The following is a 71907-nucleotide window of genomic DNA, read 5'->3' as shown; positions in this document are numbered from 1 at the left end:
TATATTAGTAATAGTAATGTTATTGAGTATGAATTATTGTTGTGAATGTGACTGGTTTGGTTGTTATGAGAGATTAATTAGTGGAATTAAGCTTGGATTGAGGTTGTGAAAATGTGATTGTTGTGGAATTGAGATTTACTTAATGATGGTGGATATTGTTGCAAGCTTGTTTGAGAAACTATTGGTTACTGGAGATGTTAATTTGATTGGATGATATTTTATTGAGCGTTGAATTGATTCAGGCTTGTGCTCGATCTGGATTTATTGTGATGACAATTTATTTGTGACTGTTTTCTAATTATTAAGAATTTTGCTGATTTGAGAATTGTTAAGAAAAAGGTTGGTGAATTGTTGAGGAATAGGAACCCGTAAGGATGGTTTAGTTCGAATTTTAGAGAAAATGCTGCCGAAATTTTATAAAATCTGAGGTTTTATTTGAAAAGTTATTTTAAAAGATTTGGTTTTGGAAAATTAAATTATTTTAAGATTTGTTTAGTTGAGAAAAGGTGTACTCTATTTTTTTTAAACTTGATTTATTCAGAAAAACATAATGTTTTTAAATCCAATTTTGTAAGGAGAGATTTTGTTTAAAGTATTGTTTTGAGCTCGTTTTTTTTTTTTAAGAAAGGGAATCTCTACCACAGGAGAGCAGAGAACAAGGATTTAAAAAATATATTAACTTAAAGGAATCTCTGCCACAGGAGAGCAGAGAACAAAGATTAAAGGAATATATTAATTAGAAGGACCTCTGCCACAGGAGAGCAGAGAGCAAAGATAAAGAAAAAATTTAAGAGACTGTCAACCACAGGAGAGCAGATGTGACATTGTTTGGGCCTTAGTGTCAAATGTATAGTGGGGACACCCACACGCTGAGAACTGTTTTTCAGATGTACAATTATTGATTTGAAAAGTCACACTGTATGCGGTCTAGCCGTACGACTTAAAGTCACACTGTATGCGGCCTAGCCGTACGACTTATAAGCACACTGTATGCATCTGGAAAGCCATATCTGGAACTTGTGCCCGGGTAATGTCGGGAGCGGGTAGGCAATCGACACATGAGCTCATGGCCTGCATTAGGAATAGACATGCATCATGTTGTTTGCACATTTGTATTTGATTGTGTTTTCTTGTATTACTTCTCTGTGATTGTGCTGTTTGACTTGTTTGTATGTTGGTTTGAATCCCTTACTTATGCTGTTAGTTCACGGATGTATTGAGGTGAGATGTTGTGGTTGAAAAATGATTATGTAACTGAGAGATGATTAGTTTGGCTAATTTTGTAATTAAAAATCTGTTTTGAGTTTAGAAATTTAAAGAAAAGTAATTATTTATCTAAAGTAAAAATAAAAGTATTTTCAAAGGTTTAACAAAATAGTTTTACTAAGTAAGTTAATTATTTGCATTAAATTCATTACTTTTACGACATTTTCATTTCCTACTGAGAACGTGTGGTTTGTTCACACCCCAAAATCTTCCACCCTTTCAGTGACAAGCTCAAAGGTTCGATATAAAGCTGCGGACGAGTAGTAGATTTACTTGTTATTCCTGTTATTTTTATAAAGTTTCCTCGCCCTTGTTGCCTTAAGTTTTATTTTATCCAGAGGGATAGGTATTGTATTCGAGTTTTATATTGAATTTATTTGTATAACACTTATTATTATTAATAGTTATGTGATTATTATTATTTGAAGATTTTTGTTGTGTAATTTTAATTACTAAAATCTATTTTATGGAATTTTCTATAAAACTGAAACGCGATATCGAACTAAAGGCTCAGTATTAAATAGTAAATAAGGAAAACATGTTAGTAACATCTTATTTTTGGTACGATCATGATGTACTAGAAGTTAGGGTGTTACAAGATACATGTGATGGAACTGGAGCTCGTGATTTTGTAGGTTTAGGGTGTGAAAGCTTAGTTTTGTATGGACGAATCAGCTCCTTATTACTAGATTTTTGCACTTTAATTGAAAAGTATTTTTTTTTAGCACCTGACATCTAAAACAACAAAGATTTATAAAATTAGTAACACATTGCATTTAAATTTTAGTAACATGTACATCATCGAAAGAATTAAAATAATACAATGTAAAACAATATTGAGCTGCCAAAATAATCAATTAGGATGTAAAATAAAGTGCTACTATGCTTTAGTACTAAACTACTAATATATATGTACACATGATCATTTTAAGAAATTCATAGCAAGGATAATACTATATTTTTGAAAGGGACAGATTGTGTGAAAGGTGAAAACAGAAAATGCTATCTAGTAATTAATTTATCACTCTACTTAGTAATATCATTCTAACTCAATAATTTTTTCCTAGTTTCTCGTTTACCAATTCTAACAGGGCAGCAACATGGTTCATTTACAAGCACTTAATTCAACCAAAACAATAACCGTAACACAGACATAATCGAAGTAAATCCACACCATCAAACTATAATCACAATAATATCAACAACAATTATAATTCATAGTCAAAAACCAAAGTCAATTACATCAAATAATCACATAATACAACGTTAGGTGTTTTAGCAAAAAAAAAATTCCAGTCATAAATACCTTTTTACTCCTTTCTTCATAAAGATGCATGATTATGCCGCCGTAGTCTTCACTAAAGTATGTGTGCGTGTAGCTTGTTACTGACTCTCGCTTTCCTAAAAAGAAGCCATACAAAGAATACAATCAAAAGGTTAACAAACTTAAACAATTCATGAAGGAGTTCACAATTCTTGAGATTGTATAAGGACCAAACACACCATATGACTAAAAAAAACTGACCACAGGCACCACTTCTTCAATCCTATTAATTATTTGTTATTTATTTCCTATAAAAGTTTCTACAAGTAAAGAACACACTAAATCACTGATAATGGAAGGCTTCTAGAGCAGTTTCGACAATGGAAGGCTTCTAGAGAGAAAAAGCTATTGCAGGTATGAGGCTTTCCCTTATTCTCATTTTGTTAATCGACTCATGTAAATGATCAACAATATCTAAAGAAGATGAAAATTCACCAATTAATTTTCATTTCAAGATGAAACAATTGTCTTTATCATTTGAATATTTTTTTGTAAAAATAATAAACATCAATTTATGGTTGCTTTATAGTTCTCTAAAGCTTGCAAAAAGTACACATAAAAAGTAGTTACGGACCAAGCCTATTTTGCTTGAACTTCCTTTATTACCGATGTGCTTATTGATCACATTGTATTCATTATACATTTATGAAAGCAGTTAAGGAAAGAAAGAAGAAAAAATGAGTATGAAATGCATAAGCTGCAGGCTATAAATCAGCACCAGAAAATGGTAAGTATTTAGAATCTGTAAGATGGTTGCTTTACTAGTGAAATCTCATGGGTCTTATGTTATTGAGATTCGGTGATGAGTGATGACACTGAAAAATACGAGCAATTTTAAGCCATTATTATTAGATTTCTACTACAGCAAATTTTAGGAAATTTATTAGTGTCCAAGCCATTTAATTTTTATAGTAGCTACAACATATAAATCAAATGCAAAGCATCACATAGGCATTCAATCAAACATGTGGTGTGCAATTCAGAAATTTAGTATAATCAAGCAATTTTCAGCAGCATTCAATCCATAACAGCCATAATTCAACACTTGCAACTTAACAAAGATCTAATAAACTAATCCTAACCTATCTTAACCACTTAAATCCACTAACAACATACAAATTTTAACTAACTAACTAATTAAAGAAAATAGACTGGAAAGCAGAGCAAAGAGAGAACCTAAGGTGATGACTAAGGTTCTTGAAGCAAAGAAAGGGAAAAAGAATGCAGTGGTACTATATTATTGTCATTGCTGGAGGTGCGGTGACAATGGCGCCAAAAAGGAAGAGCTGGGCTGAGCTCTTAATTGCAAATGGAGAAGACGAACGTCATGAGGGTGAGAAAAGAGATTTTTTGTTCGAATATTAGAAATAAAAGAAAAAAAGTTATAGGTTATATATGATAAAAGCCATTTTAACAAAAGAAATTTGTGCATGAATTATGATTAAGAATCTTAATTCATCCTTCTATTAGTTCTATCTCTAATCATAACTCTTCTCAATATATATGTAATAGATAATACTAGATGATAAATAAATAGTCACTTCTTTTATGAAGTTATAAATCGTCATCCTCAAAAAGAAAAATAAAGAGAAATTAATTAAACCACTGTTTAAATAATATATTTGCAAGAGTAATGCTGAAGAACTGAAAGCAACAGATCAAGATTCATGAGCAACATATTCAACAAAATTGTGGTGCCATTAATGGATATGGAGTATAAAATAAATAGAACAAAACACAATATATTTTTTGTCCACTCACCGAAGAGAATAACAAACTTATCAAGATTTATCATGCTAAATTTTTTAAACATTATTGAAATTGACATTGAAAATAGAAAAAGCATGCATAAATAAAAAGAAAAAAATAAACTAATTCAAGCTGGCAGAGGATGCACAAAAATTAGCAAGCAAATTAATAATAAACAAAGTTGAGTAACAATCAAATTAACAATGAAGAAAGGAAATTAACAATGAACAAAGTTGAGTAACAATCACTACTCACAAAAATTAGAGCCTGACAGAGCATGCACAAAGGGAAGAAGGAGGCAAGGACAATCTAGCGAAGCTAGAGGGTGGAGGTCGTCTCAGGTGCGGTGTTTGAGGCTGGCGGGGGTGTGAGTTTGGAGACTGGCGGAGGCACCCACATGCAGGAGGCAGAGCGGTTGTTTGCGAGTGAGAGCTATTACCTGGAGTGCGAGTCACTATGGATGAGGTGGTCTGAGGTGCGAGAGTGGAGACTGGAGCGGTGATTGTCTGAGAACAGAGGTTCGAAGGTCTGAGAAAGTAAGGATTGTAACGTTGAGCGCGAAGCACGAGCGACAACCATAGACAGGAGGCAGAACACGCAGAAGGAGAGAGAAAGAGATCCAAAACTGACGCTGAAACCAAAAAGGAATGCTAAAAAAGGTTGGATTTTTGGCAAGGTAACCTAGCTAGCTGTGATACATACGAGGGAGAAGACACTCAGAAATTGAAATCTCTGAAACTAAAAAGCAGTTTTGAATAAAGTTTTGATTTTTAGCGCAAAGTAAATAAGTGACTTTGAAACAACTACATATAACAAATTTTAAAATTAAAATTATATTTAATTTTTACTAACAAATTAAAAAAAGATAAGATTGCAACGAAAATATATTCAATAAGTTATGGAATATTGATATCTAAATTATAGATATTTAAAAAAATTATATCTAATATTAATTTTTAAATTTTTAAATTAAATTATATTCTTAAATCTTTGTTATATAATAATCTTAAAAGATAAATATTTAGTGAATCAATATTTGAAATTAAAAATTCATTTTATATTAATAGATAAGATGGATAAGATAAGATAACTACATCGAATTATATAAAGGGAAGGTAGAGGCCCCTCAGTTACATTCCTCATTCTACACACATATACTTCATAAATCCATTTTGACTTAAGCGTCGGAGTGTTCTTGTTAAGTACCGATCCCATCTCTCCAGTCAAACAATCTAACAACTGTTTCGACTCACAAGCCTCCAATCCATCTCATAAGCCGTACCAGAGACTTCTAGATAAGTATTTTTTTTTTGAGCTACTGTATCTATATATAGTGTGCTAAAAGAGTCAATTGAAAAAAAATCTTCATAGGTAAATTCTTTTTTTAATAACTATCATTATGTGGTTTAATGTTCATTATTAAAAATTTTAATATTACCTTAAGGTTAGTTCTTTTTTATTTAATTTATCTTATTTAGTTGTCAGAATCGAACCAGTAATCAAACCAGTCAGATTATTGGGTCATTGGGTCATTAGTTCAACTGGTGGATCACTGGTTGAATCGATTGACTCGATCCTATATAAATATAAAATAAAAAATAGTCAAAATTTTAAAATTAAAATTTAAAATACATATTTTCACTAATATTTTAAGAATATCTAACTATTCTAAAATAATTAGAACATGAACAATAAGTATTTTGTTAATTTTGCTCTATCATAAATATTTTTATTTTATTTTTATATTAAAATAATTATTATTTTTAAATTTTAATAATTTATTAATTAGTTTATATCTATTATAATATTATATACTACAAGTATTTATTAAAAAATAATAGTAATAGATATTATATAATTATAAAAAAATAAGTGAGTTTATTCTTATTGTTAAATAAAAATATAATTAAATTAAAAATGAGTGAGTTTATAACTAAAATTAAAATAAATTAAATAAAAATAAACTATTTGATGAAACATTTATATATATTATAATTTGCATTTAATGATATTAAAAGTCATGGTAGGTTAGTGGGCTAGTGGCATGGAAGGACATCTCTTGAAATTTTAGGTTTCAATCGATTTTATTCTTTGTACGGTTCAAATATCAAACCGGTTTTAATAACTATAGTTATTTGTATCTCTTTATAAAAAAAAGTTTGAATTGTCTTTCAAAAAAAATATTTAATTTTTTGTATTTTTTAAAATATTAACGAATGGAATACTTTTTAATTTTTAATAAAAAAATTAAAAAAAAAACTTTTAAGTGGCCAACATTTTTTTATAGTTTTAATCTTATATATAAACTAATATTATTTACTATCTAATAATTTCTGTATTTTTTATATTAAATAAAAATCTTAATTCTCTAATATTTTTTATTAAATTAATATGGAATACAAATCTGTGTTTAGACAAAATTTTTATGCCGATGAATTAATCAATTTATGGTAATTGAAATTTTATAAATAATAGCCAACAAATTGAATTATTGATCCTTTTTATGTAATGTAGATAATATTTTTTAAATTGAACAAAAACTTATAATTAATTATGCAATTAAAATCATTTTTATTGTATGCACAGCAAGCAAAAATTTGTTAGTTCTTCTATTTAATTTGTAAAATGTTGGTCTTTTAACAAACAAGATCTTTTACTAGCTTATTTTTTTCTAATTTTAGTATATATTTTAATTTGTGTTATCTCAATAATTTTATGTATGCGACTTATTCCTTATAGATTTTGAGATGATTTGTTATTTATCAAAATATAATATTATAATTTTATAAAATTAAATTGATTCTACTCATAGTTGGTTATCTCATAAAGGTATAATTTTATTAGTCTAACTTTTAATATGTTTTATATGTAGATATGAAAATTTCAGAATATCGAAAGTGGATGTACAATAGAAATTTGCCAAACCGAGGAGGATTACGGCAGAAATTTGTTAATAGTGTTGAGCAACATTAACTCGAGAGCAAATATAGGATATAGTTCAGAATTATGATAAGATAAGTGATGTTGAGCAATTTGAGATAGAAGGATATGGAAGTACGCATAATTGGACCAAAAGAAGCATATTTTGGGATTTGCCTTATTGGCATCATAATTTAATCCGTCATAATCTTGATGTAATGCATATTGAGAAGAATGTATTTGATAATGACTAAAGATAATGTAAAGGCTAGAATAGATCTGTCATTATACTGCAAGCGAAAAAATTTAGAACTGCCAAAACAAAATGGAGTTAAAATTATAAAACTCAAAGCAAACTACACATTTACCCTCCAGCAAAAGAGGGAAATATGTGAATGGGTGAAAGAGTTAAGGATGCCTAATGGATATGTTTCAAATTTAGGGAGATGTGTTGACATGAAGGAGGGCAAGTTATATGGAATGAAAAGTCATGATTGTCATATATTTATGGAACGTTTACTCCCAATTGCTTTTAGTTCATTGTCAGAGCAAATATGGAAGTCAATAACAGAATTAAGTCAATTCTTCCAAGATTTATGCTCAACATCGTTATGAGAAGAAGTTCTCAATAAGGTTAAAGAAAATATTCCAATTGTGCTATGCAAGTTAGAACGTATTTTTCTCCTGGATTTTTTGACTCAATAGAACATCTACTTATTCATTTGTCATTTGAAGCATTGCTTGGTGGTCCTGTGCAATATAGATGGATGTATCCTTTTGAGAAGTACCTTAGTCACACCTGTATATTTATTCTCAAATTTCTTTTTATTGTTTTATTAAGCCAATTATTTGCTATTTGATTTTTGTTATGAATTTTTTACAACATATTTTTTCATCATTTTAAAAAAAAGGTCAAGAACAAAACACATGTTGAAGGATCTATCATTGAATCATATATAATTGAGGAGATTTCTCACTTTTGTGAGTACTATTTTAACCAAACTAGCATGGAAACAAAACAAAATGATGAGAATGATGATTCAACGCAACTAACTTTGTTTATTTTTAATTTGCCTGGTTATTTGGCTAGTGAATGCAAAATTTGTTATTTAGATGACAAAGAATTTAGTACAACTATGAATCATATACTAATAAATTGTGATTAAATTAAGTCATATATTGACCGAGTATTTATCCTCCTATGTATCTTCTTACTAATAATAATATTTTCTTATATTAATAATTTAAATTTCTTTGAAATTCATGTACTATAGTATTTTTGTGGACTTCATACGTCAAGGTCATATTACTTTAAGTGGTGAACAAGTTGATCAATTTATTGAAGCGAATTTTGTAAAGTGGTTTAAAAATTATGTAAGTCAACATGATATGATAGTCTTATTGTACACACATTTTTTCGTAGATGACATATTGTATTCTAACTTATTGGTTCTTATTTAATATAGGTTCATGATCCTTTAAATAATGTGACGGATTTGAATATTTATTCATTGGCATGGGGTCGTTTGAGAATTGTTAAATATTGGTCTATTTACAAAGTCAATGGTTTTAAGTTTCACACAAGATCTCACTGAAATGAAAAGTCAACTCAGAATTATGGAATATGTATCAAAAGCACAGGTTATGGTGAATATAAAAATGATTTCTATGGCCAGTTTGATGAAATTATTCAAGTTGAGTATACTGGGCTACCACTAAAAAGAGTTGTACTATTTAAATGTGAATGATTTGATCCCACAATTGGCAAAGAAACAAAGGTAAACAAAGAGTATGAAATCATACAGATTCGAAAGAATCGACGATATGATAAATATGATCCATTTATCATTGCACATAATGCAATCCAAGTATATTTTGCACCTTATCCAATGAGCAACACCAAAAAAAAAAGCAGAATGGTGGTTTGTATTTAAGATTAAAGCAAGAAGTGAGATTGAGATTGAAACAATAGAAGATTTAACATATTAAGAAGATGCCACAAATCAATCTAACAATCATATCTCAAATGATATTGACACTATTATTGATTTATCGGATACCGATAGTACAAGATATGAAGATGATGATGATGATGATGAGACACCTGGAGATAAGAACGAGGACGAGGATGAAAACGAAGACGAGAACGAGAACCATGAGGATGAAGATCAAACTGAATAGTATGAAAAAGTGTACTATAAAATGTATTCATTTGTATTTTTTTAATTTTTAATATACCTTAATCTTATATGAAAAAGTATATAATTTTTTTATTTTACGTGATTTTTTTATTATTATTTATTATTTGTATTATTTTCTTAAAAGATTTGATATAATTTATTTTTAAGTTTTTATATATGTAATTCTTTTAGATACACTTTATTTTAAATTTGTTACAAAATTAAATTTTGAATTATTATAATGTAAATAATTAAAAGAATAAATTAGAAAATAGTAGACTAATTTAAAATATAAACAATATTTTTATACTAAATGTTAAAATTTTTAATAAACATTTAAAATTCGTTTAAAAACTGATGCACTTTCAAATAGAATTTACAAATGATGTTATTTTCGTTCCAAATTTATGGGAAAAATTTAGCTACTTCGAAGGGTTAGCCATAGTAAAAGTATTTAAGACTAATTATAGACAAATTTGGGATAGAATTAACATTTTTCAAAATGCGTCCCAAATCCGTCTGAAGTTATTGCGCATATGCAGATGGAATATGGACGAATTATAGTTTTTGTCCAAAATGTTGCTAATCTGTATGAAAATTTTGGCGCCATCAAAAAAAATTTTGGCGCCATCCAAAAAATATTTGGTGGCAAAATTTAGATAAATTTAGGATAGAATATATTATTCCAATATCTTTACTAAAAATTATTCAACATTTGTCTCAAATTTATCCGAAATAAAAAAATCATTCAGACGGAATAAATATCGTTTGAAATTTTTGACCGAAAAAAAACTCTATTTCTAATATATCTTTGTAAAATATTTTATCAAAATTATATATTTAGTTTTTATTTAAAATTTATCGTTAAAAATAATAATTAAAATATTTTTAGTAAATTATTAAATTGATTCTTAAATAATTAGTTTAGTTCCGTCCTGCCTCTAGCAAACATTTTAAAATTATTATAATTATGAAAGGGATATATATATATATATATATATATATATATATATATATATATATATATATATATATATATATAATACGAGAAAAATAATATTTATACATTATTAAAGGTTGAATGAATATATTAATTTTTTAAATAAATTAATAGTAAAAACATTGTATATGATATATTGGGAGAAAGATAATATTTTAATTTATTAATAATTATAATAAATTTAAATTAAACAAATTATATTACAATCATACATAATTATTTATTCTTAAATTACAGAATCAAATTATTATATAGTTAATTATTAATTTTTTTACTATAATCAAATGCATAGATTCCCATTAAGGGATATGTTAATCTTTTAAACAATAATTCAAATTGAATTTTGATTAAAAAAATACTTTTAATTTTTTTTGTTAAAAATTTTGTAATTAGTTTGCTTTAGGTTGATACTTTGAGATTTTATTTTCTGATGTATTAGGTATGATCCTATTTTAATGTTCTTTATTTTTTCTCGATTTAGGCATGAGTGTTATTGTGTGGGTGTTTATGGATCAGATCTAATTCGTATATCCGTGGTGTTTATTCGAATTCAATTCGAAAATTGTGGATATCGATTCGATCTGTAAGGCTGTCAGATCAAATCAGATCCGCATACTAATAAGATCGAATTGCAGATTTCATGTAGGTATCCGAATATCTGCGGATCCGCAAAAATAAACAAATAAATAAGTAGATATTCTTTTTATATTTTATTTCAACTAATAATTATCATATATCTTATATTATTTTATTTTTATTATTTAAGAAGAAAAATATGTTTAATAATATTTTAAAAGTAAACATGTTTAAAAGAGTGGAAAAAAAGAATTTTATTAATTTTTTAATAAAAATAAACTTTTTTAAAATATTTTTATATTTTATGGATATATCCGAAATTCAATTCGATCTGCAAATTGATATTGGATCCAATCCAATCCTATAATTTTAAATATAAATACAAAAAATATTTTTTGGACATCATAGGTACATACATTAGTTGATTCCTACATAAAATAAGAACATTTATTACATACAATGAGGATATAAAAAAAAATCGACATATTAGGTATATCAAAATTAGTCATCAGAATAAAATAATATTAAAATATAAAATACACATTAAAAATTAATTAAATTATACATATATTTATATATAAATACATAATAATTAACTTTAATAGATAATTTTAGTATGCAAATAATATATTTTTTTGTAAAAAAATTGATCTACAAATTTCTTTTTTAAAATATTATTTATTATATATAATTTATGAAAATAATTTATTACTTTTACCTAACTAACCTCATTTTATTATTTTATTATTATTATTATTATTGTTGTTGTTGTTGTTGTTGTTATCTCAGTTCTCGTAGTTTTACCAAATTTATAATTAGATCTTTATGGTTTTTTTTAATTAGATTTCTACACAAATTTTAATTTTATAATTAAGTCTTTTTCATATAAAAAATATTAAAATTAATAAAAAATTCTCCTAAAAAATATGTGGTTAAACATTATTATTATTATTATTATTATTATTATTATTATTATTATTATTATTATTATTATTATTATTATTATTATTATTATTATTAGAAAGTCATATTAAACAAAGAGCAATGCTACATGGCTAAGATATATTATTATTTTTGACTAATACTTAGTCAGTAATAATTTATACCCATATTTATATATATTTTAGGATAAATAACTTTTATAAATTATTTGCAAATTAATTTTACATGTATCTCTCAAAGTAAAAAAAGTTACGTGGATTTCTCAATTTATATATATATATATATAAATTGAATTCATGGAGTTCAAATTATGTTTTTTCGTAGGAAATCGAATCTATAAGATTCGAATTACTTGGTTGCTATCTCCAATACTAAATCGAATGAAGGAGATTCGATTTACAATGAGTTGGATTGATTTAATATGCACACAGTAAATCGAAGCCAATGGTTTCGATTTGATGGTATTGGTAGGGGTGTACGCAGATCGAATCGGATCGGATATGATATCCGCGTTTTTTAGTGTTAGATCCGATCCGATCCGGATCGGATCGGATATCGGGTATATCCGCATAATTGAACATTCTCTTTTTAATCATATTTCTATATAAAAGAAATTTAATAAAAATATTTCTTTCACACTTTTAAACCTATTTATTCTTAAAATATTTTTAATTAAATTATTTCTAAATAACAAAAATAAAATAAAACAATATATGAATAATAACTACTAACTAAAACATACAAACAAGTAAATATAATATATATATACTTTTTTAATTATCATTGTGTGGATCTGCGGATCCACGGATGCAGAGCTGATATCCGCGATCTGATCCGTAAAGAGTGTGGATCGAATTCTATCCGATCCAATTAGACTACAGATCGGATCGTATCCGCAATTTTCTGATCGGATATGGATATTTACTGTAGATTTGCGGATATGATCCGATCCATGAACACCCCTAGATATTGGTAAACTGACGCACAAAAATTCGATTTACATACAAGGAAGTTCTATACTAAATCGAATCAAATGGGGTCGATTTAGTGTGAATGTGCCTATATATAGAATTTGAAATAAGTTCATTCGAATTACAAAAAAAAAACAACCCCCTCCACGAGCCCACCACCCAGCTCCCAAATCTTGGAAAACAACCTCGAAAAAATTCGAATCTGAACACATGGAGGACGATCTGAATCGTCTCTATCGGCTAGATGGAGTCGTGTATATTGCTAGTGTCGTCCATGAAGAGATTAGTGAACAAAAGTTTTTGTTTTCAACATAAATTAGTCAACCTAGTATTATTATCATAGTTCGTGTAGTGATTGTTTAGAGTTGTTAATTGGGAATTAGAAACTTTTTTTAATATAAGTACTTGTTAGAAGTAGTAAGTTATTAGCTAGTTAGATTTTGAAAACTTGAAATGGTACAAGTTAGGATGGTAGGCTATGTTAGATTTTTGAAGTTATTAATTTTATATTCAACGAGATTTAGAGCTAGGGTTAAATATAAATTTTTTGATATTTTTAATATATTAAAGATAATTTTTAAGAGTTGTCACACGCTTAAGTCAGTTTAGTTTCAGCATTTTCTATTTTGTGAGAACGTGTGAAACTATATATTTTGGTAAATTTTTTTTTTTGGAATTGGGTCATGAATTATTTAGTGTTTTGTATTGGGTCCTATGAAGAATTTGTAGGACATTATTGTAATGATTTTTTAAAAATTAGAGCATGCAATGTTATCATTTTTAAAATTTTAGGCATTAAACACTATTTTGTTATGATTGTGATAAGAAATTTTCTATCATTGACCAACTCCATCGATGTATCACCAGTATGAGAAGGCAACACGGAATGCCATTAGATGATAGGATCGTTCCGTACTTGCAGATGGCCAGTTTATACCATCTTCCAAAACTGAATGAGACTTAGTTTCAATTGGACGAGCCATTGGTGAGCGCATTCGTGGAGAGATGGCGTCTGGAGACACTTACTTTCCACATACCGTTCGGAGAGTGCACGATCACGCTGCAGGATGTAACATACTAGCTGAGGCTCCCGATCGACGGTTAGTATGTTAGCGGATGCCTCACGAACTTTGAGTGAGATGGCAATATCAGCTCTAATCATGGGCCTTTGTGCCATTCTGCAGTACCTTGATCAAGATGGCAGCATCAGCTCTAATCATGAGCAGTATGAAGGCCGATATAACATGGTAATCTCGCATCCTGTGATCACTAGATATCGATGTGACTAGGCAAGTATGAGCACCATTGTACCATTTTTCAAATACCTCTGCGCTGGCGGATGCTAACCCGAATGAGTCATGTGCACCCATTGCTGAATTCCTTGCACTTTCCATAATACTTGCGATTATCAGTTTCCAATATCTTGTATTCAACCCCACGACGGATGCTATAAGTCTTCACGCTTAATATGACCTCCTTTTTATCCTGAAACTGCTAACCAACTTGAAATTCAAATACGACTCTTGTATTCTATGTATCTTTGTCCCTCAAAACTAACAGATACTCCCGAATCCACCTGTTGTGTCATGGCATCCAAGTCTAAAATTGAGAAGTGCGGGAGGTATTGATGAGTTCTTGAACTAGATGCCCCGCCACCCACAATTGGAGTGGTTCGTGATATGTCATCGTCCCTATCATCAACTATCGTGGCGGGCTCCACATCATCATCATCATCATCATCATCATCATCATCATGCAGTGCATCCTCAACCCCCCATCTGGTACTCCACCCTCTCCAAAAACTGGGACCATAATAGGAGTATCGGGCATCGCAATCGCAACCTCCCCCAAGGGTCCAGTCTCACCGACTCCTGCATCATCACTGCGGTTCAGATTAGCTGCAAAGGACGAAAATTCAACTAAAATTGCTTCAGGAACAATCACCAGCACTGACGAGGCACCAACAGGCATGGAACTAGAGCAGGCTGGATGTCCTGAAGATTGACAATTCTGGTTTGAACCTCCAGAACTATATACCACATCCACAAGTTTCACCAACAGCTCTAGGATCCTCACCTTGGGAAACTACCGACGACAATGGAACAGACCTTGTTAATCTTCGTCCCTACTTATGACGAATGAATTGTACTTCACATCATCGCGCAACACAAAAATCGAAATTCTATAGAATAACTTCTCCACCCGTTTCACGCCATGCAGCCCCCGTCTCTAGAGTATAGTATTCTGAAACTCATCGTCGAAGGTTTGAGGAAAACATTTAGCGGGTCCTTATCCGTAAATTTAATTCTTAATCGCGTTTTCTTCTTGATCGACCCTCTATAGTGCACAAGAACTAAAAAACTCTCATCACTAGCCATTGTGAATCTCACTATGGTGAAAATTTCATGTTCAGCTCCTATTTATATACGTTAGGCATATATTAAATCGAATTAACTCATTTCAATTTATATATATAATAGAATTCATATTAAATCGAAGTTAATGGAATCGATTTACCATTATCCATTACCAGCTTGAATTTGATTTACTAAGGGGATTGAATCGTTACTTTCTGATTTGATTTACTATTATTGGGTTTGAATTGAATTCACTTAATTCGATTTACGTATGAACACAAAAATAAAGTAATTCGAATCTTATAAATTTGATTTACTACCTAAGCTTGTAATTCGAATCCATTAAATTTGATTTATATAGAAATATAAATGAAAACAATTAGGTAACATTTTTGGATTTGGAAAATTCAGGTAATTTTCAACTTGGTTTAATTTATTGGGGTGAATTACCCTATATTTTATATATAAAAAATATATAATTTATATCTATATTTACTAAAATTTTATACATATAAATTAATATAATTTATACTCATATTTTACAAAATTTACATATATAAATTAATAAAATTTATTTAATAAAAATAATTTAATATTTATAATAATTAAATAATGACCAAATATACTTAAAAATTTCTAGCCTAAAGAGTTTCTCCTAAACAAAAGAGAAGCTCAAATGGATAGTTATATTGCACGGCAACAGAACCAGAGTGGCTGAAATACTAGTTAGGCTGCTTCTTCTCCCTTGGTCTCTCTCTTTGTTAGATATCTCGATCTCTATTTTTGTCTTCGAAAGATAAATTTAATCAAAATCGTTCTCGAAAGATTTAAAATTAATCATGTTAGTCCTTCCGTCAATTCTGTCACTAACAACGTTAATTTTTCTGACGTGACACATTAGTTTTTTTTGTCTTTTTGGTCATGGGCTGTTAAGCCCAAGAAATAAAAACAGAACCCTAACTACCCAGAACCCCGACCCACCCGTACCTGTCCTGAAAATCCCTCCTCAACCCATCTGAGTAGCTTCGAGCCTCCATTCCTGTTCCGCTGCAACACAACCCCCGCAATGGTGGTTCTTCAAGCTTCACGCTGCGCACCATCTCCAGTAACCACCGTCGTCGTCGCCGGATGTTGCAGAGATATCATGCCTTGCCTAAATGTCAACCTCCGCCACCTATCAAGCGTCTTAGAGCCCCTGCTCCACAGCTACTGCCACTGCCGCATCAATGGTATAGTGCTCGCTTTCCCCCCCCAATCCAATTCGGTTAGCCGCATCACAGAGCACTACTTGCAAAATGCGGTCGTTGTTGTGCAAAGGAGGGCGACTTCGAACTTCTGCCGTCGTCATCGTCTTCTGAATGATATGCCCGTTTGGTCTCCTCCCCTGATCTGAGCTTCCTCAGACGTATGCTCCTCCGTCCGTGGCTCCTGACGTCATCTGTTGCTGCCCCTGCTGTTGGTTCTGTTGACGCCGCTCGATCCTTGCTCCTTGGCGACTTTCAACGTCGCGTCAGATCACTACCCTGAGTTCAGGGGCGGGTTAATCGTCCAGAATTGCTCCTGCGCTCCACCGAGTTCCATGGATGCAATTTCGTGCAACAATCTATTTCCTTCCTTTGGCGTCCAAGTGAACCCGAACTTGTTATCCTCCCCTGCCAACTGTAGGATGTCCAACAATATTGGATCAATGTCCTCAACCTTGCTCTTCGATTTTAAATTCTACACTAGAGATAAGCTATCTGATTGAATAAGTACTTTATGTAACCCCAAATTGTTTGCAAGTATCATGGCTTTCCTAATTGCTTCTGCCTCTACTGCTAGGCTAGAGATTGCTCCAATTTTAGATGCTGTCCCGACCTAAACACTCAAAGAGAGAGAGAGAGAGAGAGAGAGAGAGAGAGAGAGAGAGAGAGAGAGAGTTAGTTTGTGGTTTGGGTGGGTTGGGGTATGGAAATAGATACTGATGGGAGCTGATGCGAAGGCGCCAGTGTAGGTGATGGCAGAAAAAACGACATCGATAAGGAGCTAGCAACTGTTGGAACTTGCATGGAGGCTGAGATGCATAGAGTAGAAGGAGAGTCTCTGATCTCTAGGTTGGATCGTTGGGTTGGGGCTCCAATTTTCTAATGATTTAAACCTTGACAAAAAAAAAAAAACTCATGTATCACGTCAGCAAAATTAACGTTGTTAGTGATAGATAAACGAAGAGACTAACGTGATTAATTTTAAATATTTCAATAACGATTTTGATTAAATTTATTTTTCGAGAACGAAAATATTGATTAAATTTATTTTTCGAGAACGAAAATAAAGATGGAACTATCTTTTAGCAACATTTTAACTATTAACTCCTTAAAAATTCCTAGCCCAAAGAGTTTCTCCTAGACAAAAGAGAAGATCAAATGGATAGTTTGTTTTTTTTTTTTTGGTCAGTGAATGGATAGTTATATTGCACGGCAACAGAAGCAGAGTGGCTGAAATACCAGTTAGGCTGCTTCTTCGCCCTTGGTCTCTCTCTTTGAAGCAAGCAACAATGGCGCTTCCATCCGCATTCCAGGAACGGCTCCACCACATGGACCGCACTCGATGTGAACGCCTCTCTCTCCTCCAGGTTTCATTCTTGTTTGAAACTTCGAATATTTTCTATGCATCCAACAAAACTAAGCGTAATCAAGCCCTTGTTCGTTGCAGGCGGAGAAAGAGTTGCAAGCAAACAAGTCTCGCGTTTTGGCCTCCAAGCTCGCCAACATCAGAGCCACCGAACAGAGATGCTTCCTTCTCGATAACAAAATTGCTTCCCAGAACTTCAACCTTCTCTCTCTCACTTCTCAAATCCACAATCTCGAAGCCAAATACGATTCCCTCTCCCAAATGTTCAGGTTAATGCCACCTCCCTTAATTACTCTTCTGGGATTGGAATTGGAACTGATTTTTGGCACTTTAGGTCGATTCAGAACGAGGTGGATGAGCTTGAGGAGTTGCGGGAAAAGAGGGATAGGTTTTACGAAGCTAAGATGGTGGAAATGAAGCAATTCAAGGAGGTTGCTGACGAGTTTGTGGTGAAATGTCGAAGGGACGTTCAGGGTTTGAGGAATAGAGTAAATGAGGTAACATTGTCATCACAATTTGATGCAACATTTCTACTGTTTTTCATTTCATGAAAAAATTTATATTGGTGATTATTGATATGAAATTATTCTGAGATTGTTGCAAATTATTGAGATCAATATAAAATTCATTTTCACGGTGTTGTAATACAGTCGAATACATCTACTTGTAAGTTTTTTAAGGTAATTAGGTGGTTGAATTAATAACTTCAACTATTGTGATAATATATGATAACAACATACTTTTATTCAGAAGATTTTTAAAGTAGTAGGTGGTCGTTTGTGTATAAATTTCATATACATTAGGTGTATATAAGAGTTTCAAAAATGTTACGAAATCAGCCACTAAATCAAATATGTATTTATACATCTCTTGTTTAACTCATTTTTAATGTGTATTTTATATAAGTGACTGATTTTGTGTACGCAGTAGTATGGTAAAAGTTTAGTTCTTTTATAAATTTGTTGGATCCTTCTTTTTCAAGAAATGTGTGATATATATGTCATACACTAGCTCCCACAACCTGCTAAAATGAAATTGGCTAACTATTTGGGAGATTGATCATCTGTGAGATCTATTTGCCTTCTTCTTCTTCCATATATTAGATTAAGGCCAATTCTCTGGTGCCTGTAACTTTGGTGCTGAAATTGCCGAAGTTACCTTTTATGGTAAATTCTAAATATTAAAAAATAATTTACTTTTATATTTTTTAATTTAAATATTAAATTTTATCTCACTTTAGTAAGTTAGGCAAATATATATAGGCACCATAGCATGCACCTTAGATTAAAAGGAATGTTAGCTTCAGCTTTCCATCACATTGCTTCATCATGCTATCAATATGCATAAAGTGCAGCAAATGTGAGGTTAATATGGTGCATTGCAAGGAGATTGAACTGAGCTATGGATTGTGTTCTGTATTTTCAGTTGAGGTCATCTTTCATTGAACTGAAAGGTAACAACCAGAATTCATGTAATTCGGAGATAGCTATGGCAGAAAAGAGAAGGTTGGAACTGCAGGCTGAAAAGGAGTGTGTTTATAGAAACTTGGCCTCTAATCAGCAAATAAAAGCACAGTTGCAAAAGCAGCTTCAGAATATTTTGATTAAACAGACTCAAGAGAAGAGAAAGTGAATAGACCTAGAATTTGTTACTACCTAGCTAACTTTGATCATCAGCTACACGTTGGATCTCCCTGTGGACACTATTGTTTGCTGTGATCGGAGGATGCTTCTTGGGGACTCACCACCTCATTCTATACAAAAAGGGACAAGAATCATGGCTTGCCAAGATTGTTAATTGTAAAGAAATGCAGTAAGCCAGTAAATATCAGTTTTGTAACAAAACACAATCTACATCTGATGGTATATTTCGCATTTTAGAAACAGAATTTCATGATCAAAACCTATAAAAGGAAAACACGGTTATAAAAATTTACTCTAATATTCTAAATTGGAAACCTCAAATACATAGATATTAATAAGAGTTAATATACATGCACTATAAAATGCTTAATTTTTTTCGTTACATTATTTTTTTTTCAGTCTCGTTCAGTAATCTAAGCCCACGTAGATAGAATTCAATGGGTAGATAGAATTGAATTTAAGCTCAACAAAAAGTAGTTTTCATCCGGATGTAACTTGGGGCCCACGGCATCGCCACTTTTATGAGAGACGCAGAAACGAGAAAAATGAAAGTCACATTGTTGTGCAAAAGTTGAGTAAATGCAAATAGAAAGAGTCACCTTAATTACCATGAGGAGGAGCTTAGTTGCCCAATTTTTTTATAAAAAAATTAGTAGTATTTTTTTAAAAAATAAAAAATAGTTAAATTGATTGAAATATTTTATTATGACTTAAAACACACAGTTTTATTAGTAACTTTTTTATTTACATTTCGCAGTTTAGCTCTTTATTCAACAAGAAGTTCTCTTAATTGATAGATTGATTCGCCTGATATTAATTTTTTCAGTTTCTACCGCTACTACAGAGCGATCATTTTCAGCAATAAAAATAATGAAGAAAGAAATTGAGAAAAAAATTATTGAAAAGTTTAGTTTTGATTCAATTATTGAAAATTTTAAGTCACTAAAAATTCAAAGAGTATCATTATAAACTATTTTATATTTTTTATCTGTAGAATTATTTATTTATTATCTTATTAGTAACAAACTTAAAGAATAATTATATTTATAAATTTTATTTTAATAAAAACATTATTATTAAATTTTAATGTTAAATTTTTGGCCTTTCAAAATTTTGTTTCAAACTCTGTCACTGATTACCATAACCGTGAATAATAATAGAAAATTCAATTTATCTTTTAAGTTTTAAATAAAAAGTTAAAGGACTTTGATATTTTTTTTGGGAATATATACAAGAGTTATTTGAAAAAAATCTTGATTCTACCTAAAGTAGATGATGAAAGATTTTGAAAAAATGTGTGTGTTGAATTCTATTGTGCATCAATTCATTGAATGTATTATTCCCGGTGTAATGCAGAGAAAAAACTTCTTTGCATAATATAATATCTCACAAACTAGGAATAAATGCAACCAAACTAATTGTCTAACCACTCCTAACCGTTTCTGTTATTGGAGTTCAACTCTTCTGTCCTATCTCTCCCCCCACACCCTCCAAAACTTAAGGGTACTCTTTAAGTGACCTTAAGTTTGTTTTTGAAGCGTGTAAAGAGTAAAGACTAATAAGTAGAGGAGTTTAGTTAGATATCAGCAATTTAATCTGTGCCTGGGATATTAACTATATGTAAGTTTTGCTGGTTCACTCTCTCCCTAACAAAATGCAGTCTGAATTCGAAATATTTGCTTCCATGATGAAAAATTGGATTGTGAAATAATTGAACTACACTTGTATTGTCGCAATATATAACTGGAGTGGTTGGAATGTTGTATTACAAAGATAAGATAACAAATTCTGGAGCCAAACAATCTCTGAAGTAGTATCTGATAAGGCTCTAAACTCTGCTTCAGCACTTGATTTTTTGCTGGACCATGCAATCAAATTATCTCCTATGTAAACACAATAACCAGAAGTAGAGTGTCTATCATCCATATCCGAAGCACAATCTGCATTTGAAAAAGCAAAAATTCTCAAGTTAGTGCAGGGATGAATAGTTCCAATTAAGTATCTCAAAATTCGCTTAACATCCCTCCAATGAGTTTCAAAAGAATTATGCATATATTGTGCTACTTTATTTACTGAATAGAAAATCTCAGGTCTAATGAGGATGCAATATTGGACAGCACCCACCACAGTCTTATAGTGTGTAGGATCACGAAAGAAAACAGCACCATCTTTTGTTAATTTTTCTGCTGTAATCATGTGAGTGGGGATTGGCCTGGCATTAAGCATGCCAGTTTTGTCAAGTAAATCACAGATGTATTTGTTTTGGCATAAATGACATGCACTTGAATCAAGTTGTTTAGCTTCGATTCCTAAAAAATAACTAAAAATGCCTAAGCTCTTTAAAGAAAAAATGTTATGCAGCCGTTGAATAAAAAAAAGAAATAGCCATAGGCTGTCCCCTGTTATTAAAAAATCATCTACATAAACATGAACATAAATAATAGAGTTAGATGATGAAAGACTTTGAAAGAATATACGTGTGTTGAATTCTATTGTGTATCAATTCACTGAATGTATTATTCACTCTGTTATGCAGAGAGAAAACTCCTCATTATATATCTCACAAATTAGGAACAAATGCAACCAAACTAATTGTCTAATCACTCCTAACTGTTTCTGTTATTTAGGGGTGCACAGACCCGGCCCGGTCCGGTTCCGAACACTTTAGAAACTAATTTGGAGTGATTTCATCGGGTTTAGGGTCGGGTACGGATCTCAAAAATAGACCTGGTCATTATTTCGGGTCGGGTCCGGGCCATAACTCGGGTCACCTGAAGTCGGCCCGGTGGCCCGGTCATCATACACAATTAATATTTTGTGTTATTAGTGATGGATCATGACTATTCTTACGTGAAATTTAAGTATTGTAAACCTTAATATTTTGTATTATTAGTCATTATAAGACTATAAGTTAATGTTTTATGTTTAGAATGCATAAGATTTTAGACTAATACATAAGATTGTGTTATTTGTATTGATTTAAGTATTTGGTATTATTAAACAATATTAGTATTGATTGTGGTTATGCTTTAATATTGATTGTGGTTATACTTTAATTTTGAAGAATGGTTGGTTCTTGTTATATTTTTCTAAGTGAATTTTACCATGTTAACTAATGGTTGGAGCCTTGAAAATTTGGATATTTTTACATGCTAGTTTACAAGAAAGTATCAACGTAATGTAATGTGAACAGCCCGATTTTCACCCGGTATAATTGTGGCCCGAAAGTGTATTGGTTTCATCGGGTCTAGGGTCGGGTTCGAGTCTAATAAATAGACCCGGTGTATATTTCGAGTCGGGTCTGGGTCACATCAAACCCGGTTTCACCCAGCCCATGCGCACCCCCACTGTTATTTAATGCAAAGTTTTTTGAAGACCTATTTAAATATATATTCTTTGATTTCTTATATTTTTAAAAATAATTTCAAGTTTTATTCATTTAATAGAAAAAATAAATTAAGACACTCATAAATTACAATGTCCTATAAAGTATTAATATTAGTGATGACTCCAAAATTCTAGACTCTAGAATCTTCTTCTTTGGGTATATAGACCATAGAGGGAAAGAATAGATTGTGAAAACCGAACCAGTCATCAAATTGTTTTAATTATTGGTTCACGGATTTTCTGCCTAACCGGTTAAACTGTTGGTCCAACCAACAAATCATTTTAAAATAAAATAATAAATAAAATATAAATAAATACAAATTTACTGTTAGAACTTAGAAAGTTTAGAACCTCAAAATGTTCTGAAGGTAAGTGAGGAACTAATAACCTTGCTGATAATAATGTTCTGAATATTTTTGTGTTGAATATGATTGTCAACTCAATAAAAGAACAGTTTAGAGGAAAAAATCCCAAACGAAAAACATAACAGAAGAAGAAATAATCTTAACTAAAAATCAGAATAAGGAATAAGTTCAGAAACAAAATTCAAAACAGAGCCAAAGCCCAAAATAAAAAATTAGAACGGAGAACAAATAATTATAACAAGAAATCAGAAAAAAATAATAACAACCAAGACCAAATGATCAGATCCGAAAAAAAAAAAAACAAATTAACTATAAGTAAAAAAGGAAGGTTGAAATTCAACAGCTAACTGCAAATAAGAAAAATAGATGCAGGGTTTCAGAGAGCTGGGTGAAGGATGTGGAGGAATGCGACTGTTGACTGCGCTGCACCGCGGAGGACGACAGCAGCTGTGAGTTCCGCGGATGACGACGGGCGACGGGTTCGAAGTGCGACTGCGGGAGAGGGCGACGTACGAGTTCTACGGAGGACGACGGGCGACGGCCGCTGCGACTGCGAGGGAGGGAAAGGGTGAGCCAGGGACTGCGACGGTGGAGGGGTTGAGCGGCGCTGAGGAGGAGAGTGGAGAGGGGCCGAGTCTGAGGGTTGAGGGAGAGACTGGAATAACGGCGCTGGAGGAGGGGAGAGTGTAGTAGTGTATTGGATTATTAGGGTTAGGTTTAAACGAGGGATAGAGAATTTGAGATCAGGTTTTGAGTTTTGACGACGGCGTTTTATGAGAACCCGTCGGCTACCGGTTCGATCCGACCACCCAGAAATCTTCCGGTTCAGCGGTTTCTAAACGGTTTGGGATTGGCGGGATGCCGGGAGCAAACCAAATCGTATTAGTGTCCGGTTCGTGGTTGGACCGGTACGATCGGACGGTCCGATCCAGTTTTCAAAACCCCTAGTAAAGAAAATCCAAACAGCCCGAAACGCCCGTCATTTTGTAGTATAATTACCATGTAGGTTCTAGCATTTTCCACAGCATCGTATATAAAACTCAAAATTCCATAACAACACTAAACACACCACTCTAACTGTGATTTGGTGAAGAAGAGGAAATGGCGGAAGAGCTATCATTGGATTTGGAAGAGCTTCGTCACCTCCACAGCATCGCCAAAAGACCCCGAACCCTCTCTATCCTCTCCAACGAGATTCGCAACCTCGAGAAGGTTCTTTTCTTAAAAAAGAGATAATTATATGTTTTTCCTTTTCCCTTTTTTTTTATACTTTGAAATCTAATTTCTTCGTCATTGCTTTTTGTTCGTTATTTGTAGTTATCATCAGAGGCGTCTTCTGGAAAGGCTTCGCAGATTCCAGCACCTATTTCAACCGCAACTAGGGTTCCATCCGAAGCCGCAATCCATTATTCTCCCCTTGCATCCTTCAGTTGGGATCAGGATAACGATAAAGTTAAGGTAATCATCGGTTTTTGAATGTAATCAACAAGTAATACCTTTTTCTTGTGCTAATCACATGTTTGATTACTCATGGTGGACGCTGCTATCAGAGGAAACAGATTTATGACATTATAAACGTCAATCGTGCGACGTCACTAGAAATATGCATTTGTTATCTCAATTTTTTTTGTTATATTACTATAAACAAGTTAATAAACAAGTTCTATTATAGGTGTGATTATTTTGGTAACTGATGAAAAATGTGTGAATCAATGATTTAGTAACTGATTTTTATTGTGTACCGAGTATTTTTGTATTACAGTATTCCTAAATATTGACTCAAGTAGATATTTCCAATGTATTGAAATCTTAATTTTCAAAAAGAGCGATGTTACATGATCAAATTGGTCAACAAAGGTATGTTTATACTAAATACTAAATCCTATTAGTATAAAAATAAAGTATTAGTTCAAAGTGTTGGCTAATATTGATAAAAAGTATTGGCCTCATCATATTTCTGGTTAAAAAATGGTCAATTTTACTCATGTTAGTAGGTAGGGAGTATGTCTTCGAGCATATATTAGGAGCATAAATCGTTTGTTGCAAACAAAAGAAATATATGGATATTGGATAAATACCTTAGGGAGTTTGTTTATATTACCATAATATTTGACATAGTTGAGGTTATCTGCTACTGCTACTATGTTTATTAGCATGAGACTTATGTGGTAATGATGCTTTTATTTTATTTTAATTTTTTGGATGGCAGATATATGTTTCTCTTGAGGGAGTTGATGAGAGTAAGATTCAGTCTGAGTTTAAGCCAACATCCTTTGATGTTAAGTTCCACGACATTCTAGGGAAGAACTACCGGTGTGCAATACCAAAATTGCACGATGAGATAGTGCCAGAGAAATGCAAGATTTTGGTCAAGCCTACAAGGGTGGTTATCACCCTGGTCAAGGCTTCCAAAGGAAATTGGATGGATTTGCACTTAAAAGAGGACAAGGTATTGTATTGTAATTCTTTTGACTGACTTTACTGGCTTCTTTCCCTGCTAATCAATAGGATAAAGTGGTAACTTTCTTTTGTTAATCTTACAGCTGAAGCCTAATTTGGATAAAGAGAAAGACCCAATGGCAGGAATCATGGATTTAATGAAGGTAAGATTCTGTTTTATTGTTTTCCTTTTTAATAATGAATATGATTTATTGCTATTTTCCCATTTCCGAAAGTCGAATTTGAGATATATTATTAGGATTTAAGGGCTTATGTGATGCACATTAGCCAATGTTGTTTATCTATTCTTCGTATTGAATCAGATTTCCTAAAGTGAAGATAATTGCAAAATGAAATAGTCAGATAAATTATTGGTTTATGGTTTAATGGTGATTAGTCCTTAACATGTTCTCTTTATAACTTTTCCACTTTAGGAGATTCAAATTCCTTAGTGATATAAGTTATTGTAGCTAATCATGGCTACTTATAGTGAAAGATGTATTTGTAGTTTCTTGGCTTTGATACGGAAAACCCTGAATGTGACATATACTAAGCATGAATTTTAAATTTTTAATATTGCAGAATATGTACGAGGAAGGGGATGACGAGATGAAGAAAACAATTGCAAAAGCATGGACTGATGCAAGAACCGGCAAGACGGCTGACCCATTGAGTGGCTATCGTTGAGCAAGGAACTGGTGGTGTAAAAATGTCAATTTTCTTTTTCTAGAGAATCGGTTGCCCGTTTTAGTTGCATTTTGCATGAATTGAATTAAATGAATGCTTGGCACTGTGTCAATGGCATTTGTAGGTGGAGCAGATGTGAAGTTATTGTTGCTTTAATTTTATTAAAACACTAGTTTTTTTTTTTCTTTTTCTCCCCCTTTTTCTTTTGGTGCCATCGTCAATATTACAAAAATTTTATCCGAATTGGGTGGCTTATGGCGATTATTACTATTTTTCATTACCTACTTTCAATTGAAAAAGTAAACTCATTATTAATTCTTCCCACGTTATCACTTATCAATTATCATACTAGAATTGAACATTCTATTTCAGTGGGTTTTTCCCCGTCTCTCAAGTGTGGAGATTGTAAAGAACTATGTTTTCGAAAAGGATTAAAGGAACAATGAAGTTTTGTGAGGGTTTTCAATTCATTTTAAAATTATATTGCAAATTTATGAGGTTTAAAATCTTACAATAGATTTACAATGTAATAGTAGTTTTCTTGGGATTAGAACTACCACAAATACCAAAAAATCATTCACAAACGTGTGAATACTATAGTGTAGATGACAAATTGAAAAGAAACAAATGTGGTTAACATTACATATTATGGAAGACTAATTGAATTGAGTGGAAATTTGGAAATTAGTTTAACGAGTGAATGGAATTTGAAATATGATCATTTATTTAATTAATTTTATATCATTAAACATTAGATTAAATGATCAATTTGATAAAATTATTTAAACTAATGGTTTTATAGAAAAGATTCAAATTTTTGTTGTGATAAGATTACTTACGTGAATGCCTATTTATGTGGTTTAGTATTTTCAAGATACATTTAATATCCATTTGAAAAACTATTCTATGTACATTTATAAATAGAGGATTAAGCCTACGAAAGTAATACACAGCAATAAAGTATTCCTCTCTCCCCCTTTTTATACATTGTTAATTATTATTGGCTCAGGCAATGTGATAGAAAACTCCGGAAGAACTATAATTTTGTTTCCTGGAAGAACAAAATTTATAATAAATAATGCACTATTGTCTACCAAGTCTCGAAGAAACTTGTTGAGCTTTAAAGATATTTGTCAAAATGGATATCATATTGAGACAATGAATGAGGGAAATCATGAGTGTTTATGTATCACAACTCATTATTTGAATAAAAAGGTTACATTAGAAAAGTTGCCCTCACTTTCATCTAGGTTGTATTATACCAAGATTAGTGCAATTGAATCACATGCCATTGTAAACCAGAAGTTTACTAGCCCAAATGAATTCATAACTTGGCATGATAGATTGGGTCATCCGAGAACAACCATGATGAGGAGAATTATTGAAAACTCTCATGGACATTCACTAAAGAACCAGAAGATTCTAAAAACTAGTGAATTTTGTTGTGCTGCATGTTCTCAAGGGAAGTTAATTTTAAGGCCATCACAAGTAAAGATTGGATTTGAGTCCTCTGAATTCCTAGAAAGGATTCAAGGTGATATATGTGGATCTATTCATCCACCGTGTGGATCTTTTAGATATTTTATGGTCCTGATAGACGCATCTTCGAGATGGTCACATGTGTGCTTATTATCTTCTCGCAACATGGCGTTTGCGAGATTACTGGCTCAAATTATTCGATTAAAAGCACAATTTCTAGAAAATTCAATCAAAGCAATTCGTCTTGATGATGCTTATGAATTTACTTCCCAAGCTTTTGATAATTATTGTATGGATAATGGAATAAGTGTTGAACATCCAGTAGCTTATGTTCACACACAAAATAGGTTAGCAGAATCACTTATTAAATGCCTCCAATTAATTGCTAGACCCTTACTTATGATAACAAATCTCCCAACCTCGGTTTGGGGCATGCTATTTTACATGCCGCAACACTTATTCGTTTGAGGCTAACGAGTTACCATCAGTTCTCTCCTATGCAATTAGCTTTTGGACAGTAGCCAAATGTTTCCCATTTAATAATAGTTGGATGTGCGATATATGTTCCTATTGCACCACCTAATCGCACTAAAATGGGACTCCAAAGAAAATTGGAGATATATGTTAGATATGATTTTCCCTCTATAATGAGGTATCTTGAAATACAAATTGGAGATGTATTTAAAGCCCGGTTTGCAGATTGTCATTTTGATGAATCAAAATTTTCAACATTAGGGTGAGAGAATAAGTTTCCTGAAAAGGAACTTAATTGGAATGCATCATCGTTGATGCATTTAGATCTTCGATCAGGGCAATGTGAACTAGAAGTTCAAAAGATTATACATTTGCAAAGAATAGCAAATGAATTGCCTGATGCATTTTCTAATACAAAGAGGATAACCAAATCTTATATATCAGCGAAAAATGTCCCAATTCGAATTGATGTCCCAGTAGGACAAATAGCCATTGAAGCAAATACACGCCAGAAGTGTGGCAGGCCTGTCGGTTCCAAAGATAAAAATTCTCGAAAGAAAAAAGAGGTAAATACTATTCCTATTGAAAAAGACACTGTAAAGACACCTGCAGTTGTCCAAAATTCTGATATAATTTTAACGCAAGAAGACGTTCAGGTACCTGAAAATTATGAAAATGATGAGATCTCGATAAATTATGTCTTTACAGGAGAGAAATGGGACCGAAATAAGACAATTGTTAATGAAATATTTGCATATAATGTGGCATTAAATATCATGCATGAAAGTAAGGATCTTGAGCCAAGATCAGTCGAAGAATGTTGACAAAGGAATAATTGGCCAAAATGGGAAGAAGCCATGAAGGTTGAATTAGACTCACTTGCAAAACATGAAGTCTTTGGACCTGTAGTCCGTACACCAGAAGATGTAAAATCTGTTGGATACCGATGGGTATTTGTGAGAAAATAAAATGAGAAAAATGAAGTTGTGCGCTACAAAGTCCGACTTGTAGCACAAGGTTTTTCACAAAGGCCCCGTATAGATTATGAAGAAACGTATTCTCCTGTAGTACTGCATATGCATTTAATGGATGTGGTAACAGCCTACTCATACGGCTCATTAGATCAGGATATCTATATGAAAGTCCCTGAAGGACTAAAGATATCTAAACTATCCAATGAATATTCACAACAGTTATACTCAGTCAAATTGTAAAGATCTTTATATGGTCTAAAGCAATCTGGACGAATGTGGTATAATCGTCTTACTGAGTATTTTGCCAAAAACAGATTCAAAAATGATGATATCTGCCCCTGTGTTTTCATAAAGAAAACTACATCTGGATTCATTATTACTGCTGTGTACGTTGATGATTTAAATATCATTAGAACTCCTGGAGAGATTCCAACAATTATAAAAACTCTAAAAGAAGAGTAACCGAAAGATTCCAACAATTATAAATATATATATGTGTGGGTGTTTCAGTGATATAACTGATTATCCGAAAGAAAATGAAATATTTTGCTAAAAGTGTAAATCCCAGATTTCATTGACTATCAATCCACATTTTCAATCTTGGTATAAAGTAAAACTATTTTTATATTTTTAACATCATTAAATTTACAATAAAAATATTTTATGTATGATAGAACCTCATCTGTTTTCAAAATTATAAATTTAAAACACTTTCAAAGCTTAGAAATTATAAAAAAGAGTATAACAACTAACAAGTAACAAACAAATAATATTTCAGAGATAAGAATTTGGACTTTTAAAAAATTATCCCCTTGAATTCCTTATTAATAGCATAGATAATAGATATTCCATAAAATATTTAGAGCGAGAAAATTTATATTTTTTATTTGTTAAATACATTTAACCTCCTCCTTTTTAAAAAATTGAAAAACAAGTCGTTGTTAAGTACTTAAGCATGCTATCAAGATAAGTTATCTTATCACCATCTTACTAATTACAAATTTAATTTCTGTTGACAGAGCAGCAGATACGAAAACCAGCCTCATCTTTTCTTGTTCTGCCTGTGCTCTCTTCATTCACACTAGTATTAGTATACTTAAATTCACTCTCTTTTCAACCATCCAAAATTTAGTAGACAAACATCACACACACAGCCAAGCAAAAAAGGAAAATTAATTAAAAGGATAAAAAGCAAAACGATAATTCATTGGTCGTGTTTGTACGTGAAGGAAACAAAAAAAGAAAAAAAAAAGGAATCAAATGCCGTTTTACTCCAAAATCATGGACGAAGGAGCAGCTGCTTCAGCATTAGCATCATCAGCAAAGGCCAAAACCAGAAAACCCAAACCCAGTCTCATCTCTCGAATCCACGCGTTCTTCCACGCCATGAACCGAAAACCACTCCTCAAACAAACCCTAATTACATTCTCTCTCTTCTGCGTCCTCTACGCGCTCTTCAACGCCTTCTTCAACCCTTCCCTCGACGCCGACACCACCGCCGCTACAACCACCGTGCGCTCCGCCATACTCGCCGCCGCCGGAGGTGGCGGCCGTGGTGGCTCCCCTCCCGTTAAAGTCTATTTGTACGATCTCCCACACAGGTTCACCTACGGCGTCATACAGCAACACTCGCTGGCGCGTGGTGCACGTGCTCCGCACACCGTCTCGTCGCTCAAGTACCCTGGCCACCAGCACATGGCGGAATGGTATCTATTCTCGGATCTTACCCGACCCGACTCGGAACGATCCGGATCGCCAGTTGTTCGCGTCGTGGACCCCGAGGAGGCGGACCTGTTCTTCGTTCCGTTTTTCTCTTCGTTGAGCTTGATTGTCAATCCTATTCGGCCCGCGGGCTCGGGCCCGGGCCCGGAGAAACCCGCGTACAGCGACGAGGAGAATCAGGAGGCGCTGGTGGAGTGGCTGGAGGCGCAGGAGTATTGGAAGAGGAGCAACGGAAGGGATCACGTGATCGTTGCTTCGGATCCGAACGCGATGTATCGGGTTTTGGATCGGGTCAGGAATTGCGTTCTGCTGGTTGCGGATTTCGGGAGGTTGAGGCCTGACCAGGGGTCGCTGGTGAAGGACGTGGTGGTTCCTTACTCACACCGTATACGGAGCTACGACGGTGACGTCAGCGTAGAGAATCGCAAGACGTTGCTGTTCTTCATGGGCAATCGGTATCGCAAAGAGGTGATGTGATTTTTTTTTTATGCATGCAATTATTGGTGGTTGATTGTTATAATTGTGAATTGGAAACCTTGATGTTAATTTTTTGACACGGTGTGTTTAGAACCAATATTAGGATGAAAAAATTCTGTTTAAACTAGCTGAGTGCAAATTGTGCAACGGCATTCCTGAGCCTTTGAAAGTTTCTGTTGCCTATGAATCTAAATGTTTGATGGCAAATGGAAGGGTAATGATTTTGATACAGAGTGCTACTTTGATGATTTTGGCATCTACCAAGGATCCTCCTTAGAGACCTTCTTTGCATAGCTAATTCTCTTTCTCTTTCTGCATTGATGTTTCTTCTTTGGTATCTTTGGAAAAACCATACTGCTATTACTTTGTCTTTTGCTTCATGGGAGCTAGCTGGAAATGATACTAATTCATAGTTTTGTCATAAGAGTTCCCGCTCCCAATGCGAGGCTGCATGATCTGTAAGCACCTCTTTAAACTCTTGGTGCTTGGAGCCTAGAGCCATACCATATATAAGTTCTTCTAAGACTTAACTTCATGTTAACATTACGGTAATTGAATTGAACTGATACACACACAAACTTGGGTAATTTTCTACTTTCTGGGTGTTGTATGTTGTTGGTGTCATAAAAACATGTGCTTGGTGCTGTGACAGTGTTGCTTTTTATTCCATATAATGACCAGAATATTGCCTTTGATTCAGGTGCCTCGCTCGTACAATAGGGATTTTGTTGTGTTGATTATTTTATCTCCTTATATATTGTACAGGGAGGGAAAATTCGTGATATACTCTTTCAAGTTCTTGAAAAGGAAGAGGATGTCATAATAAAACATGGAGCACAATCCAGAGAGAGTAGACGGGCGGCTTCACAAGGCATGCACACATCGAAGTTCTGTTTACATCCTGCTGGAGATACTCCATCAGCCTGTCGACTCTTTGATGCTATAGTTAGCTTATGCATTCCAGTGATTGTCAGTGATAATATCGAGTTGCCTTTTGAAGATACTATAGACTATAAGAAGATTGCTTTATTTGTGGACACTGATTCTTCTATAAAGCCAGGATATTTGGTATCAAAGTTGAGAGCAGTGACCCCTAAGAGGATCCTTAAATATCAGAAAGAATTGAAAGAGGTTAGTAGTGCTGGTATAATTTTCTCAATAAATTTCTTGTTATGCTCCAAATTCTGATTAGGGTACATTCCTTTTGAACATTAGAAGAATGCTTCCCCCCCCCACAAGACCTGTAACAATTTGAGGGTTTCACTGATTTGTCAAAATAAAACTTGAGTAAGAAACTTGAATCAATGTTATAGGTCCTCATTGCTTCTCCTCTAGATGGCTAAATCCTAGGTGTATCATGAATCATGGACACCCTTGAATCTGTGTCATGTACTGTAATTGTCTTGCATGCTTTGATCCCTCCTTTTGATTTTGATTTTATTTAAAAAAAATATAGGAGGGTGTTCTAGTTAACATTTGTTTTTATCCTCCCCCCCCCTCTTTTTTTTCTCTTTGCCTCTTCTTTTTCTTTGTGTGTGTGTGTTATGTCAGGGTATTAACTTAATTTATCTGCTTTCAGGTGAAGCGATACTTTGAATATGAAGAACCAGATGGGACTGTTAATGAAATTTGGCGCCAAGTTTCCAAAAAGCTTCCCTTGATTAAACTGATGATTAACCGCGAGAAAAGGTTGTTAAAAAGGGAAGCTGACTGTTCTTGCATATGTACAAACCAGACCGCCTTTAGAACCTTATAGAACCTATTCTCACACAAATTGGGTTTAGCATTCTACGACTCAGTTCTGCAAGCTTATTTTGAGGTGATTAAGAACATTAATTAAGTGAACTGATCGATGTGCATGCATGTTTTCTCACAGAAGCCTCGCATAAAAGGAGTATCTTTTTTCTTAAGTTACTACTACTTTATACGTGTCACCAAAATCTCAGCTACTCTTACTTATTGTGTGAGGCATTTGTGAGAATAACTTTTATGCACCCGTCATTGTTCTTTAATTAATTCTTACCTGCTAGTGGGGCCTAACCGAGTGATATATAAGAAGGCTTGGTAAAGTTTGTTGGAGTGTATGATATATGGAAGTGTTGGTAAAGTTTGTTGTCACGTACCATGCTACTAAATCGTTGTGTTGTAGATTCCGTAAGGTTTATATTAGCATACGCATAGAGATGAGCCTGAGAAGGAAAGATTAAATTGTATCTTTATTGAATTGTACAGGATATAGAATAAAGTTAAATTATATATATTCTTTATTAACATGGCTGCTTTGTTGTTGTTTTGGTTGCAAGTATACTGGTATGCATAGCATTTGTTCATTTTTTTAAGGTAAAATGATATTGCTTATTGGGCATATGAAAACCATTTTGAATCTATCTATCAATGTTTTCTATTTTTATTATATAAAAGTTGATACTAACTTCTTTTACATTGAATTTAAGCCATGTTTTCTATTCTAATGATACTATATCAACAACTTTGATTACTTGGCAAAACTTAAAATTTAACTAATAATCTTTTAGTAAAAGATTTTTAAAAAATTAAAAAAACATCTATTATTATTCAATTAAAACAAAAAGTATTAATTAAATATAATAAATATACATTAAAAATATCATAATAATGTTAATTATAAAAATTTTTTGTTACAAAAATATTAAAATTTTACAACTTATACCTAGGAAGATTCTTGTTACTACATTTTTTGGTCTACTTATGTATACTATATAAGAATTTTACTACTTTTTATTTCTTAATCTCTCGTATCAATTAACGAAAATTCTTCCAAATAAGTTTAAATTTAGCACATTTTCTCTTTAAATATATTTAAATATATCATAATTATAAAATTAATTCATAATTTTATATTATGTTTTTGGTATTTTTTATTCTTATTCATTTTTTCTAATCTAACTAAGTTCAAATTTGGTACATTTCTTTATCCGGTATATTCAAATATATATGATTATAAAGTTAATTTATAATTTTATATTTCTTTTTTGTGTTTCTCATTCTTATTCATTTTTTTCTAATTATTTACAAACTAAAGAACATTATATGAGAAGGTAAAGTATGACAACTAAAATAAATGTAAAACTAGAAGTAACAAATGAAGATGTAATTTTTGTATAATTCTAATATAAAATGTCTATGCCTTTTTTTAAAATAAATAAATTCAAATTCTTAAAATAAAAAACTAGATTTCAATTTGTATAACATTTTAGTTAAATAATTATATAAAAATTATACAAATTATTAAATAAATATTTTGTAATATAAAATAATTTAAATTTAATATTAATTTATATATTACCTAATTAATCTTTAAATAATATAATATTTATTAAAATACATTATGACTCTTATTCTAGTTATATCTAATGGATATGGTGGACTGTGATGGAAGATGCTACCGAAATTATACTTTAGCTACTACTACACATTTGGCATTTGGCTTGTGTATCTGTACAAAATAGTTCAGGATCATTATAACAGATTATTTTTCATTTATTATTTATAATTTATAATTTCAGTTTGAATAAATACTAAATTAATTTTTAAAAAATTTTAGATGAAATATTTTGATTTTCAATAAATTTTTATTTTCTAAAAATTTTTTAAAATTATTTTTATTGAACAAATTAGTCTTTACATCATTTTGAAAGGATACTAATTTATTTTAGAGTGTATTTTTTAAATATTTAATTATTTTATAATAAAACTTATTAAAGATTTATTTGTCTAACATTCATATTAAAAAATTGATTGAAAACGACAAATGAACCGATCTGTCTGACAAAAATAATTTTCAAGAACTTCATAAAAATGGTTAGAGACTAAAGTATTGGATCTAAATTTTTTTTGGAACTAATTTGAATGTACACTCTTTGAGTTACATTCAATTAAACATTGAGCTCTAAAAGCAATCAATTTTATAAATATAAAGGGCAAATATCAACTCTCTCTAGAGTTGGATGACATTGACATGTGTCCTTAGTACAGCTCACGATGAAATGTTATGTTAATGTGAAATACATCAGAAAATGAGTGATGCTAACATGATAAAATGGGAAAATTTTATGTTTCTAGAAGGATTACTTTTTGAGACTTCAACCAGGTGGCCAATTCATCTGTCTCCCACCAAGGACATGTAAGTGTAGATGATACACAGATTGACCTAATAATCAGAAACAAAAGAGATTATTAATGTGAGTGTACAAAAATGTTAACAATTGTAATGAGCAAAAGTGAAAAAGATTCTGAGGAAAGTTGCACAAGAAAGAAACAAGCTTTACATGCACTTGGACCACTGTTTATGACAACACGAAATCCATCAAGGATACCCTCCTTCTCAGCTACTATTCGTGCAGCATATAGAAGTTGACCTAGTATTTCTCCATGTCTAGCCTCAGCCTGCAAATTATGAAAGATATTTGATTATTACATCAAATGAAAATGTTTCTCTCTTTTTTTTTATTTCTCACGGTATTTCCTAACTCGACAGACTAAAAACTAATCTGTTGCAAATTTGAGCTCCATTTAAAGGGTTTGCTGTTGGCCAATATGTTGCTGCATATATAAGGCAAGATTCGAACCCCAACACTTATTTAAGCGAATGAATGAGCTAACCACTCAACCAAGCCAAGTTGGTTATGAAAATGTTTCTTTACCATGTATTTTCCGTGAAAACACCCATTCTATTATCCTTAGATTTTGGGATGACACTCACTTCAATACCCAAATTCTTATGTGTGAAATTGACTCTTGTATGTATTTATCATTGGTTAGAAGAGAGCGTCAAAGGCTAAAATTTCATATGAATACAAGATACAGAAAAGCTTAATATTTTTCCTTCAAATCAGCAGGAAGAATATGCCGGGAACTGAATACTTAACAATGCAAAACTTTATTAGATACAGATAAGGAAGTTTAGTCACCTTGGCGAGTTCTGTTAATCCGTCTCTAACTTTCGGAATGACAAGAACATGAACTGGAGCCTGTGGATTGATGTCCCTAAATGCAAGGACCTTTTCATCTTCATACACAATGCTGGAAGGGATTTCCTTATTGATTATCTTGTCAAATCTTTAAGAAGGAAAATGCCACAAAGTTTAGACACAATAAAGAAAAGAATGAAATGATTAAGAAATTATGTAACAATTTGATATGAGAAATTCCTGATGTGTAGCAAACTACTTAATCCAGTAGCTAACATGTTCAAAACATGGAAGGCCTTTTCATAGGTTGTATTTACAGTCCTTTTCCAAAAATTCCTTCCAAAAAGTTCTTTGATTTTGAAGAGTTTGAACCTCAGAGAGTTTCAAATATGATTCAGAATAAGAAGCATTTGTTCAACTACTTAATGATTACAGTAGTGGTATCATGTAAAATGCTGATACATTGTTGGAGCTCCACTATCAGCAGTAGCAGCAGCTGCTTTGGCTGCAGCTTGTTCATCGTGCGTCGCCCTCGCACCAAATGGCAACCTGTAATAAGTATCATAGTGAGGAAATATCTATCAACAACATCGTTTGCCTTTATATTTCGCTATCACTATCACTTTTCGGTATGTTTTTGAATCAATTTATTCGGCCATGCTGATCCATTTGCCATAGATAGCATTTTACAGTTATCAACAGAAAGAGTAATAAACAAGAGGAGAAATAAATCCACATAATGTATCACATGAAAACAATTCTAGTTATCAACAAATTATGTCAAAAGTTATAAGATGAGATTAGAGTTACACAAGCATATTTGCTAATATAATAAGAGACACCATTTAATAAATCCAATGCTTATTTCAGGGTGAAAAGCTTCAATCTTTTTTATGAGTGATGCTGTTTGAAACACCATTTTCAATGCCTTCCGAGCAAAGTCTAACACATTTTCACCAATAACTAAGCCATTAGTTGCAAATTCGAATGGAAATGAATGCTCTCAATTGAAAAACGTAATTGACAATGTTGAGTGTAGATTCCTATTCCTACCGATGATTGTAATTGTATCCTGGTTTGCATGCTAGGGCCAACTTTCTCAATCAATGGTAAAATATATAGAGTTGAGCATCAACTAAATATTTGGTTTTTGTTTTCATTTCAGTTTTTGTTCACAAAATCTTTTAAAGAAAATAAAAATAGAATTCAATCAGAGACTTAGAGTGCATTTGGTTTGAATTTTTATTTCCAGTTTTATTTTTATTTTCTGTTTTCACTGATTTTCTCTTCTTTTCTTCGCAAAATCGTCAAAACAGGAGGAGGAACAAAGTGGATTACATTTTCTACTCTCATATGAAACACACACTGAATGTAAATTATCCAAGGAAATTATCATCATTAGGTCACACTGTCAACTAATGCTAAAAAATTTCACTGATACTGTGACAAAATTCCCTTTCTCTATTTGTTAATTCCGTGACTGCGCAAGCAAATTTCCACAATTTTCTGGTTTTAAGCACTGCCCATCTCATAAAAAAGAAAACTTTAACTTCTTTCAACACTAAAAATTAAGAGAAACAAGAAGAAACCTGCGACATGGGAGAGGAAGAACAGACTTGGAGAAATTGAGGTTGCACCCCTTCACAATAAAAGGCCTTGCTAACATGAATGGTGAATATTTCCTGCAAATCATAGAAAAGGAAAATTAATATTTTGATCACTGCGCAAACACACACACTGAATTCAATAGTAACACACAATTGAGAGTGAGTGAGTTGTGTGTACCTAAGAAGAGAGAAAGGAACCAGTGCTGCCATGGTTCCGATGAGCTAAATGGGGTTCAAAAAAAATAAAATCTTTGACCTTTCTAATGTTGTTTGTAGTTATTGTTCTCTGTAGCAAGCTCCATCCAAAATAGCTTGTGAAAGGAACCATCTTGGCCGTTGAAAATGGTGGGTCATGCTTCTCATCTAGCCATTCATATTATCTGGTTCTAAATTTATATTTTGACTATAAATAGAACCACATGAGCGAGGGGGGAAAGGAAAAAAAAGAAGAAAAATATTAGCACAAAAAAGAAGAAAAATGGCAAATTTTGTTCTGCAGCTTCCATCTATTAGATTAAGGAGCTTCACTGTGTCTGCTTCATCCAGTTCCAATGGTGTTCCACAAATCTTTCTCTCTATCTGTTTTTGTAAATCCCAATTGTATTTTTATTTTCAGATTCTAAGTTAAAATACTTTTATTTATTTTTATTTGAATATTCAGGGGCTCCTCCAGGAGGTTTAGGAAGCAGTAGTGGTGGTGGTGGGGGGCCAGTGATAGTGGAGCTTCCTCTTGATAAGATCAGAAGGCCTTTGATGAGGACAAGATCAAATGATGCTAGCAAAGTTCAACAACTTATGGATAGTATCAGTGAAATTGGTCTTCAAGTACCTGTAAGCATTCGCTACTTGCTTCTCCTTGTTTAGCAGATTACTGGTCAAAGTTTGTGTGTTGATATTGGAGTTTATATGCTTGCTATTGTGGTGGTTTTGGATTTTTTTATATATTATGGGGGTATCATTGGATATCATTTGGAATTTGGATTGGAGTCTAGTTGTCCTGGAATTTGTGCCTTCTTTGTGGTTAAAAATATAAAAAATAAAAAATAAAAAATAATGTGTAGATCAAAAATCAATCACGATGTATTTGTATTTGTATATATATAAATGTATTGTTTCATATGTTTTCAATATGTATATCTTATTCTCCAACATATATTTTATGCGATTGAATTTTTATGTATCCATAGCATGTTTGAAAAAAATTGCATTGTTAAAATTAGGCATATGCCAAATTCTTTAATTCTTAAAAGAATTTTCTGTTCCAAGGAATAAAGTGGACAGGAAAGAAAGAATGAGAACACATCAAAGTACATTGATATATGGAGACTTGGATATTAAATAGATTTCTCATTCATAAAATATGATGTGCAGCTGCAAATTTAAGTTCCTTTTGCATGCTACAGATTGATGTGCTAGAGGTTGACGGAGTCTATTACGGTACGTGCTTTCCTCCGCGAGAAATACTTGCATGCTCCTGAATCACATCTGAAATGTGCTGCGGGAACATTATAGTGTATAGTATCTGAAATTTTTATGTTATATCTAAGATATATAAGAGACAGTGAAAGGATTAACAAAACAAGAAGACAAGAATGGTGAAGGAGTTGAAAAGATCTACCATGGACATGGAAGACTGATTATTTTACAGGATAAACCATCATTTTTTTACACTAGAAAGATTGTATTTTCGCATACCAAAATGATAGTTTATTCCTTATTTTATATTTCTAAGATGTAAACAATGCCTTGTCACAATGGAAACACAATCAGAATATGCATGTCCTCTTTGGTTTGTAGGCTTCTCTGGGTGTCACCGCTATGAAGCGCACCAGCGCCTTGGCCTCCCTACCATCCGTTGTAAAGTACGCCGCGGCACAAAAGAGACTCTAAGGTGAGCTCATAGGACTAAGGGAAAGATTCAGAAACCAACTTTTCTCAACTAACATTCGCTCAACTTTATAAGATTCATGACTTGTCCTGACAGACTTTTTATTACTATCATGCTGCAGGCATCATCTTCGCTAAATAACTGATTGAATTACTTTCCAAAGTAATAGAAGCTCTCCCTCCTGCTTCTGAAGGCAGTTTTCAGTGAATGTGTTGCGATATGTAATGTTTACGAACAATGCAAAAACAGGACAATGCACTATTGATATAAAATATAATAAATAGAGATCTGAAATTTATTTAATTAACAAGAGTGTAACACTCTTTATTTAGTTCAAAGATGAGTTATCAATTTGGTCCGAAACAAAATAAAATAAAAGAGCAAGGGTTAGGAGTAGGAGTGGTTTTTCATGTTATTTCCTGATGTCATGATTTTGTGTACAACACCAAGGAGATAAGGCTAGACTATCAGTCAATTAGTGGCAAAGTTATATCCAGAATCCTTGCAAAAAGAGATTTATGCCAAACTGAAATGAGAAAGAAGTCATCTACAATTATCAAGTTGGACTTTGGCAACAGGAAGAGGCATGGGTGAAATAGTGTGTAACTACGGCAACAATGTCTGTTCAAGTGTTTATCACAAAATATGTTACTTATACATGCCCTTTTTTTCGGGTGTGACCAAACGAGAATGAAGGCTCAGGAGAAGAAGATTTTTTTTTATTAGACAATTGTATACTCATTTTAAGGATAAAATCATTCCACCTGAACAAGGTAATCTCTTACAGTTAACTTTGCAATAAAATCTGCAGCAGTAATTCGGTGCACAAAAACGGATTTAAGGGGGAGTGTTTTTGAGCAAAAGTTAATAATATTAACTTATTAAGTGTATAAAATTATTATATATTATATAATTTTATTTTCTATTTGAAAAACAAAATAAGTAAATATTTTATATAAATAATTAAATTATTAAACTCAAAAGCAAATAGCAATCTTTGAAGGTTGTGGTAGGCTTAGAGAAGGGGGGTTGAATCTATGTCTTCCTTTTAAGTTGCTGTTATGACTTTTTAAATCAAACTTTCAATTCTGATTCTCTTTGTGCTCAGCAGCGGAAATTTGTGAGACAATTTATTTTTGTCTCATGAATATCAGAAAACAGAACACAGCAGAGAAGAAAAAAGCTAACACCAGCATATATCCTGGTTGGGTTGCCTTGTGCTATGCAACCTATGTCCAGTCTCCTCCACAACAATGGAGGAATTTCCACTATAGTTAAAAGTATTACATACACCAATTTCACACTCAAGTTCTAACCTAACTTGACATTGGCTATGCTAACACCTAACTATTCACTCTTAGTGCTAACCCAACTAAGAAAGGGATACCTAACAGGTACAAGATACAAGACACTTAACCAATCTAAAGAAATAAGAAAATAACTCTAGACTTTTCTCTCAAGTGTATCATTCAGCCTTTTTCCACTCATGGCTTTTACTTGAGCTCTCTCACAATGCCTTTTCTCACAAGAAATTACAGAAAGATAAACATAGAAAAGTACATCACAATCTGTAAAACATGAAGGAGATTGACTTCATCAACAGCCTCTTCACTATGTGCAAAACCAGATTTGCAAACCTCAGATACAGTTCTTCAGTATTAGCCGAATGCTTCTTTGAAAGAAAGCATTATCCAAGTAGAGGAACTTCTTCTCAGAACTTAACTCACCAAACTCTGGTTTTCTCTCCTTGCTTCTGAATGAGCAGAAAGTCTTCTTTTAACTCCTTGCATGTTGCTGGGTTCTTCTTCCAAGGTCAACACCTTGAGCCTTGAGCTTTACAATCCACAGATTCACTTTTTCTCCTTAAACCTTAGATTAGAAACTTTGCTTCTGACTTCTTCATCTTGACCGAAAGCCATAAAGCAACAACCACATGAGTCTTCCAATGGTCAACTTGATCTGAGCCCTTGAAAACTAACTTGGTCCCCAAGACATGTTTGAGACCGTGGATATACAGCAGAGAGGAACGGAAATCCTCTTTTCCATATAGCTCAAAACGGAGATACAGAGGGTTGAAGATGAAGAGAAGAAAGTGTGTTGCATGTAAGAGAAAATGGATTACCTTGAGCTTTCTGATCTTTTCTTGATATGGTTGATTAGACCTCACCCTTCTTTGCTTAACCTTCTCTTTCCTTCTTCTTTCATGACTAGCTTAAGGACTAAGCTCTCTTTCTTACTTTTTCTAAGTTCAGTGATTTGACTGGGACAGAGAAGAGAAGAATGTTGCTTTAGTAAAAGCAAGTGAGAGGGAATGAAGGCTTCAATCTTGTATGAGAAGCTTTGTGGGATCAACTTGGATCTATGGATACGGGCTTGGATCGGGTTTGATTTGCTTGGCCCGTTGGTTTCTTTATTTGTTTTCTTTTGGGCTTCGTTTTAGTTGTCAACCCATCAGCCTTGTTTCATTTTTCATTTCGTTTGGGCTGCAGTATTGCAACAATAAATAATTAGCTTCATATAATTATAAACAATCAACATTTAATTATTTATTTTGCCCAATTAAATAATGTTTGTCATCACTAATTAATTTAGTTAATTTCTTAACTCAACAATCTCCCCCTTGATGACAAACATAATTTAAGCAATAAGCAAAATGAATGAGTTTGAGTAAGGTTTAAAAACTCCCTTTGATTTTCGTCACTTGATTTTGAGTTACTCCCCCTTTCTTTTTCAATAGTAGCTCCCCCTGGATTTATGCTTTTCCTTTTGTTTCTGTTTTACATTGTACTTAAAGAGAACATGATAAAGAGCTACACACAATTATCTTGTCTAAGCGATATAGAACATACAACACCACAGAATCAGCCCAACACATTATGTCAGCAGTAAAGGCAAAGTATCAAGATTAATCAAGGGCAATTTATCATCATATGAGATCAAGTTCTAATGAAGCAGATAAACAGAAGTCACAATAGTAGTAAAATTTACCCTATCCCTATTCCTATTGCTATTACTCCCCCTTTTGTCATCAAGGGCGGATAATAAGCAAGATCAATAAAAAACATCTACCTAAAAACTTGCAGGAAAGGGTTAGAGCACAATTCAAAGTACTAACTAAACAACCAAAAGTGCAGCAGTATTTAGAGTTATTACAGTAATCCAAAAAGAAAACAGTTCAACAGTAGCAAAAGAAACAGGATTCATGAGACAAAAAGAGAGCAGCAGCAGCAGTTTTCATGAGACAAATTTTAGGCATCAGAACCATTCCCCTCCGAACCAGCTTCCTCTTCATCATCAGTGGCAGGGTCTTCATCCTTTTGAAGATTATCAATGAAAGTCATGAACACAGCCACTCTATCCCTTGATTTTCTTAGGAAATTCTCATGCTTGCTAGCTAGCTTCCTTTGTTCCTTACTCATGGCAATCATATAATTGGATTGGGAGACAAACTCTTGAACAACATTCTTGACCACATTCAGCAGAGCGGATTTCTTCCCAGTAGAGATGGAAGTATCCTCAGTGGAAGGAGCATGAGATTCTTCGGGGACAAAAACATCATCTTCATCATCTAAGACCACCCGTTCAGATCGAGTACATCCTTTGGGCTGTTTCACTGAACCACCCCCTTTTAGGTATGAATGTCTATTTTGATATTCCTCATGGTCAAGTCAACACCAAAATACTCAAATATGCAAGTTAGAAACATGCCATAAGGAAGTGCTTTGTCTTTTTCACTCCTAACAGAGTCAAACATATATCTAACCATCAAGTATGCAAATGAAATTTCAGTTTTGGTGAGAAGGGCATATAAAATAAGAGTATCAGTGTAGGAAACCCTTTGATATGAGCCACTTTGTGGAAGAATAATGTGGTTGACCATTCGGTGCAACTGAGCACGCTCATATCCTAGGGCCTTGTGAGTGGGTGTAATGCCATCAATTAAAGAGGCATGTTCACAAATGTGAGCCAGTGCATCATGGTAAGAAATTCCAACACCTTCATCCCACTTAACCGAAGTGTAAGCACAAGGCCCAACATCGGTATACTTCAAATCATCACTAATAGTTTCATTGTTTAAAACTATGTCTCGGCCCTTTACATATGAGTGAGTAGTGCCTTCATGATAAGTCATGTTGGCATAAAATTCTTTGACCAATAAGGGATAAACAGGCTTTTTGATGTCAAAAGGTGATTCCAATCCAGAAAAATCAAGTTATCAACAAAAGAAAAACCTTTTCTTTTCAAAGATGGCAAATCAGCTAGAAAAGATGGACACAGTGTACGATACCGAATAACCCCCTCATAAAAGTTATTGTTCATGGCAGATTTGAATCTATAAGGATTATAGTTCGAATGAGAGGTCAAAAAATGAGCTTTGTGATCAAACGGCCCAATGTCAGGTTCACTAACTGTTTTAAGAGGAACTCGAGTTTTACCTCGCTGAGAATGCACAAGAACAGACCGTGACATAGGTTGTGGTGGCTCGGGAACAACTTCTTCAACAGCAGGGCATTTGCCCTTGGATGAGGCAGGTTTTGAGGAGCTTGGTTTGGAAGGCGTTGCCTTTGGTGGTGGCGTTGGTTTGGTAGAGACAGGATACCTTGGTGTGGTCTTAGTTCGCGCCATGGGCTCAGTGCGAGGAGGAGAGGTAGGAGGAGAAGGAGAAGGTGTGAATGTTTAATCTTGGGAGCGAGTTGATGGTTTGGTGGAACTCTTGAGGATTTTCTCACGAGGATGCCTTTTAGCCAGGGTTTTCGTCCTCATTTGATAAGTTTCAAGCTTTTGAAGGAAGAGAAGCAGTAAAGTGATGGGAAGAAACTGAAGGGTTTGAGGAGAAGTTATGGAGGGAAGAGAGGGAGTATTGGTAATCGTACCCAAAAGAAAGTTTCTCAAACCATGCAACTGCATCACCACTGACTTGACTTAAAAAGACATGACCTCATTAAAGAAAGATTTTATTTGATTTAAAAATAAAACAGGAAATTAATTTTAAATTTTGAAAAACTTAAAAATCAAATCAAACTGAAAATCTTTTTGGACCAGAAAAACATTGAATGAAAATCCTTTCAAAAAAAATTTAACACACAGCCTAACAAAAGTTAACAACCAAACAAAAATGTAACATTCATATTTGGGCCCAGAGGTGGTTGAACTTAATGAAACACATTGGACCACTCTAAATCTAATTTTTGAGGTTGGTCCAAATCATTTTTCACTAGAAATAAGCCCAGATCACGCTGATTAAGGTGAATGTTCTTCTTCTGCCCAGAATTATCTCATACCTGTTTATGAGACAAAAAGCTCCAGCAAATACATCAGTAATTATCAAACAAAGAATTCCTAGACTAGTCCTAAGCATGCAGAATCTATCCTCAACTAATGGTTTTGTGAAAATATCTGCTAATTGCTCCTCTGATTTAACAAATTGAATGCTAATATCCCCTTTTTGGACATGTTCTCTTATTGAGTGAAATTTCACTTCAATATGCTTAGTCCTAGAGTGCAAAACTGGATTTTTAGAAATATTAATGACACTCATATTATCACACATCAAGGGAATATTTTTAGCATTTAATTTGTAATCGGCAAGCTGTATTTTTAACCATAAAAGCTGAGAACAACAAGAAGAAGCAGCTATATACTCAGCCTCTGCAGTGGATAAGGCCACTGTTGGTTGCTTCTTACTTGACCAAACATTTAAGGATTTTCCAAGGAAGCAACATAAGCCTGAAGTGCTCCTTCTATCAACTCTATCACCAGCAAAATCTACATCACAATAACCAATTACAGAAAAATAATCAATCTTAGGATACCAAAGACCAAAATTGGATGTGCCATGAACATATCTAATGATCCTTTTAACTGCTGAAAGATGTGACTCTTTAGGTTTGGATTGGAACCTTGAACACAATTCAACACTTTGTACAATATCGGGTCTAGAGGAAGTTAAGTACATAAGAGAACCAATAATTCCTCTATACCTAGTCTCATCTACATCTTTCTCAGTTTCTCGCTTATCTAATTTGGAATTAGGGTGCATGGGAGTTTCCATGGGTTTGGCATTTTCCATACCAAATTTCTTAACTAATTCCTTGGCATACTTCTCTTGATGAATGAAAATACCATTTTCAGTTTGTTTAATTTGCAGCCCAAGAAAAAAATTAAGTTCACCCATCATACTCATGTCAAATTCACTTGTCATGAGTTTTCCAAATTCAGAACAAAGGGATTCATTGGCTGATCCAAAGATAATGTCATCAACATATATTTGGACTAGAATAAAAGAATCATTAGAATTCTTGATAAATAGAGTTATGTCTGTGGTGCCTATTTGAAAACCATTTTTCAAAAGAAAAGAGTTAAGTCTCTCATACCAAGCTCTATGAGCTTGTCTTAAACCATAGAGAGCTTTTGATAATTTGAAAACATGATCATAATGCTCTTTATTTTCAAAACCAGGTGGCTGCTCCACATACACTTCTCTATCTATCACACCATTCAAAAATGCACATTTCACATCCATTTGATATAATTTAAAACCACAAAATGCAACATAGGCTAAGAGAAGTCTTATGGCTTCCATTCGGGCAACAGGGGCAAAGGATTCATCAAAGTTTATTCCTTCTTCTTGGTCATATCCTTGTGCCACAAGCCTTGCCTTGTTTCCTAGCAATGCTGCCATCTTCTCCTAACTTGTTCCAAAATATCCACTTGGTGCCGGTCACTTTCTTTCCACTTGGCCTTGGAACCAAAGTCCACACTTGGTTCTTCTCAAACTCAAGAAGCTCATCCTCCATTGCTTTATCCCAAGAAGGGTCACTAAGGATTTCCTTGACATTTTGAGGCTCCATTTGTGAGAGAAGGACAATGTTTGATCCTTCATTTACCTTTCTAGTGGAAGACCAAGTTCTAACCCCTTGAGAGACGTCCCCAATGACAAATTCCTCAGGATAATTTTTCAAGAATCTCCATTCACGAGGTCTGGTGGACTTGGAGGAAAATTCAGGTACCAATGGATTTTGGGTGCTGCTGGCTTCAGGATCTCCCTCAGATTCATGAGACAAAATGGAATTGTCTCTCGAATTTTTAGCAACTGCAGTTTCTGGGTCAGGTTGAGCAGAATTTCCATTTTCTTGATTTTGCCCAGTTTCAACGTCCTTTTGAGCTTGATTTCCTGCATCACAATCTTCCAAAATACTTTCCACCAAGTTAGTATCACAGAATGTAACATGTATGAACTCCTTAATAATCCTTGCATCTTGATGATAAACTCTATATGCTTTACTAGTTGTGGAATATCCTACAAACAAACACTCATACGCCTTTGGATCAAATTTACCCAGATTATCCTTGTTATTTAAGACAAAGCATTTGCATCCAAAGAGGTGCAAGTAGTCTAAGTTTGGTGGGTAACCTTTCTAAAGTTCATAAGGAGTTTTCTTCAAAAATTTTCTTATGATTGTTCTATTCAAAATGTGGCAAGCCGTGTTAACCGCTTCAGCCCAAAGGAAGTTTGGAACATTACTCTCACAAAGCATAGCTCTTGTCATCTCTTGTATGCTTCTATTTCTTCTTTCTACCACACCATTTTGTTGTGGTGTCCTTGGACAAGAGAAGTTGTGAGATATTCCAAATTCCTCACAAAAGGATTCAAATAAATTATTTTCAAATTCAGTTCCATGATCACTTCTTATAGAAGAGATTTTCAAATCCTTTTCATTTTGAATTTTCTTGCAAAAGGTTCAAAGGCCGAAAAGGCTTCATTTTTGTGTGCAAGAAATAAAACCCAACCAAACCTAGTATAGTCATCCACAATTACTAAACCATAATGTTTACCACCTAGGCTTTGAGTTCTTGTTGGACCAAATAAATCAATGTGTAGCAACTCAAGTGGTCTTTTAGTAGAGATGTCTTCCTTTGGTTTAAAAGAACTTTTTGTTTTTTTTCCCATTTGGCAAGCATCACAAGTGATATCTTTGTCAAACTCTATCAAAGGAAGACCTCTTACTAATTCTTTCTTTACAAGTTTGTTTATTTGAAACATACTTGCATGGCCCAATCTCTTGTGACATAACCACTTTTCAGATTCTTTAGAGTGAAGAGAAGCTACATTTTGATCCTTTAGTTCATCAAGAGTAAGTCCATACATATTATTAAAACGCTTGGCAACAAACATCACTTTATTTATCTTTTCATTAACAACACAACATTCAAGTCTTTTGAAAGTCACTAAATATCCTAAATCACACAGCTGACTTATACTCAAAAGATTGTGCTTCAAACCACATACCAAAAGTACATCATCAATGAAAGTAGATTGCTCATTACCTATTTTTCCAACAACAATAATTTTACCTTTACCATCATCTCCAAAGGTCACAAAACCTCCATCATACTTATTTAGTTTGATGAAGTAAGTTGACCTTCCAGTCATGTGCCTTGAACATCCACTATCCATGTACCACATGTCCTTTTTGTTCTTGGATGCTAGGCAAATCTGCATGAAGAGTTTCAAGTAGCCTTAGGTATCCAAATTGATTTGGATCATTTGAAGTTAATCCATCTTGGTTGCCCAAGTGCATTGAAATTACAAACAACATTATAAATTTTGTTTCCTACAACTCTCTTTTCAATGAAACATTGTGCATGTGAGTGACCAGATTTCTTGAAATTTACACAATGATTTTCTGATGTATATCGCTGAAATTTAGATGAGATACCATGCTGGAAATGATTAAACGATTGAATTTTTTTGGTTTTTGGAAGAGGTGCATTTCTTTTGACAAACTGATTTTTGTTATAATTATTCCTCTTTGCAAAAGCATTTTCACCAAAATTTTTGAAAACCTTTGGATTTTTTGAATTTGAGGTTTTGTTGTAAAATGGTGGTTTCTTGAAAGCAACCTCATTTTTTGAAAAGTATCCCAAACCTGGCCTGTTTGAAGTAGGTTCGGTTCTTGGTGAAGGTTCAATTTCACTTGTGTGAACTTCATCAAATTTCTCCTCAAGTGTGGGAACATACCTAATACCAGATTTGTTAGATGTGGTTTTTTATTTGATGAAGAAGCCACAAATTTTATAGAGGAATAATTAAAAACTGCACTTTTCTTGGTTATGTAACCTAAACCAGATTTTTCAAACAATGGTCTTTGGCTTGCAAGTAATTTGTCCAAGTTACTAGAACTTTGAGTAAAGTTTGCTAAGTCACCATTTAGCCTTTTAATCATATCATTTAATCTTTCATTTTCAGCAATTAGTTCTTGGGAAGGATCCATAATGTGCTTTCCTTTTAATTTTTCAAGTTCATATTTTAAAAATATGTTTTCTTCAATAATGTCCAAAGCACATTCAGTTTCCTTCACTTTTTCTTTCAAAAAATCATTTTTAGCTCTTAACACATCTCTTTCAGATCTGCACTCATTTTATTTATCTAGCAACTTTGATTTATTTAAAGTGAGATCATCAATAATAGCATGTAAATCATCTATGGTCAAATCATAGTAATTTACCTCATCAAGATTGTTGTTTTCAGCCATGAAACAGTCTTTGTCTTTACCTTCAGATTCTTCTCCTTCATTTGAGTCGTTCTCAAGATCCTCCCAAGCTGCCATGAGCACTTTCTTCCTTTCCTTCTTTCCTTTGTCCTCCTTTTTGAGCTTTGGACAGTTTAGCTTGAAGTGTCCAGCCTCCTTGCAGTGATGGCACGTCACCTTGCTCAAGTCGATCTTATGCTCCTTTGAACTTGAACCCTTATATTTTCCCTTGTTCTTCATCATCCTTCTAAACCTCCTAGCCAAAAATAAAAGCTCATCATCTGAAATACCATCACTAGACTCCTCTCTTTTGGTTCTATTTGTGATTTGAGGGCTATTCCCTTTTTCTTTGAGTCTTTGTTTGTGTGTGTAGTTTCATAGGCAAGGAGTTTTCCTCTCAGCTCATCATAGGTTATGGGGATTAGGTTGTTGCTCTTGGTTAGGACAGTGGCAGTGATTTCCCATTCTTTTGTGAGACTTCTAAGGAGTTTTCTCACCAAGATTTGTTCTGCATAGTTTGTACCCATAGCATCAAGGTTGTTGATTATGATTGAGAATCTCTCAAAAGCTTCATCAATTCTTTCTCCATCCTTCATATTAAACATCTCGTATTCTTTTCGCAGCATATCAATTCTCGTTTCTTCGACTTGTTTAGTGCCTTCGTGTGTAACCTGGAGTTTTTTCCAGATTTCTTTGGCTGTCTTGCATCTAGACACCTTTCGGTACTCTTCAAAGCTGAAGCACAGTGAACAAGGTTAATTGCTTTAGCATTCAGCTCTATCTTCTTTCTATCATCTTCATTCCATTCAGCTTCTTCTTTTGGAGTCACTACTCCATTAGCACTTATTTTTGTTGGGATCTTGGGACCGCTCACAACGATCTTTCATATGTTGTAGTCAATGGATTGGATGAATATCCTTATCCTTTCTTTCCAGTAGGCATAGTTATTCCCGTTGAAGAAAGGTGGACGGTTGTTTAACTGGCCTTCAGTGAGGGTGTAGGCAACTGTGGTTATGCCCAAGTTGTTCGTCGTTGAATCTTTGCTCCAAGCGGTTAAGCTTGATTCTTGAGACCTTAGCTCCTGATACCAATTAAAGGTTGTGGTAGGCTTAGAGAAGGGGGGTTGAATCTATGCCTTCCTTTTAAGTTACTGTTATGACCTTTTAAATCAAACTTTCAATTCTGATTCTGTTTGTACTTAGCAGCGGAAATTTATGAGACAATTTATTTTTGTCTCATGAATATAAGAAAATAGAACATAGTAGAGAAGAGAAAAGCTAACACCAGCATATATCCTAGTTCGGTTGCCTTGTGCTATGCAACCTACGTTCAGTCTCCTCCACAACAATGGAGGAATTTCCACTATAGTTAAAAGTATTACATACACCAATTTCACACTCAAGTTCTAACCTAACTTGACATTGGCTATGCACACCTAACTATTCACTCTTAGTGCTAACCCAACTAAGAAAGGGATACCTAACAGGTACAAGATACAAGACACTTAACCAACCTAAAGAAATCAGAAAATAACTCTAGGCTTTTCTCTCAAGTGTATCACTCAGCCTTTTTCCACTCATGGCTTTTACTTGAACTTTCTCATAATACCTTTTCTCACAAGAAATTACAGAAAGATAAACATAGAAAAGTACATCACAATCTGTAAAACATGAAGAAGATTGACTTCATCAATAGCCTCTTCACTATGTGCAAAACCAGATTTGCAAACCTCAGATACAGTTCTTCACTATTGGCCAAATGCTTCTTTGAAAGAAAGCATTATCCAAGTAGAGGAACTTCTTCTCAGAACTTAACTCACCAAACTCTGGTTTTCTCTCCTTGCTTCTGAATGAGTAGAAAGTCTTCTTTTAACTCCTTGCATGTTGCTGGGTTCTTCTTCCAAGGTCAACACCTTGAGCCTTGAGCTTCACTAACCCACAGATTCACTTTTTCTCCTTAAACCTTAGATTAGAAACTTTGCTTCTGACTTCTTCATCTTGACCGAAAGCCATAAAGCAGCAACCACATGAGTCTTCCAATGGTCAACTTGATCTAAGCCCTTGAAAACTAACTTGGTCCCCAAGACATGTTTGAGACCGTGGATATACAGCAGAGAGGAACAGAAATCCTCTTTTCTATATAGCTCAAATCAGAGATACAGAGGGTTGAAGATGAAGAGAAGAAAATGTGTTGTATGTAAGAGGAATTGGATTACCTTGAGCTTTCTGATCTTTTCTTGATATGGTTGATTAGACCTCACCCTTCTTTACTTAACCTTCTCTTTCCTTCTTCTTTCATGACTAGCTTAGGAACTAAGCTCTCTTTCTTACTTTTTCTAAGTTCAGTGATTTGACTGGGACAGAGAAGAGAAGAATGTTGCTTTGGTAAAAGCAAGTGAGAGGGAATGAAGGCTTCAATCTTGTATAAGAAACTTTGTGGGATCAACTTGGATCTATGGATACGGGCTTGGATCGGGTTTGATTTGCTTGGCCCGTTGGTTTCTTTATTTGTTTTCTTTTGGGCTTCGTTTTAGTTGTCAACCTATCAGCCTTGTTTCATTTTTCATTTCGTTTGGGCTGCAGTATTGCAACAATAAATAATTAGCTTCATATAATTATAAACAATCAACATTTAATTATGTATTTTGCCTAATGAAATAATGTTTGTCATCACTAATTAATTTAGTTAATTTCTTAACTCAACAATCTTTAAATTGGAGAAAATATTATTGTTACTCATTTTTCGATTAAATAAATTCCTAAATTCTTAAATATTTGAACCTTCTTTATTTTTTTTAATTTTTATATCTATTATTATATAAAACTACTTTAATATTAGTATTTTTATCCATAATAATATTACGGGAATATAAATTTCTTAAAATTACTGTCTATTTTGTTCTGACAGTATAGATTATGCATGGCACAAAAGATTTATAAAATCAAATTACTTCTACAAAAAAATCACAGGTTGATAAAAGTCTCTAGCTAAGAAAACCAAGGTATCTGTAGATAAAAAATTAAATAATAAGATTTTTAGTTGTTATTTTAATATGAAAGGTTTAATTTTTTATTAATAATTAATTTTAACATTCGTTATCTAAAATTTAAAATAATTTAACGTGTATACTTTTAAATTTAATTAGGTCTTAAGTCTGTTACACAAATAAAAATAATTAATTTTTATACTTACTATTTAAAAATAATATTTTTCTCTTTATGTATATAAAAATATAATTAGATATTAGCATAAAAAATTATATTGATAGTTATAAAATTAACTCAAAATTATTTTTTTTTAAAAATAATTGAATCTTGATTCTAACTTTTAGTTATAACATTAGTATTCTCTCCAAATTATATGTAATAAATATTTGAAAGAAGAGAAATGAAAATATAGATTAGAAAGATAAGCAGTGAATATTTAAAACTAAATAAAAAACTAAAAAAATATGTATATAATAATAATATTTTTATTTAAATTATATTATTTTGTTAGTTTTGTTTTCTGTAGAACAGAAAGATAAAAAAATAGAGAATAAGAGAAAATAAAGATAAAGATGAAGAATGAGAGTGAGAGTGAGAGTTTGTTAATTTTGGAAGAAAAATTTTTATTTTAATTGTAAAAAAGTATTAGATGACATATTTTGATTTGTCAAATTACTAATATAAAATATAAATTATATATAGAGTAAAAATGGAAGAGAGAAATAGAAAAATGGAGAGAGGTAGATGAGAGAATTTAGGAAGGGGTTTATTAATTTTAAAAAAATATTTTCTCTCAATTTTAATAAGAGAGTGTTATGTGATACATTTGATTATTAAATTAGGTAGTAATATATGATACATAAAATAGATATATTTCAATTTCAATTTAAATATTTTAATTTTAATTTTAATGCAATTAAAGAATGTCATACTGTACATTTTGATTGTCAAATTAGCAATTAGTCATTGATATTGATAATGATATATAAAATAGATAGAGTAGTTGAATGAATGAGAGAAATAGAGAAAGGAAGACGGAGGAGGGGATAACTCTTTAATTTTGGAGGGAAAGATTTGATTTCAATTGTAATGAGGGAGTAACATGTGGCACATTTTGGTTGTAAAATTAATAAGAAGAAGGGAAGAATTCTTTAATTTTTGAGAAAAATATTTAATTTTAATTACGATGAGAGAGTGACATGTAGCACATTTTGATTGTAGAATTAGTAAGGAGGAGAGAAGAATTCCTTAATTTAAAAAAAAAATATTTGATTCCAATTACAATGAAAAAATAACATATGGCACGTTTTTGTTTTATATATATATATATATATATATATATATATATATATATATATATATATATATATATATATATAATAGATTTATATAGTAGGAGTCTCTAATTCCTAAGCTACTAACCTTTTTAGAAGCGAATATACTTTCAGCTAGCAAGATTAATGCACCTCTTTTTCACCTTCTCTTTTTTTAGATATAATACTTATTTGGGTATCATTAAGTTAATAAAAAATACTTTTTTTAGTGAAAAAAGATTTTTTTTAAGCATGTTTAATAAATTTTTAGTAGTAAATATAAAAACAATAAAAAAATTAAAAAATATATTTTTTGATAAGCTACAATTCATACTCTTTTAAAAGATATTTTTATCTTAAAAAAATGACGTTTTCACATAATAAATAAATAAAAAATATTTTTATGTTGTTATATCCAAATATAATTAATAAATACATAAATCTTTTTACATGAGATATTTAAACATAAAATTACTTTTATTTTTTTATAATTTTTTTAAAAAAATTAACTCCAAAAAAATATTTTTTTAAAAACTCACCCAAACAAATTCATAATCCTTGAACAACCTAAACAAATTATATCAAAAGCATTATTACTAGAAAATAAAGTAGGAAAAATATTCTGGTAATTTTAAAATAGAAGGTAAATCACCTTTTTTATTATATTATCCCATGATAAATCGAATTATACACGTATTTGAGACAATAAATCTTTATACATATTTAAATTGAATATAGTGTATTATGTTTAAATTAAACTCTAAATAATTAATTTATCACATTATTTTTATTTTTATGTAATTATAAAACTTAAGAAATACTTATGTAATCTCAGAATAATTGTAATTCTAATGACATAATGTCTCAAATTAGCTTTGCTAAAATTTTTACACAAGAAGCAAATCTTGTGCAATGTAACACAAAGAAAGTTAAAACGCAAGAGATCATTGATCTGAATCATCACAATGAAGGCATGAAAATTTTGGAAGAGGACATACTAAACCTTTGGTGAAACAAAAAGTCTCATACAAAGACTCTCTTCTCTCAGCAAATGGTATCATGGCCAAAGGGAGTGATGACAAGCTCAGCATGATTAAAGAAGATACACCGAACCCTGAATATCATGTGGTATAAAGAGGAGGATATTTCTGAAAAAGAAGACAAACCCTTTGATCCGTGTCATGTTATTGTAGTGACTAAAGAGAAGTTTAACGAATAGTGTAAACTACGGCATGCAGCCTAGATTGTGAAAGTCTTGGAAAAAAGAGTTAACCTGGGGTTCATGGAGTAGCGCCTCAGGAGAGACTAGGTCAAAAAAATAAGATTAATGTTATTGATATGGTTTGTGACTATTTTTTGGTTCATTTTTCAGATGAAAATGACTATTCACAGGCTCTTCTTGAAGACCCTTGGGTGATAACAGGACATTCTCTCATCGTGCAGAGATGGAGGCCGTTTTTTCTAGAGTTAGAAAAAGTTGTCAAGAAGGTTGTGGCGTGGACTAGGATTCTACCTATAGAACTATACAACCATCGGCTCCTCTAGCATGTGAGATTGACTATCGAGACTATGATAAAAATTGATCGGGCTACCTCTATCCATTCTAGAGGGTGGTTTTTTAGGATTTGTGTTGAGTTAGAACTAACCACAAAGTTTATTATTAGAATCTGTGTTCTTAGGTCAACTCTAAACATCGAGTATGAATATTTTCACCTCATATGCTTTAACTGGGGAAAGTACAGACACCAATCGGAGGATTGTAGTAAAATGGCAAAGGGTGGTGATGAACCGATAGGGGAATATTCCGGCAAAGCTGGTAGAAATCAGGTCCTTGATCCAAGTGGGGAGATTCCTATTAACATTAGTGAGAGAAAATCTTGGCAAAAAGATAGCTATGATCAAGATCCTTTGGAATTTGGACCGTGGATGATAGTGAAGAGGTATAACTGAAAAAGGCAAGAAAAAAGCATACGGGTAGGGAATGCTTTAGTCAATCCTAATGAATCCCATAATAATAGGGAAGAAATAAATGAGGAATCAGAGCAACATATAGAAAGTGGATCAAGATTCAATGTGCTAAATAAGGAAAGTCTATATGTGACGTGCGAAGATGTGCAAGTAAAGGAAGTGAACGTCGCTTCCATGCAAGAGGGCCAAATGAAAAGAAAGCCTAAGTTGACCTACAAAAAGTGGTGTCTATACAAAAATGTATTGGGGCTGAGAAGAATCCTCAGGGTGTTAAGAAGAAACCAAATACCAAAAATAGACCCATTATATTCGGGTAGAGCTTCAAGCCCAAGTCCAAGCTTGCATAGAAGGCGTTGGAGAAGGTTGTAACTCCGAAAGAAGACATTGACTCAAGTTCGAAAGCCATTATATGTATCTCGATCTAGGAACCCAAAAACTGAAGCTATGGAGGCTGCCACGTTGGAGAATCTTACAAAAATAGGAGAGGAATATGTTTGAAGCGTCGAATTTGGTTAAAGCCAGACTTGATAATCACGTTGTCAAGAACCAGTTTCTTCTTCTATCCCCAAATCCTATCTTCTCAGCAGAGAACATGGGGTTAAAGATGAAGAATGGAATTCCTCCTGACATAACCGCAGGGATAAAATTGAAGGAGAAGATGACGACGCAAAGAGTTAAAGATCTTGTATCTTTGAATAAGATTGGAGGTGGCAATAAGGCGCTTGCCAATCCCTGAGTGTAGGGTCTCTCGACCAATCGACCAATCGTCTGGAACTGTCGAGGTGTGGGAGGCAAAATTTTTTCATCTCGTATCCGTGATTTAAAAGAGAGTATGATGTTGATTTCTTTATTCTTTTTGAAACACATGTAAGCCGCAATAGAGGAAAGGCTATTAGGGACAAGATGGGCTTTGATGGTTGCTGTATTGAAGAAGCCAGAGATCACTCTGGTGGTATTTAGTGTGTCTGGGATAAGGGTGTTTGGAAAATGGAGATGCTGCATCATGACACCCAATTCATTCACCTGAGAATTGCTGGATCTAATTCTAGACCTTGGTTGCTTACTGCAGTATACAGAAGTCCCTAGAGAAGTGTTCGTAAAATTCTTTGGATAAGCCTTCATGAGTTAGCTGCGGATATCGATAAACCCTGGTGTCTTGTTGGGGATTTCAATGCTATCCTCCACAATCATGAGAAAAGAGGGGGTTCATTGTAACACCCTAACTTTTAGTATGTCATGATTGCACTAAAAGTCCAGGCGCTACCTACTTCAACTCCTTTAATTTAATACTATATTCATTTAATATTGAGCCTTCGCGAATATAAACCGAATTTTAATTAAGAAAATTGAAAAGTTTTTACTTTAAACTACATAATTACACAATTATATCCACATAATATTAAGTACATAGACTTATATAATATTCTTCAAGTCCAAGTCCTACCTCTCTAAAAACCAAAACAATAAATGACGAGAAAAAAATAAAATCTAAGACTAAACCAAATACAAAAAATAAAAACACATATATACATAAGGCTCCGTAGTTCAGTCGCGACTTCCCACCAAAGCTTCCTGAACCTGTCGCTGAAAAAGAAATTCTGTAGGGGAGTGAGAACATCATCCTCGCAGGTTCTCAGCAGGGAAGATAATACCATCAAAGTAAAGAAATACTTGCAAATAAAATTAATTTCATTATAAAAATAGTTTATCCTTGAAATAACTTTTTGGAAAGGCTTTATGAAAAATCCTACTTTGAAAAGTCATAAAGAAACTCTTTTAGTTTACAAATTAGTAAGATGAACAACTTAAATAAAAGAAAAGGACCAATAGTGTGCCTAAGGGCTTCCTACCCAACTTACATCGCTCACTTCTATCCAACCAATTCATAAATTAAGATAATAAAACAAGACTAAGTCCATCCTACCTCAATCTCCATTACCACATATCAGAAACCACCGTCATCACATCTCCACCAAAGAGAGTCTCTCAAATAAACATACACATATAAATCAAACAAAAAAATCACAGATAGAGTACAGATACAGCACGTAAAACAAGTAGCAGGTAAACACGATTAATCATTTAGGCAAACCAAGATAATGCACACTCAAGCAAAACATACAAATGCATATGATGTATGCCTGCCTTATGGTTGATGATATCATCTGTCAGTTATATAGCCAACCTGATATGTCCTGGTAGCTAACCATTAGACAGTCCTTCTGTGCGTGTATCCCAACTCCCAAGCTAAAACTATCTATGGAAAAATCCCAAGCTCAACTTTATATATATGCATGCCCATGGGGGAACCCAGGAAGTTAAAGTGCCCAGTCACATCTTATGATAGAGGATCAACAGAGTATCGAATCTCAACCCAGAGCAAGTGGTGGCAAGCCACTGCATCTACCTAGGGATACTCGTGTCTTAAATAATTCAAATACATAAGCCATATGAATATTCCAATCATAATTCATCATTCTCAATGTAATCATCATTCATCAATTCATAACTCATTAAAGCTCAAATTCATCATTATCCTTATCATCATTATCATCACCTCATTCATTATAATCTCAATATTTACTTATTTCAACTTCAATCACAACTCTCAACATACTCATCAACAGCTCCACCCAAAATCCTACTCCACACCTTTATCATTCACCGGGTGAGGCTTGGTCCATTACATACAGCTTGCGGGTATAAGGTCTCTAAATATGATACCCTAGACTCGAGGTCAAGGTTATATAATAACTCAAAATAAAACATATTCTTTCATAGCCAACAACAATCTAATATAAACATGGAATAGCCTCTTCAAATCTCATTAAATCATTTCTCTAATTAGTCACTTTATAGATTGACAAGCCAAACTTCTCTAAATCCTAAATTTCAATATGATACTCTCAAAGTCCGCAACCATTATCACAAGAATTCTTATAAATCAAAACTCAACTACATCCTTCTCCAAGTATCTCTTTTTCCTTCAAGTCCATCATGTAACTCTATTAACACTATTTTCTCACCCACTTCCTAAACCCGAATCCATAATTTGATAAAGTAATTTGCCTTTTTAAAATATCAACTAATTAAATAAATATTTTTTCATTGTTATTTAAAATCATGTAAGTTAAATCATAAACCATTTCACAAATTGAAATCAGGGGAACTCATTTCTCGTTTAAACCAACTTCCAAAACTCCTTAAATTTTTTCAAAAATTTTGGCAAAACCTTTGCAAAATATCAGAGTTTACCATCCTTCACGAGTTCCCTCTGTTCAACCTCAACCCAACAAAATCAGCATTTCAAAACAACATTTTCAAATCCGACATTCAGAAACAATCAATATCAATTTCAATAAAAAGTTCAAAATCGTCATATTCAATAACAAAATCAGCCACAACTTCAATTACAGTAAAAGAAATCATTTAAATCACAAGCATTCATTCATTTGCATTAATTCACTAAACTCATAAGGTATTCAAGCCCAAAATACTTTTAAATTTAAAATAATCCCCTACCTCAAAATTGTGGCGAGACAGCTGGCTGGACCACTACTAGTCATGCAACCGTTTCAATCAAGATAATAAAACCAACGTTAGCTCTCACAACAGTGACCATGGTTGCAGCAAAACAGAATATTCGAATTAAATAGAATCAAAAGCATAAACGGCTCTGAAAATTCAAAACAGAGCAAAGGCTATAGTCGAATTAAAATAGGAACAAGCAGATTGATAAGATATTGGCAGAATAGAGCGTGCAAGTGGAGCAGAAATAAGGGAAAAAGGCTAACCTAGAGCAATGGATATTAAACCTAATTGGAACGGGAAAAGGGCAACAGCGATTCCCAGTAATCTTCTCCGGTGGTTTCGGTAGCAGCAACACCCCATTAGTGCCTCCAATCCGCATCAACTCCAACAAACACAATATATCCAAGAACATTAAAGACAAATACAGGGTTATTACATAGCAAATACGGTTCAGAGATGGTGATTATGGTAGCTAGGCACAGCTAACTCACCATGAACGACGGCGACGACTATGAAATTTGGCGACAGTGAAGGTAGTAGCGGCGCCAGGAACCTTCATCACCTCCTCCGTCTTCCCTCATGCAGGAGCGGCTCCCCCTAGTGGTGGCTTGTATAGCAGCTGTGACCGCTAGGGTTTTTTCCAGCAATGGCTCCTCTGACGGCGATGATACACCACTATTTTATGATATATTTTGGACTGAATTGAGTGGGTTTTGTCAACTACTCTCACACTTATTCATGTAAATTCCATGTTTTTAAGTTTTCTTCCCAATTTTGTGCTATGATTGAAAATATGCCTCCTAGGCCTTAAAATTGTTAATTTTTAATTCTCCTTTATTCTCATTCGATGCTGTGATGTGTTTGTTAAGTGTTTTCAGGTTTATTGGGCATGAATGGCTTAAAGGATAAAGATGAAGTATGTTAAAGTGGAAGAAACACAAGAAATTAAAGACTTGAGAAGCGAGGAGCGACGCGCACACATGGCTGACGCATGCGCATGACCAGGAGTGTTGTTCAGTGACGCGTACGTGTGACCAGTGCAGAAGTTCAGACGACGCGTACGCGTGGCTGACGCGTACGCGTGACACAGCGTCACGTGCTACATTAAATAGAAGACATTGGGGGCAATTTCTGGGCTATTTTAAACCCAGTTTCAAGCCCGAGAACATAGGCTAGAGTCAAGGATGGAGCTGAGATTAGACACACTTCACTTTTCACTTTAGGTTTTGATTAGTTTTGATGTCTAGTGAGAGAAACTCCTACTTTGCTCTAGGGTTTTGGCATTCTTATTGTTATTTCGAATTGGATCTTGGGAGAGCTGCTGCTACCTTCATTCCTCATCATTTAATTTCTAGTTTCTTCTTTAATCCCCTTAATACTCTTTACCATTTGGTTATTGAATTCATGTTTGGATCTTGTTACTCTTGAATTTTATTACTGCATTGAATTATTTATTTATTTATTTTTATTGCTTGTTTGATCATTGTTAATTATTGATAGTGCTAATTCCAATTTAATTAAGTTCTTATAATTGTCATGTCTTTTATTTACAACCACCATGTATTTATGAAAATGGCATTCATATTAATGGAGTAAATTTCCCAACATGGGTGGGGGTTGAGTAATTGGAACCCCTTGAGTTGTTATATGTATTAATCTGTGATTGGAAATTGCTGGCTAGTTGAAACCTCACTAACTCTAGTCCTTCCTCATGAAGTGACTAGGACTTGTGAGCTAGAGTTAGTGACACTGGTAGACGAAATTGTGATCACTTGTTCTTTTGTTTATAAAGGATGTATACTCTGATGACATTGTTTATTTCCACAACTCCGTTCAACTAACCAGCAAGTGTACTGGGTCGTCCAAGTAATAAACCTTACGTGAGTAAGGGTCGAATCCACAGAGATTGTTGGTATGAAGCAAGCTATGGTCACCTTGCAAATCTCAGTTAGGCAGATTTAAAATAGTTTTATGGGTTTTCGAAAATAGAAATAATGAAAGGGATAAAGATACTTATGCAGATTCATTGGTGGGAATTTCAGATAAGCGGATGGAGATGCTGTAGAGCTCTTGGACGCCTGCTCTCCTACTCCTTCTACTCAGTCCTTCTTACTCCTTTCCATGGCAAGCTTTGTATAGGGGTTCACCATCAACTGTGGCTACTTTCATTCCTCACGGGGAAATAACCTGTGCGGCTGTCACTCGCACAGCTAACCAGTCTGGAGGCATCACCCATGGCTGATGGCTACATCCCATCCTCGCAGTGAAAACTATGCTAACGCACTCTGTCACAGTACGGCTAATCACCGGTTGGTTCCCGCTCCTACTGGAATAGAATCCCTCTTTTGCGTCTGTCACTAACGCCCAGCAGGTTAAAGTTTGAAGCACGTCACAGTCATTCATTACCGGAATCCTACTCGGAATACCACAGACAAGGTGAGACTTTCCGGATTCCCAGGATCCTACTCGGAATACCACAGACAAGGTGAGACTTTCCGGATCCTCATAAATGCCGCCATCTATCTAGCTTATACCACGAAGATTCTGTTGGGGAATCTAAGAGATATACATTCAAGCTCTGTTGCATGTAGAACGGAAGTGGTTGTCAATCACGCGCGTTCATAAGTGAGAATGATAATGAGGGTAATTTGACTCATCACATTCATCATGTTCTTGGGTACGAATGAATATCTTGGAATAAGAATAAAAGAGATTTGAATAAAAGAAGATAGAATTTCATTAATACTTGAGGTACAGCAGAGCTCCACACCCTTAATCTATGGTGTGCAGAAACTCCACCGTTGAAAATACATAAGCAAAAGAGTTCAGGCATGGCCGAATGGCCAGCCCCTCTAAACGTGATCAATGATCTCCTAAGATGAAGAATAAAACAGAACTGAGACCAAAGATGTCTAATACAATAGATAAATGTCCTATATATACTAGACTAGCTACTAGGGTTTACATGAGTAAGTAATTGATGCATAAATCCACTTCCGGGGCCCACTTGGTGTATGTTTGGGCTGAGCTTGATCATTCCACGAGCTAAGGCATTTCTTGGCGTCAAACTTCAGGTTATGACGTGTTTTGGGCGTTCAACTCCGGATCATGACGTTTTTCTGGCGTTTAACTCCAGACAGCAGCGTGTACTTGGCGTTCAACGCCAAGTTACGTCGTCTTTCTTCGAATAAAGTATAGACTATTATATATTGCTGGAAAGCCCTGGATGTCTACTTTCCAACGCCGTTGAGAGCGCGCCAATTGGAGTTCTGTAGCTCCAGAAAATCCATTTCGAGTGCAGGGAGGTCAGAATCCAACAGCATCAGCAGTCCTTTTGTCAGCCTTCTTCAGAGTTTTGCTCAAATCCCTCAATTTCAGTCAGAATTTACCTGAAATCACAGAAAAACACACAAACTCATAGTAAAGTCCAGAAATGTGAATTTAACATAAAAACTAATGAAAACATCCCTAAAAGTAGCTTGAACTTACTAAAAACTACCTAAAAACAATGCCAAAAAGCGTATAAATTATCCGCTCATCACAACACCAAACTTAAATTGTTGCTTGTCCCCAAGCAACTGAAAATCAATTAGGATAAAAAGAAGAGAATATACTATAAATTCCAGAATATCAATGAATATTAATTATAATTAGATGAGCGGGACTTGTAGCTTTTTGCTTCTGAACAGTTTTGGCATCTCACTTTTTCCTTTGAAGTTTAGAGTGATTGGCTTCTCTAGGAACTTAGAATTTCAGATAGTGTTATTGACTTTCCTAGTTAGGCATGTTGATTCTTGAACACAGCTACTTTATGAGTCTTGGCCGTGGCCCTAAGCACTTTGTCTTCCAGTATTACCACCGGATACACAAATGCCACAGACACATAACTGGGTGAACCTTTTCAGATTGTGACTCAGCTTTGCTAAAGTCCCCAGTTAGTGGTGTCCAGAGCTCTTAAGCACACTCTTTAGCTTTGGATCACGACTTTAACCATTCAGTCTCAAGCTTTTCACTTGGACCTTCATGACACAAGCACATGGTTAGGGACAGCTTGATTTAGCCGCTTAGGCCTGGATTTTATTTCCTTGGGCCCTCCTATCCATTAATGCTCAAAGCCTTGGATCTTTGCTAAAATTTTCGCCACTTTTTTTTTTGACTGCTTTTTCTTGCTTCAAGAATCAATTTCATGATGTTTTTCAGATCATCAATAACATTTCTCTTTGTTCATCATTCTTTCAAGAACCAACAATTTTAACACTCATAGACAACAAGATCAAAAATATGCACTGTTCATTCATTCATTCAGAAAACAAAAATTATTGCCACCACATCAATATAATTAAATTAAATTCACTAATAATTTCGAAAATTATGTACTTCTGGTTCTTTTGAATTAAAACATTTTTTTCTTTTAAGAGAGGTGAAAGACTAATGGATTTTATTCATAGCTTTAAGGCATGGTTACACACTAATGATCATGAAGTAGAAACACATAAGCATAGACAAACATAATACTTAAAAACAGAAAACAGAAAGAAAATAAAGAACAAGGAATGAATCCACCTTTTAGTGGCGTCTTCTTCTTGAAGGACCAATGATGTTCTTTAACTCTTCTATGTCCCTTCCTTGCCTTTGTTGCTCCTCTCTCATAGCTCTTTGATCTTCTCTTATTTCTTGGAGAGTGAGGGCGTGTTCATGGTGTTCCACCCTTAATTGTTCAACATTATGGCTCAAGTCTTCTAAGGAGGTACTGAGTTGCTCCCAATAGTTGTTGGGAGGAAAATGCATTCCATGAGGTATTTGTTGATGAACTTCCTCATGTTCTCCTTGGGGGCCGTGAGGAACTTCCCTTGTTTGCTCCATCCTCTTCTTGGTGATGGGCTTGTCTTCTTCAATGGAGACATCTCCATCTATGATAACTCCGGCTGAATAACATAGATGGCATATGAGGTGGGGGAAGGCTAGCCGTGCCATGTATGAAGGCTTGTCAGCTATTTTGTAGAGTTCATTGGCTATGACTTCATGAACCTCTACTTCCTCTCCAATCATGATGCTATGAATCATGATGGCCCGATCCACAGTAACTTCAGATCGGTTGCTTGTAGGGATGATGGATCTTTGGATGAACTCCAACCATCCTCTAGCTACAGGCTTGAGGTCCAGTCTTCTTAGTTGGACCGGTTTGCCTTTGGAGTCTACTCTCCATTGGGCGCCTTCCACACAAATGTCCATTAGGACTTGGTCCAACCTTTGGTTGAAGTTGACCCTCCTTGTGTAGGGGCGTTCATCACCTTGCATCATGGGTAGATGAAACGCCAACCTCACATTTTCCGGACTGAAATCTAAGTATTTCCCCCGAACCATTGTGAGACAGTTCTTTGGATTCGGGTTCATACTTTGATCATGGTTCCTAGTGATCCATGCATTAGCATAGAACTCTTGAACCATCAATAATCCGACTTGTTGCATGGGGTTGGTGATGACTTCCCACCCTCTTCTTTGGATCTCATGTCGGATTTCCGGATACTCATTCTTTTTGAGCTTGAAGGGGACCTCAGGGATCACCCTCTTCTTTGCCACAACATCATAGAAGTGGTCTTGGTGGCTCTTGGAGATGAATCTCTCCTTCTCCCATGATTCGGAAGTGGAAGCTTTTGCCTTCCCTTTTCCTTTTCTTGAGGAAACTCCGGTCTTGGGTGCCATTGATGGTGAATGAAAAATAAAAAGCTAGGCTTTTTACCACACCAAACTTAAATTTTGCTCGTCCTCGAGCAAGAAAGAAAAGAATAGTAGAAGAAGAAGAAGAGAATATTGGTAGAGAAGGAGAAGAGGGGGTTCGGCTATTTAGAGAAGAAAGGGTTTGTGTTGTGTGAAAATGAGGAAGAAAGGAGAGGGATTTATAGGGAGGGGGGAGGGTTAGGTTTCGGCCATTTGGGTGGGAAAGGGTGGGAAATTGAATTTGAATGTAGTGGAGGTAGGTGGGGTTTATGGGGAAGAGGAGGTTGATGTGAATGGTGCATGGGGTAATTGGGAAGAGGAATTGATGTGATTGGTGAAGGTTTTTGGGAAGGGTGACATTGAAAATGAGATTTAGATTAGGAGAGTGTGAATAGGATTAAAAGAAAAGGTAGGTGGGGATCCTGTGGGGTCCACAGATCCTGAGGTGAAAAGAAATACCATTCCTTCACCATATAGGCGTGTAGATTGCCTTCATGCACCATTCTGGCGTTCAAACGCCCATTGGTGCATGTTCTGGGCGTTAAACGCCCATGTAATGCTTGTTTCTGGCGTTGAACGCCAGTTTCAAGCTTGTTTCTGGCGTTCAGCGCCAGATTGTCCTCTGTGTGCGCATCCTGGCGTTAAACGCCAGGATGTTGCTTGTTTTGGGCGTTCAGCGCCAGAAAGATGCTCTGTTCTGGCGTTGAACGCCGGCCAGATGCATCTTCTGGGCGTTGAACGCCGGCCCGTGCGTCCTCCAGGGTGAAAAATTTTTTTCTTCTGTTTTTGTCTCTGTTTTTAATTTTTTTGATTTTTTCGTGACTCCTCATGATCATGTACCTAATTAAACACAAAAATAATCAAAGAAACAAAATAAAATAAAATAAGATAAATAAAATTGGGTTGCCTCCCAACAAGCGCTTCTTTAATGTCAATAGCTTGACAGTGGCTCTCATGGAGCCACAGAACAATCAAGTCAATGTTGTCTAGTCCCAACACCAAACTTAGAGTTTGGATATGGGGTTTGAACACCAAACTTAGAGTTTGGTTGTGACTTCACAACACCAAACTTAGAGTTTGACTGTGTGGGCTCTTCTTGACCTTGAACTGAGAGAAGCTCTTCATGCTTACTCTCTTTTGTCACAGAGGGATTGCCATGTGCTTGAAACACAAGGTATTCTCCATTCAATTGAAGGACTAACTCTCCTCTGTTGACATCTATCACAGCTTCTGCTGTGGCTAGGAAAGGTCTTCCTAGGATGATGCAGTCATCATCTTCCTTCCTAGTATCTAGGATTAGGAAATCAGCAGGGATGTAAAAGTCTTCAACTTTTATAAGCACGTCCTCTACTATCCCATGAGCTTGTCTCACTGACTTATCTGCCAATTGCAGTGAGAACAAAGCAGGTTGCACCTCAATGATCCCTAGCTTCTCCATTACAGAGAGTGGCATAAGGTTTATCCCTGACCCAAGATCACACAGAGCTTTTTCAAAGCTCATGGTGCCAATGGTGCAAGGTATCAAGAACTTGCCAGGATCTTGTCTCTTTTGAGGTAGAGTTTCCTGAATCCAAGTATCCAAATAACGAATGAGCAAGGGAGGTTCACTTTCCCAGGTCTCATTACCAAATAGCTTGGCATTCAGTTTCATGATAGCTCCTAGATATTGAGCAACTTGCTCTCCAGTCACATCTTCATCCTCTTCAGAGGATGAATAATAGTCAGAGCTCATGAATGGCAGAAGGAGATTTAATGGAATCTCTATGGTCTCTGTATGAGCCTCAGATTCCTCAGGATCCTTATTAGGAAACTTCTTCTTGTTTGAAGGACGTCCCAGGAGGTCTTCCTCACTGGGATTTTCGTCCTCCTCCTCCTTGATGCATTCGGCCATGTTGACTAAGTCAATGGCTTTGCACTCTCCTTTTGGATTCTCTTCTGTATTACTTGGGAGAATACTGGGAGGAGTTTCAATAACTTTCTTACTCAGCTGGCCTACTTGTGCCTCCAAATTTCTAATGGAGGATCTTGTTTCATTCATGAAACTGAAAGTGGCTTTTGACAGATCAGAGACTATATTAGCTAAATTAGAATTGTTTTGTTCAGCATTCTCTGTCTGTTGCTGAGAAGATGATGGATATGGCTTACTATTATTTAGCCTATTGCGTCCACCATTATTAAAGCCTTGTTGAGGCTTTTGTTGATCCTTCCAGGAGAAATTTGGATGATTTCTCCATGATGGGTTATAGGTGTTTCCATATGGTTCACCCAGATAATTAACCTCTGCCATGGCAGGGTTCTCAGGATCATAAGCTTCTTCAGAAGCTGCCTCTCTAGTACTGTTGGCTGCATGTTGCAATCCATTCAGATTTTGAGAAATTATGTTGACCTGTTGAGTCAACATTTTGTTCTGAGCCAGTATGGCATTCAGAGCATCAATTTCAAGAACTCCTTTCTTCTGAGGGACCCCATTATTCACGGAATTCCTCTCAGAGGTGTACATGAACTGGTTGTTTGCAACCATGTCAATGAGTTCTTGAGCCTCCTCAGGCGTTTTCTTCAGGTGAATAGATCCACCTGCAGAATGGTCCAATGACATTTTCGAAAATTCAGAGAGACCATAATAGAATATATCTAATAGAGTCCATTCTGAAAACATGTCAGATGGACATCTCTTGGTCAACTGCTTGTATCTTTCCCAAGCTTCATAGAGGGATTCACCATCTTTTTGCTTAAAGGTTTGAACATCCACTCTCAGCTTGCTCAGTTTTTGAGGCGGAAAGAACTTATCTAAGAAGGCAGTAACCAGCTTATCCCAAGAGTTCAGGCTGTCCTTAGGTTGTGAATCCAACCATATTCTAGCTCTGTCTCTTACAGCAAAAGGGAAAAGCATGAGTCTGTAGACGTCAGGATTAACTCCATTCGTCTTTACAGTATCACAGACTTGCAAGAACTCAGTTAAAAACTGATAGGGATCTTCAGATGGAAGCCCATAAAACTTGCAGTTTTGTTGCATTAATGCAACTAGTTGAGGCTTAAGCTCAAAGTTATTGGCTCCAATGGCAGGAATGGAGATGCTTCTTCCATCAAACTTGGATGTTGGTTTTGTGAAGTCACCAAGCATTCTCCTTGCATTATTATCATTATTATTTGCGTCTTCCATGTCCTTCTCCTGTTCGAAAATTTCTGAAAGGTTATTTCTGGATTGTTGTAATTTAGCTTCTCTTAATTTTCTCTTCAGAGTCCTTTCAGGTTCTGGATCAGCTTCAACAAGAGTGCCTTTATCCTTGTTCCTGCTCATAAGAAAGAGAAGAAAACAAGAAAAGAAAAAGGAATCCTCTATGTCACAGTATAGAGATTCCTTTATGTTAGTAGAAGAAGAAAGGGGTAGAAGAAGAGTGGATAAGAAACACAACTGTGAGGATGGCAGAGATGTGAGATGAGATGTTAGGATATGAATGAAGAGAGGTGAAGAGAAGTGTTAGTAATCAAATAATTAAATAGAAGAAGAGAAGAGAGGGAGAAAATTTTCGAAAATAAATTTTGAAAAAGAGTTAGTGATTTTCGAAAATTAAAAATAAATTAAGTTTAAAATTAAAATGTAAAACAAAAAGAATTTTTGAAAAGAGAGGGAGAATTTTCGAAAATTAGAGAGGGAAAAGTAGTTAAGTGGTTTTGAAAAAGATAAGAAACAAACAAAAAGTTAGTTAGTTGATTGAAAAAGATTTGAAATCAAATTTTGAAAAGATAAGAAGATAAGAAGTTAGATAAGATATTTTGAAATCAAATTTTGAAAAAGATAAAATTTTTGAAAAAGATAAGATAGAAGATAAAAAGATATATTTAAAAAAAGATATTTGAAAAAGATTTAATTTTAAAAATTACTTAACTAACAAGAAACTACAAGATAAGATTCTTAGAATTTAAAGATTGAACCTTTCTTAACAAGAAAGTAACAAACTCAAATTTTTGAACCAATCACATTACTTGTTAATTAATTTTCGAAAATTTAGATGTAAAAGATAAGAAAAAGATTTTGAAAATATTTTGAAAAAGATTTTTGAAATTTTCGAAAATTATATAAAAATGAAAAAGATATGATTTTTGAAAAAGATTTTGAAAAGATAAGATTTTTAAAATTGAAATTTTGACTTGACTTGTGAGAAATAACTAATTTTGAAAATTTTTGACCAAGTCAATCCCAAAATTTCGAAATTTTGGAGGGAAATGAGGAAAAGATATTTTTGAAATCAAATTTTGAATGAAAAACACAAAAATGACCCAAAACATGAAAATTTTGGATCAAGACACAAGATGCATGCAAGAATGCTATGAATGTCAAGATGAACACCAAGAACACTTTGAAGATCATGATGAACATCAAGAACATTATTTTGAAAAATTTTTGATGCAAAGAAAACATGCAAGACACCAAACTTAGAAATTTTTAATGCATGAAAAATATGAATGCAAAGATGCACATGAAAAACAACAAAAGACACAAAACAAGAAATCATCAAGATCAAACAAGAAGACTTGTCAAGAACAACTTGAATATCATGAAGAACACTATGAATGCATGAGATTTTCGAAAAAAATGCAAGAAAAAATTTTAAAAGCATGCAATTGACACCAAACTTAAAAATTAACATAATACTCAAACAAGAAACACAAAATATTTTTGGTTTTTATGATTTTCTAATTTTTTTTGTATTTTTATTTAATTTTTTTTTCGAAAATAAAGTTGGAGAAAACGAAAAAGAAAAGAAAAAAAAATTTTGAAAAAGTTTTTAAAAAGAAAATTATCTAATCTGAGCAACAAGATGAGCCGTCAGTTGTCCATACTCGAACAATCCCCGGCAACGGCGCCAAAAACTTGGTGGACGAAATTGTGATTCAATTGTTATTCCATTTTGCAAAATTCATTGCTTTTCATTCCCCGGCAATGGCGCCAAAAACTTGGTGGACGAAATTGTGATCACTTGTTCTTTTGTTTATAAAGGATGTATACTCTGATGACATTGTTTATTTCCACAACTCCGTTCAACTAACCAGCAAGTGTACTGGGTCGTCCAAGTAATAAACCTTACGTGAGTAAGGGTCGAATCCACAGAGATTGTTGGTATGAAGCAAGCTATGGTCACCTTGCAAATCTCAGTTAGGCAGATTTAAAATAGTTTTATGGGTTTTCGAAAATAGAAATAATGAAAGGGATAAAGATACTTATGCAGATTCATTGGTGGGAATTTCAGATAAGCGGATGGAGATGCTGTAGAGCTCTTGGACGCCTGCTCTCCTACTCCTTCTACTCAGTCCTTCTTACTCCTTTCCATGGCAAGCTTTGTATAGGGGTTCACCATCAACTGTGGCTACTTTCATTCCTCACGGGGAAATAACCTGTGCGGCTGTCACTCGCACAGCTAACCAGTCTGGAGGCATCACCCATGGCTGATGGCTACATCCCATCCTCGCAGTGAAAACTATGCTAACGCACTCTGTCACAGTACGGCTAATCACCGGTTGGTTCCCGCTCCTACTGGAATAGAATCCCTCTTTTGCGTCTGTCACTAACGCCCAGCAGGTTAAAGTTTGAAGCACGTCATAGTCATTCATTACCGGAATCCTACTCGGAATACCACAGACAAGGTGAGACTTTCCGGATTCCCAGGATCCTACTCGGAATACCACAGACAAGGTGAGACTTTCCGGATCCTCATAAATGCCGCCATCTATCTAGCTTATACCACGAAGATTCTGTTGGGGAATCTAAGAGATATACATTCAAGCTCTGTTGCATGTAGAACGGAAGTGGTTGTCAATCACGCGCGTTCATAAGTGAGAATGATAATGAGGGTAATTTGACTCATCACATTCATCATGTTCTTGGGTACGAATGAATATCTTGGAATAAGAATAAAAGAGATTTGAATAAAAGAAGATAGAATTTCATTAATACTTGAGGTACAGCAGAGCTCCACACCCTTAATCTATGGTGTGCAGAAACTCCACCGTTGAAAATACATAAGCAAAAGAGTTCAGGCATGGCCGAATGGCCAGCCCCTCTAAACGTGATCAATGATCTCCTAAGATGAAGAATAAAACAGAACTGAGACCAAAGATGTCTAATACAATAGATAAATGTCCTATATATACTAGACTAGCTACTAGGGTTTACATGAGTAAGTAATTGATGCATAAATCCACTTCCGGGGCCCACTTGGTGTATGTTTGGGCTGAGCTTGATCATTCCACGAGCTAAGGCATTTCTTGGCGTCAAACTTCAGGTTATGACGTGTTTTGGGCGTTCAACTCCGGATCATGACGTTTTTCTGGCGTTTAACTCCAGACAGCAGCGTGTACTTGGCGTTCAACGCCAAGTTACGTCGTCTTTCTTCGAATAAAGTATGGACTATTATATATTGCTGGAAAGCCCTGGATGTCTACTTTCCAACGCCGTTGAGAGCGCGCCAATTGGAGTTCTGTAGCTCCAGAAAATCCATTTCGAGTGTAGGGAGGTCAGAATCCAACAGCATCAGCAGTCCTTTTGTCAGCCTTCTTCAGAGTTTTGCTCAAATCCCTCAATTTCAGTCAGAATTTACCTGAAATCACAGAAAAACACACAAACTCATAGTAAAGTCCAGAAATGTGAATTTAACATAAAAACTAATGAAAACATCCCTAAAAGTAGCTTGAACTTACTAAAAACTACCTAAAAACAATGCCAAAAAGCGTATAAATTATCCGCTCATCAGACACCCACTTGACTTTCCTTCAATTGCTATATAGGATAACTAAGTGGGAGCAATGAACCTTTATCATTACACTTGGGAAAGACAAAAAGGATAGAAATTCCAATTTTCTCCCCTAATGAAGGC

The 71907-nt window shown here is 34.0% G+C and overlaps 5 protein-coding genes and 1 non-coding gene across 7 annotated transcripts; 5 read left to right on the top strand and 1 right to left on the bottom strand.

The window, feature by feature from the left end:
* Positions 1-17656: 17656 nt before the first annotated feature.
* LOC112796701 (uncharacterized) lies at positions 17657-19782 on the top strand. The gene is made up of 4 exons (XM_025839280.3): positions 17657-17895; positions 17976-18163; positions 18229-18391; positions 19320-19782. Exons 1-4 carry the CDS (start codon positions 17818-17820, stop codon positions 19524-19526), a joined length of 636 nt encoding a protein of 211 aa, XP_025695065.1. The 5' UTR covers positions 17657-17817; the 3' UTR covers positions 19527-19782.
* Positions 19783-24272: 4490 nt separating this feature from the next.
* Positions 24273-26658, top strand: LOC112796700 (uncharacterized). The gene is made up of 5 exons (XM_025839278.3): positions 24273-24501; positions 24607-24747; positions 25499-25738; positions 25833-25892; positions 26311-26658. The coding sequence occupies exons 1-5, from the start codon at positions 24391-24393 to the stop codon at positions 26413-26415; spliced, it is 657 nt and encodes a 218-aa protein (XP_025695063.1). The 5' UTR covers positions 24273-24390; the 3' UTR covers positions 26416-26658.
* Positions 26659-30315: 3657 nt separating this feature from the next.
* LOC112796697 (probable arabinosyltransferase ARAD1) lies at positions 30316-33814 on the top strand. Its single transcript, XM_025839274.3, has 3 exons — positions 30316-31532; positions 32307-32672; positions 33121-33814. The coding sequence occupies exons 1-3, from the start codon at positions 30603-30605 to the stop codon at positions 33295-33297; spliced, it is 1473 nt and encodes a 490-aa protein (XP_025695059.1). The 5' UTR covers positions 30316-30602; the 3' UTR covers positions 33298-33814.
* Positions 33815-35462: 1648 nt separating this feature from the next.
* Positions 35463-38435, bottom strand: LOC112796698 (14 kDa zinc-binding protein). The gene is made up of 6 exons (XM_025839275.2): positions 38276-38435; positions 38080-38172; positions 36953-37039; positions 36491-36638; positions 35849-35966; positions 35463-35730 (listed from the first exon to the last, which is right to left on the bottom strand). Exons 1-6 carry the CDS (start codon positions 38305-38307, stop codon positions 35663-35665), a joined length of 546 nt encoding a protein of 181 aa, XP_025695060.1. The 5' UTR covers positions 38308-38435; the 3' UTR covers positions 35463-35662.
* An 87-nt stretch (positions 38436-38522) lies between these two features.
* Positions 38523-40288, top strand: LOC112796699 (sulfiredoxin, chloroplastic/mitochondrial). 2 transcript variants are annotated; one of them, XM_025839276.3, is made up of 5 exons: positions 38523-38651; positions 38759-38928; positions 39501-39534; positions 39895-39988; positions 40107-40288. In XM_025839276.3, exons 1-5 carry the CDS (start codon positions 38576-38578, stop codon positions 40120-40122), a joined length of 390 nt encoding a protein of 129 aa, XP_025695061.1. In that variant the 5' UTR covers positions 38523-38575; the 3' UTR covers positions 40123-40288. The 2 variants fall into 2 exon arrangements, with proteins under 2 accessions (XP_025695061.1, XP_025695062.1); XM_025839277.3 differs by lacking the exon at positions 39501-39534.
* A 27401-nt stretch (positions 40289-67689) lies between these two features.
* Positions 67690-67793, top strand: LOC112798843 (small nucleolar RNA R71). Its single transcript, XR_003200440.1, has one exon. It is a non-coding gene; the product is annotated as a small nucleolar RNA R71 (small nucleolar RNA).
* Positions 67794-71907: the final 4114 nt, after the last annotated feature.

The sequence above is a fragment of the Arachis hypogaea genome, chromosome 4 (genome assembly GCF_003086295.3).
Source record: "Arachis hypogaea cultivar Tifrunner chromosome 4, arahy.Tifrunner.gnm2.J5K5, whole genome shotgun sequence".
NCBI classification, from domain to species: Eukaryota; Viridiplantae; Streptophyta; class Magnoliopsida; order Fabales; family Fabaceae; genus Arachis; species Arachis hypogaea.
The sequence above is the reverse complement of the archived record's forward strand: the minus strand, read 5'-3'. Positions and strand labels throughout refer to the sequence as shown.

Excerpts from the sequence above, each read along its gene's own strand:
- LOC112796701 (XM_025839280.3), top strand. The coding sequence starts at position 17,818 with ATGGCGCTTCCATCCGCATTCCAGGAACGGCTCCACCACATGGACCGC. Across the intron at positions 17,896-17,975 it reads AACGCCTCTCTCTCCTCCAG|GCGGAGAAAGAGTTGCAAGC; the intron begins GTTTCATTCTTG and ends TGTTCGTTGCAG. Across the intron at positions 18,392-19,319 it reads TGAGGAATAGAGTAAATGAG|TTGAGGTCATCTTTCATTGA; the intron begins GTAACATTGTCA and ends CTGTATTTTCAG.
- LOC112796700 (XM_025839278.3), top strand. The coding sequence starts at position 24,391 with ATGGCGGAAGAGCTATCATTGGATTTGGAAGAGCTTCGTCACCTCCAC. Across the intron at positions 24,502-24,606 it reads AGATTCGCAACCTCGAGAAG|TTATCATCAGAGGCGTCTTC; the intron begins GTTCTTTTCTTA and ends CGTTATTTGTAG. Across the intron at positions 24,748-25,498 it reads AGGATAACGATAAAGTTAAG|ATATATGTTTCTCTTGAGGG; the intron begins GTAATCATCGGT and ends TTTGGATGGCAG.
- LOC112796697 (XM_025839274.3), top strand. The coding sequence starts at position 30,603 with ATGCCGTTTTACTCCAAAATCATGGACGAAGGAGCAGCTGCTTCAGCA. Across the intron at positions 31,533-32,306 it reads GCAATCGGTATCGCAAAGAG|GGAGGGAAAATTCGTGATAT; the intron begins GTGATGTGATTT and ends TATATTGTACAG. Across the intron at positions 32,673-33,120 it reads ATCAGAAAGAATTGAAAGAG|GTGAAGCGATACTTTGAATA; the intron begins GTTAGTAGTGCT and ends ATCTGCTTTCAG.
- LOC112796698 (XM_025839275.2), bottom strand. The coding sequence starts at position 38,307 with ATGGCAGCACTGGTTCCTTTCTCTCTTCTTAG. Across the intron at positions 38,173-38,275 it reads GTTCCTTTCTCTCTTCTTAG|GAAATATTCACCATTCATGT; the intron begins GTACACACAACT and ends TATGATTTGCAG. Across the intron at positions 36,639-36,952 it reads GATAGTGGAGCTCCAACAAT|ATTTGACAAGATAATCAATA; the intron begins GTATCAGCATTT and ends TCCTTCTTAAAG.
- LOC112796699 (XM_025839276.3), top strand. The coding sequence starts at position 38,576 with ATGGCAAATTTTGTTCTGCAGCTTCCATCTATTAGATTAAGGAGCTTC. Across the intron at positions 38,652-38,758 it reads TGCTTCATCCAGTTCCAATG|GGGCTCCTCCAGGAGGTTTA; the intron begins GTGTTCCACAAA and ends TTGAATATTCAG. Across the intron at positions 38,929-39,500 it reads AAATTGGTCTTCAAGTACCT|ATTGATGTGCTAGAGGTTGA; the intron begins GTAAGCATTCGC and ends TGCATGCTACAG.